Source organism: Stegodyphus dumicola, chromosome 11, assembly GCF_044657685.1.
Source record: "Stegodyphus dumicola isolate Sdum_Otavi_A_Nest chromosome 11, ASM4465768v1".
NCBI classification, from domain to species: Eukaryota; Metazoa; Arthropoda; class Arachnida; order Araneae; family Eresidae; genus Stegodyphus; species Stegodyphus dumicola.
The window spans coordinates 38,637,353-38,709,441 of NC_140778.1; the positions used below are offsets into that span (position 1 = coordinate 38,637,353).

At 34.1% G+C, this 72,089-nt stretch overlaps 1 long non-coding RNA gene across 1 annotated transcript; it reads right to left on the reverse strand.

Moving 5' to 3' along the window:
* Nucleotides 1-5,103: 5,103 nt before the first annotated feature.
* LOC118179843 (uncharacterized) lies at nucleotides 5,104-35,909 on the reverse strand. Its single transcript, XR_015043826.1, has 7 exons — nucleotides 35,643-35,909; nucleotides 34,649-34,705; nucleotides 33,531-33,650; nucleotides 28,761-28,867; nucleotides 17,522-18,688; nucleotides 6,277-6,436; nucleotides 5,104-5,955 (listed from the first exon to the last, which is right to left on the reverse strand). It is a non-coding gene; the product is annotated as an uncharacterized LOC118179843 (long non-coding RNA).
* Nucleotides 35,910-72,089: the final 36,180 nt, after the last annotated feature.

Below are 72,089 nucleotides of genomic sequence, written 5' to 3' on the forward strand. Positions count from 1 at the left end.
CAATAACTTTTTACAATATTTAAGTCTTTATACAACGCTATTATACATCAACTTTAGTTTTACGCGCGAGTAATTGAAAAACATAATAAGAAAATCGGTCACAACTCATTTCTCGCCCTTTTGGCGATAAAGGTAGACCTCGCATGAGGTAAAACTTCTTGAAATCTGCCACTTGCAGTAAGAATGAAAGATTAACTTAAGTTTGTAAAGTAACATAAAATTTTACTTATCTTTGTAATATTCAGACATCCTTTTCTGGGCCCAGTCTTTAAAGGTGCTGCAGACCGTAGCTTGGTTGATCCTCCTTCTTGTACGGGCTCGCCCTTCAGTGCTTTCCTCTGGAAGCTTCCGTTTTTCACCACTACGGCCACCCTTGAACATCTTCCTTCTGTCCTCTGCTTGTGGTCTTGGCCGTTTGAAGGCAGCTGGTCTTGGTGGAACCGGGAAACTTCTGTCGTGATCCTGCTTGGACCTCGTTGTTGGCCGTTCAAATTTTTCTTGTACTTTTTCCTCCGCCGCTGATGGCCCTTCCGCAGTTCGGCGACTTTTGCTGCGGAGAGTTCTGTCGGATGAGTCAATCTTCCGTTTCACAGCCGGGTTATAGTTGCCGTCCTTTCTCCCGGTCTTTTCCACATACGTCGTCCTTCTCCCTTCTTCATTCTGGGGGTGTTCGTGAACTCTGTTTTTTGGACGGTGGAACGGCTTCTTTTTCTTTGTACCTTCAATTTTTCCGCGGGGCAATTTCCTTTTCACTTGCTTCTGTCTCTCATTGGCTTGCCCTTGTACTTGTCGTTTTCCCACCTCTGGAACTTGTACCTGCGGTGTCTGCCGTACCGGATCCTGCAAAAGATCTGAAAAGATTTGCATTTTATTACGATCGAAGTAGGGCTTGATTTGATCCATATTTGCAGAACAGGTTTCACCATTTCTTGCCTTTAACACTACAACAGCGTGAGTTATTTTTTCTATAACATATGGTCCTTCAAAGCGTGGAAAAAATTTGGCAGTTTTATCTTCTGGTGCTGAAGAAAGTGAATGCTTAATTTTTAGTACTTCATCCCCTACTTTATAAGTTACTCCCCGTCGTTTCAAGTCATAATACAATTTTTGTTTTCTTTGTGCTACTTCCGTATTCTTTTTTGCTTCTTTTATTAGTTTTTCTATATCACCCATTTTAAATTCTGGGGCTCTTTGTTGCACATAAAATAGTTTATCTAACGGTGTTATAACCTTTCTGCCTAGAAATAACTCAGCAGGAGTTTTGCCCGTTGTATCATGTTTTGCGGTCCTAAGGGCGAAAGCAAATTCATTGACATAGTTATCCCAGCTTTTATGAAAATTTTTAACATAACTACGGATAATTTTCACTATATTTCTGTTGACCCGTTCCGCTATATTTGATTGCGGCCGATACGGGACCATTTTTAAATGACGTATGCCCAGTTTTTGGCACACGTCTTCAAATATATTACTTACAAATTGAGGACCATTATCCGATATAACTTTTAGGGGCGCCCCGTATTTTAAAATATATTTATTTAAAATAGAATCGGTAACTAATTTCGCGGAGGCTCGTTTTAAGGGAACAATTTCGGTCCATTTACTAAAATGATCAACTATAACAAGGAGATAGCGACTTTTGTTTAACTGACTTTTTGGGAAGGGGCCCAATAAATCGATGCCGATTATTTCATTTGGAAATTCGGATTTAATACTATTTAGAAACCCGGCCGGGCGGAAATTAATATAATTAACGGCTTGACATGTTGGGCAGGACTGGACATACGCCCTTGTTAACTTTTGCAGTTCAGGAAAGTAGACTGCCTCGCGTACGCGTTGAGTAGTTTTTCGAATACCAGCATGAGAAGCTAAAGGGCTGTCATGGAGCTCTTGCAGGATATTTAATCTAAGACTAGCTGGGATAACAGGTCGAAATTCGTTGTTGGAATTCGTAGTTTTTGTATAAAATAATAGACCATCTATTAGTTCGTAATGGGCCGCCCTATTTCTTATCGCCACAATATCTTGGTGGCTAAAATTTTCAGGATCCTTCAAATACTCATAAATACTTCCAAACTCAGGATCCTTACCCAGTTCGGTTATTACAGTTTCTCGGGAATTTATTGTACACGCTGTCAGCATTGCAACTTTTACGGTATTACCCTGTTCGTCTAATTTAATTCGTGACAGGGCATCTGCTACGATATTTTCCTTTCCGGGGGTATGCTTGATTACCAGATTATATTCTTGCAGCTTGAGTGCCCATCTTATTAACCTTGGGGATAAATTTTTCCCAGAGTACAATCTAGTTACCGCCGCATGATCAGAATATACTGTTATCGGCGCCTTTCCAAAATAGACTCGGAACTTTTGCACTGCTAACAGAACTGCAAGTGCCTCTCTCTCGGTCGCGGAATAGTTTCTTTGTGTTTGATTTAAAGTTCGGCTAAAAAATGCCACTGGCTGCTGATTTTGCGAAAGTACCGCTCCTACCGCATAATCCGAAGCATCCGCTGAAATTTCTAAATTTTCATCCTTTTCAGGAAATTTCAACACAGGGGCTTGCGTTAATGCTTGTTTTAATTTTTCGAAAGCACTATTGGCTTCGGCCATCCACGAGAATCTTGCCTTTTTCCTTTTTAATTTTAACAATGGCTCAGCGATAGTCGCAAAATCTTTTATAAAGGACCTATAATATGAACAAAGTCCTAGAAAAGAAGAGAGCTTCTTTGCCGTGTTTGGAGTCGGATACTTTTGTACAGCGATTATTTTTGATTCATCTGTCTCGATCCCTTTTTGCAATATTTTGTAACCTAAATATTTTAATTCAGGGGCTGCAAATTTGCATTTTTCGACATTAACTTTTAGACCGGCCTCATTTAATAAAGAAAACACCTGTCTTAAATCCTGTACATGTTGGTCTAGATTATCACTAGTAATAATGATATCGTCTAAATAGATAAATGTGGACTTTCCGAGAACAGGTCTTAACACAATGTCCATGCATCGCTGAAATGTTGCTGGGGCGCCTGAAAGGCCAAACGGCATTTGCAAAAATGCATAAGTGCCAGACTTGGTTATAAAAGCAGTCTTAGGCACGTCCTCAGGCCTGATCCCTATTTGAAAATAACCATTCGTTAAGTCTAAAGTCGTCATAAATTTGGTTGATTTTATGTTCCTTAAAATTTCTTCTATAATCGGTAACGGATATACCGGATATTTCGTTATGGAATTTAATTTACGGTAATCAATAGCGAATCTCCACCTTTTTGGATGCTCCAAAGGATAATCATTATTTTTCTTACATAAAACCACCGGACTAGCATAACTACTTGAGATAGGCGTTACGATCTTTTTACGTAGCATATCGGTAATATGCCATTCTATAATTTTTTCCTTATTCTTATCATACCGGTATGGTTTTTGACGAACCGGCAATGCATCTCCGGTGTCAATACTATGGTTAGTAACCTGGGTAAATCCTGGAATATCACTAAATAAGGAAGCAAATTCACTTACCACTTGTCGGATTCTATCTTGCTCGTCATTAGGCAGGTGGTCAAGATTTAACCTTGGCGGTTCAACCTTTTCTACACGCACTGGTTTCATCGTCAGCTTAAGAGACGCTTCATTAAAATCCAGTGTAGCTTGTGCGTCTGAAAGAAAGTCTATTCCTAGTATTAAGTGTGCTTGCAAATTCTTTACTATAAAAAACATCACCTTTACTTGTTCGTCCTTGATACAGATGTACAAAGGTACTTTACCTACGCACTTACATTATTCTCCTTGCGCCGCTAATACTGTTGTATTATCCGCATTATATATGCGGTATTTGCGAAAATACTTTCTAAAAAAGACTTCTGCCACACAGGAACACTGCGCGCCGGTATCCAGGAGTGCGGTGGCCGGGATATTATTTACCAAGACTTCAATCTTCGGAAGAGTTAAATTTTTCACCATTACTGTATTTAACTTGTAGGAAGAGGGGTTTTCGTGGCCTTCGGATTTCCGCACCCTCTCGTCAGCAGAAATCTGTTTTAGTTTAAATTATTTTTCCTTTCGGTGCTTTCCTTCTTTCTCCACTGGCCTTGAGACTTTTTTCCTGGGTTGCTATTGAACTGTCGACGTTCGCCGGCTGTTTTTGAATGCTCGGGTTTCCTTGCCCACTGATTCGCTTTTTCTCCGTAGCCATGTGCTTGAGTTTGCTGTAGTCTTGGCGTACCAAATTGGTTTCGCTGTTGATATTGGCGTCTTCTTTCGACGTCCGCCGTTCTTCTACTTTCAAACTGGATTGCTAGCTCAAATAATTTTTCCAGTGTAGTCGGATTTCTCAATTCAATAAAGTCTTGCACTTGGGGTAGTAACCTCGGCAAAATCACTTGAATTATTTCAGGATCCGGACGGTTTCCATACAAGAGCTTGAAAACGTGAATTTTTCTTAAAATAAAACTCGAGAGGTTTTCCATTCTTTGTTGATATATACTGAAAAGTTCTGTTTCTAATTTCGCACGATCCCTTACAACAGGGAAGGCTTTTAGTAGGGCAGTCTTGAAATTTTCGTAGGTATAGGTGGGACTTCCTGCTTGACCCAAGAGACTTCTGCCGATACATTTGAACCAGTTAAGCGCTTGGCCCCTCAAAGCGCTGGTAGCTAAGGTAACTTTTTGAAACTCGTGCACGGGGTAGAGCATGAAGTGGTCATCCAATTTTTCCAAAAAACTGGTTACCTGTGAGTTTCCATTAAACGTTGCTTCTGGTTTCATCGAAGCGCGTATGGTCTGGACAATGTACCCAAATCCTTCCAGGGCGGCAGCTGGCATTTCTGGATTCTGAGCTGTTTCTGCAGGCAGCACAGGTTCTTCTTGAAACTCGGCCATGGTTATTCTTCGTCGGGCGCCACTATCAGGTTCAATGTTTCTTCTAACCTTCTTCGGAAACATACAATGACCTGACTAGAACAGAGAGCTTACTAAAGCTATGTTCACTAATTGTAGTAAGTAGACAGGATACAGACGAAGGGTATACAAAACCCTTTATTTTTTTCTTTATATACAATGACTTCCGTACTTCGGAATACAATGACCCTCCACTCGGGGTCTAACTTAAAAGATATCAAAATAAAACTAAACTCTAATTTAACTTTAGAATAAGATTGGCCTTATAATAACAGGAAGCGTATGTAGCACAGAGACTGTGAACACTACAATACGTTTAATTTATCAAGAGGATTAAAACCTCTGGCCTGGAAGGCAAAGTAGCAACTGCGTAACTTCTAAGGTAAGCGGCCTGCTTCAAACTCACGGCTTCCTCTCTTCTGCTTGGCAAAAAGGCCACACTTAAATACTTGGCGTTCGCCAGACAACTTTGCATAAACTCCTTCACGCTTATAATTCTGGCCGGAAGTAGAAAATAAGAAGTGATAGTAAAGATTTAAAATAAAATAAACGTTAGTAAAACTTAAGATCCTTACAAGGTATTCATTATCTTTGATTTTTGATCAGAATGCACCTAAAAGGATTAAAAATGGATTAGTAGCTAAATATATGTACAAATGTTCAATGTTAAATAAAAACCAATGATGAATAAATTTTATATTTTGAAAACTATCATTATCATTATGGTTGTCGATTTTCACAATTAGCATTTTTGTTCATAAAAAAATTTGCATCATTTGGTGTATGGGAAAATTAACCAGAGTTCAGTGAACTTTTCAGGATACAATTACTTGCAATTTTATAATAGGAAAATATTTTCCTTGCTAAAAAATTAAAAAGTAAGACATCTGTTGTTTACCAATTCACCAAGTTTACCAAATCTGCAATGCTTACACCAATACCGGTGTCAATGATGGCCAAGGTTCTGTCCTCCTCAATCGGAATGATTTTAACTCTCAGATCTTTACAGGTCCAGTTGGCTAGGATCTGCGAGACATTCACACCTGGTTTTGTCAAGTGCCTAAATAAAAAATTGATATCTTTAATTCAGATGCTAGTTTTTACATCATATTATATTTACTTATGTCATCCAAATGAACTAATTTTAAGCCATAAACTTGGTAGTTAAGATGTACTATATTACTCTAGCAGCAGTCATGCTAACAAAATTATTGAGGCCCTCGGTAAAACTGAAACAATCTATGACCAATAAAAATTTTTGCAACGAAATCAAATGATGGTCACAAGGCTCCTCCATTATTTCTTGACTTTGTATAGTACCTCATTTATTTTGCAATCTTAACATGTTACAACACGTTAAATATACAACAGAATTACTTACATTCAGTAAGTTTGAAATCAGTTCTCCAAGAAAGATTTCTTTATTGGAATAGAAGGTGTTGATGATGATGCTCAATGAGTGGCCTATCTCAGCTTGGAATGCAAACGTTTCTGCATCATTGTCATCGTCCTGCATACGAACTTCGTTCTTGTCTTGGCATCTAAAATAAAAATTCAAAATTTCATCCATTTTGCCTCATGCAATTTTCTGATCATGTATTAGTTATTTTGTATCAGATATTAAATACTGATCAACATTCATCCACTAATTTATAAACTTTATTGTACTTCTGTACATTTATCAGTGTACAGAAATAATTTTCTCGATATAGTTGTTTTTCACATTTATCTAAAAGCATTTGTTTGCTGATCATTAAAAATAAGTTAATACGTTTAAACTACAAGCAGTAAAAGAACAAGAACGAACATGACGTGAATGAATTATTTTCATCAATTTCACATATTGTGTTAACAGAAAAAGAAAGCCAACACTTTAAACTATGACAAATTTGGAATAATTGTAAAAAATATTGCAAATTCATGTTAAAGGCTTCAAACAGCCTCTGTTAGTAACATTAAGGGTAATATCAAACTTCCTACCAAAAACTGTATTCCTCAGTATCATGAGATTTTGTCCCTCAATTGATATTAACGCTCTTGCGTCATGCTTGTGTGCTCAATCGCTGTTGCATCATGCTTGTTTGCTGGTCACTCATAATCAGCTTGAGCTTTGAAAAGCTTCGCTCAGCAGACGCGACAGTTACTGGAAATGTCAAAGCTATAAGCAATGCAACAGAGACGTTTGGGAAAGAATTTAATGAACTGCAGATTTTTAAAAGCAGCAGTACTTTGTTGCACTAAACCTGTTAAGTTGCCCAATTCAGCACATAAACCATGAGCATCAACATCCGACCCAGTAATTTTATCTGTTAAGATATCGCTGAGAACATCACAGGTCAGTTTCGCTCATTCCCGTAATGCATCGGAAATTGAGCAAGAAACCAAACTTATCATAATGAGCTAGTTTGATCTAGTCCTGCAATCTGAGCTGTTGAAAACATTATATCGCCCTCGTCCATCTCTAGTTCTGTAGCTAACTCTTTAGCTGCATCTTGGGCCAAATCGAAACCTGTTTCTTTGTAGGATTTCAGGAAGTTGATTGTGTTCTGAATACAATTCAAAGTGATATCAAATTGCATAGCCTTACTTTGCAACATTTTGCTCACAATATTAACTTTCTCCAAGAGATCGTACCCTATTACTAACCTTACCCAGAAAGGGTAGCGTTTAATTTGGTTTTCCAAACTGGCAGCCTTCATTGTTACCTTTGGGTCATTTCTCTTGGAGACCTCAATTAATAATGCACCATAAATCAATTCTATCTGAAACCTCACAGCTTTAATGGAATCTCTTCGACATTCGCAGCATGTTTCTGAGGTTGGCTTCACTGTAAACAATTTATAACATATCGCTTGAGCAAATACCAGAACTGAGTTGATGCAGCAAACAGCAAAAAATCAAAAAAAAGGTCGATAGTAGTAGTCGAAGATTTCACCATATCTCCGAACATTAAACCGTGAGAACCACATGGAAGGTAAAACCCTTTCGGATTTAGCTCAAGTATGCGTTTTTGTACCCCACTGTTCTGTCCTTTCGTATTGGATCACCTATCAAATCCTTGCCCTCTGCAGTTTTGTATTTTCTGCAGCAAATTTAGTTCATCAAGCTTTTTCAAGCATGCTTCTGTCAAACCTGTGCTACTACCTACTGCCAAAAAGCCTGCAAATCACAATTTTTGTCACATAAACATTGGCAATTCATATTATCATAGTCATTTGCTCCTGATGGTTTGCATCAGGAGTACAATCTAGCATGATGGAGAAATATTTGGTAGCATGAGCGTCTGCAATTATTTTCTTGAGAACCACTTCGCTCATCATATGGAGGTGTTCATTTTGGATGTGATTCCCTAGATAATGGTCATGTATCTCAGCATTTTTGATATATTCTGTCAGCATTTTTGATAAGACAAATCCAGCAAAATTCCTTCCCTGGACAACTGTTTGTCACAGATATACATACTTCAAGTTACAAAAATGTTTTAATTGACCCAAATACCTTTATTTTGGTATTTTTAAATTTAAGAGATTATAAATTACAAAATCTAACATTTCATACATTTCTTTGCATTACATTCATTTACATTTTCTTCCTCACAAAAATTAAATACAAAAAGTCCAAAGCTGCCCAGATCATTATTAACAAAGTGCCACATATGAGAGATTACCCACTGAATGAAATGCTGCTTCCAAAATTTTCTTAATTTCCAAAAACTATAAATATTTCATAGGAAAATCAACTAGCAATAGTCGTATTCGTAACATTAATGGCATCCCTACTAACAAGGGGACTCAGCCCCTGCCACTCTTACAGCCCTACCACCTTTAATGGATTTAATTAAGAACTCTTGCTAGTTTTTCCATCTGGCTGAGGATTTTCAGTATATCGTTAATATGAACAGAATTTTAAAAAATCATTCTTTGGAGAATTCCTAAAATATTCTGAATCAGACACTAATAAGAAGTCTGATTCAGACTTCTTATTAGTGTCTGATTCAGAATATTTATGAATTAATACTTATATGTATTTTAGAATTAAATAAAAATACTTCTCAAATGGTTGATCTGAAATCAAGTAAAAAAGCTTTGGAACTTAGTTGCCTAGTAAGCCTAAGAATTGCTAAGACTGGGGCAGGTTCACACTATTGGAGAAAACCTTACATTACCAGCTGCTAAAGATATCGTTTTAACATAATTAAATGAAAAAGGAGCTAATGAACTTAATAATATCACGTTATCAAATGATCCAGTAAGTTGATGAATTCATGAAATGGCAAATTCATACCAAAGACACTTGTTCAAAAAATAAAACACAGCAAGTATTTCGCATTACAGTTGGATGAAAGTACTGATATAACGTACTCTGTTCAATTATTATTGGGTTGGAGGGAAAGTTCTGTCGTATTTTAAAGAAAATATTTGAATTCATTTATAAAAATATGTGTTTAATATTAATCAATTATATATGCTCCGTTATTTGTTACAACCTGTTGCCATCTTCCAGGTAACCTGTAAATTCCTGTTTTGTAGAAGATCTCATCCATGGAGTTGAAATAGTCAGCAACTGCCTTAGAAACACTTTCAAAAGACTTGAACTTTTTTCCCGTTAGATAATTTTGCAGAGATCTGAACAGGTAATAATCAGAGGGTGCAATGTCAGGTGAATACGGGGGGTGACTAAGGATTTCCCATCCTAACGCATTAAGTTTTTGTAGTGTAACCACTGCAGTATGCGGTCGAGCATTATCGTGATGGAACACTATTCCTTTTCTAGACGCTAATGCTGGCCTTTTTTCTTTGATAGCTGCATTCAATTTATCCAGCTGATTGCAGTACAGATCCGCGTTGATGTTTTTTCCCTGTTTCAGCAACTCGTAATACACTGGACCTTTCCTGTCCCACCACAAACAAAGCAGTACTTTTCGTTGATGGATACTTGGTTTTGGAACTGTTGCTGATGATGTTCCTGGTTTGCAGAAAGATTTTTTCCTTTTAATATTCTCGTAAAGAATCCACTTTTCATCTCCAGTAACCAGCCTGTCCAAAAACGGCTCCACATTGTGTCTAATCAGATGTGATGAACATATTCTTACACGATCAGACAAATTCTTTTCCGTTAATTCATGTGGAACCCAAACACTTTGCTTTAACACAAACCCAAGAGATTTAATGTGAGCTCCAACAGTTGTATGATGAATGCCAAACTCTTCTGCAATTTCTCGACTTGTTAAATGTGGATTATTTTCCAACATGGATCGCAAAACATCATTATCGATCTTGGATGGTCGTCCAGATCGAACACTTTCTTTGAGGCTCAGGTCCCCGAAACGAAATTTGCTAAACCATCTTTGACAAGTACGAACATTTACAATATCTTTTCCAAATACCGCACATAAATTTTTACATGCAACAGATGCGTTGCTTCCTTTTTGGAATTCATATAAAATGCAGTTTCCTAAATGCACTTTATCTACCGACATGTTTTTCCCTTTAAATATTACAAGTAAATAATTAGACTTAAGTCTAAGTCTAATCATTTACTTGTAATATTTAAAGGGAAAAACATGTCGGTAGATAAAGTGCATTTAGGGGAAAAACATGTCGGTAAATGATGAACAGTAAAAAAGGGCACCTTTTATATTATACAGCAGCTAAAAAAACAAAAAAATTCGATTGACTCACTAGCCAGATGTTTTTTTTTTATTTACAAGAAAAATCACCTGCCTATTTAAAATACGACAGAACTTTCCCTCCAACCCGAACACGTTTCGAAGAAGAATTGCCGATATTTTCAAAGTACAGTACAAAGTCTTTAATCCGGACGTCCAAAATCCAGAATGATCTATAATACTTAAAGCTACAAATGGCTACATACTTTTTGTGCATGCACAGAAATTATGCGTAAATGCATAATGCGTTTACGCATGTGCTTAATACATTTATGATGCACATTTAATGTATAATGGACGGTATAAGCTAGGCTAAAATTATCTAATTATCTATTTCAGGTAATGTTGCAGATTGCATTGCTCCTTAATCTTCTAATTGGATCCAGCTTATTATTTTTTGAAGACTGTTAAACCAATTTTATAAAAAGTAAGCTTGAACTTTCGATTATGTCAAAAAGAGTTTCCGATTCTGGAGCTGCCAAAGGATCTACAAAGTGAAAGCATGTTTCGATGTCCATCAAACAAAAAGTGGAATTGCTGCAAAAAATGGATAAAGGCATATCATTTGTTTCTATAACCATTCCGAAATCTGTTTATCAATTTCACACTGCTCTGCGGGGGGGGGGGATGCAATGAACTGGAAGTTTATCTGTCAGCACTTTCCTTATCTTCAGGGAAGATGTTTTTATTTTATTCGGCTTATAATTCCTTACTAAATGTAGTATTTCATCTCAATGTATTCTGTCTTTCATATGATTTAAATCAAATTCCTCGTCATTATAAATATCACAAATACACATCAAATAGTTTTCTGGTTGCAATTTTGTGATTTTGACTATGCGTAATGTATGCTTTACGCATGCATGCATTGAAAGAAATGTTTCATAAAGTAAACAAATAAATATTAAGCTTTTTTTTCTAAATTTTGATATCCTTTAGATCATAATTGCTCTTTATTTCATAAATTATGGTTTCATATTTTTAATTTCATAATCTCTGCATGCCATCTTACCAGATTTAAATTGATGATCTATAATCCGGAAAAAACCCTAATCTGAAATCGCCGAAGTCCCGACGAGCCCAGATTAAAGACTTTGTACTGTAATTTGTTGTAATTGTCCTATATATGTTTATGAGCTATAAAGTTCTCTTTAAATAATTAGGTCAGGTGATGCTTCTTTACTCGTGTATGTGGGGGGTGGGGAATCTCAGATCATGTATTTTATATGGAATACATTAATGACAATAAATTATAATAAAAGTGCTATATTTAATTATTCATGAAACTGCATTCAGGGGGAATTCATTTAGTGTCTTACATTTGTTTCTGAACATTCATATTTACAAAATTTATTTGCAAAGCAGCCTTACAAAATGTTAAAAGAATTGACTTCATTTTTAAACACATAAGTTGCTGCTTCTTTCTTTAAAAAACTTGTTTTAAGTAAAAAACAATTTCTTAAAAAATATAATGGAAATTCTGTCATTTTAAGTTTTTGGACACAGGAAGATTGCATTTATACTTATGAAAAATGTACAAGTAAAAGGCTTGTTAAACAAATGTGATTTAGCTCAACATCCCCCTCAGTTTATGCAAATAAATTCTAAAGAAAAAAAAAAGTGTTGCAGCTTCTTTCAGTGCCTCTAAACGTAGATTCTATTCACTCTTTTATCATGATTAAATTTCCAATTTCCGATTGTGCTTCCACTAATTTCAACAGTTACGTGAATAACTCTATAATCATATTATTTTTATGCATATACATTTCTACATACACTTCTCTGCGAAAGTTCTTCCTACCCATGACATATTTCTCCTAGACTTGTATCTCAAAAGATACTGAATCACAAATGGCCAGTTGTATGCAGATATCTTTCAGTGGAGTGTTCCAGATTCTCAACGGAGTAGTGAATGTCCTAGAAATAGGCACACAATAAGAAGTGTCACCTTAAATGACACACTATAAGAACACAATGTGCCTTCTAGCACAGGCAATTATAGGACCCATCTTTAAATTTCGCATCATAACTTCAATAAGGGTGTGGAAGTCATTCTCTCTTTCAGTGTCTCTAAATACCAAAGCTCCATTCATCCATTCATCATTCGGAAATTTTTGCTTTCAACAATCACACCAGCACCTAATGTCATATCTCACCTGCATTTCTACATATATTTCTCTGCAAAAATTTCTCAAATCTGTGACATGTTTGTCAGACATCTTGGTCTTAAAAGAAATGAAATCACATGAGCCTAGCCATGCACAGATCTTTCAATGGAACTCCCCCGATTCTCAACTGAATTTGTGTCCTTAAATGTCATGCTGTGAATGTGGGTCCTTAAATGTCATGCTGTGAATGACTGGAAGACAATTACGTGCGCTCCAGCACTGTCAGACAATTATAGACCCTGCTTTATGTTCTTCTTCATAACTTCATAAGATCAGATGGAGAACAAAAATCACATAATATTTCATTACCTCCAAACACCCAGGCTCCATTCACTCTCTAATCATTCAGAAATTTCTGCTTTACAAGCTTGTTTCCATCAATTTCAACAACCACACCATAATCTAATATCATATTTTCATTCACATGCATTTCTATTTGTATTTATCTGCTAAAATATCTCAACTCTGTGACAGATTTATCAGACACATGAAGCCTCGCCATGCATAGATCTTTCAACGGAACTCCCCAGAATCTCAACTGAATTTGTGTGAGCCATAGTGTTGTGAAATGAACTAAAGCAATAACTGGCATGAGGCGCTGCTGTTCGTGACGTCAGCCTGCGTGCTGAGTGTTTCGAATGTTTTGCTTGTAGACGGAACGAAAGCTGATCTCGGAAGAGAAAGACTGTTTTGATGAAAATAAAGAATGGCTTATTAAGAATTTTTTTCTTTATTCATAATGCACCCAGCCTCGGGTAGAGGCAGCCTGCAACTGAATGAACTGTTTTGAATATATTTCATTGATATATTTTTTGTGTTCTTCGCAACATAGTGGTACCCTCGACGGAAACGGGTGCTATGAATTGGAATTTTCCGATTGAACTTTTGATTTTGAACTTCGATTTTGAATATACTTTGAAGATGGATTTGATCGCTTTAAAGGCTCAAAGAAGAGGACTTAGAATTGCATTTTCTCAAACCTCAAGGAAAACCAAAAGTGAATTAACTAAGGAAGTAAGAGATTTAAAAATACTTTCGATTTTGAAGTGTCAACTTTGTTATAAATTCCAGAGACTTGACGTATGGCAGAGTGCTATTTCGCAGCAGATTTTGCAGACTGAAGATGGAGAAAAATTATTTAGTGATGAGTTTCAAGAAGTGGAGGATTACCGAGATAAGTTTCTAGAACAGAGTGCTCAAATAGATGCTGAACTACAAGCCTCCTCTTTTCCAAGTAACTCCGAATCTAGGAAATTTAAATTGCCTAAAATTGAGCTTAAGAAATTCAGTGGTGAAGCTAAAGATTACCTGACTTTTTGGAGTCAGTTCCAGAAAATCCACGACGACAAAAGTATCGCTGATGAAGATAAAATGCAGTATCTGTTGCAAGCCATGGAACCCAAATCGAAGCCTAGTCCTTAGCTTCCCGGCAACGGCAGCTAATTATCCTAAAGCCATCGAGCAACTAAGAGAACGCTTTGGACGCGAAGATTTACTTGTGCAAATCTATGTGAGAGACTTGTTAAGCCTAGTGATGAAGAACGCTGTAACTGGAAGAGCAAAAACTGATCTACCATCCCTGTATGATGAACTAGAAGGAAAATTGCTAGCATTGGAAAGTTTGGGGAGAACCCAAGAAATATATGGGGATTTTTTGACCCCCTTAAGTGGAAAGTTGCTTACCAGAAGAAGTATTGATGGCATGGGAAAGAAGCAGAAATCACGACTCTAATGAAACTAAAGGGACTCGACCCTTGCAACATTTAATGAATTTCTTAAAACAAGAAGTTAAGGGGGAAGAGATGGTTCTCCTCGCAAGAACTGGTTTCACTTCCCAACAGAACCATCGGAATAAAGACTTTAACCATGAACAGGTAAAGCAAAATGAATGTTGCATGTAGTTTTGAAGCACTTTCTGAGAAAGATTTGCAGTTTTATTCCTAAGGTTAAAGATAAAGAGATTTTGAATGAATTAAAAGAAAAAGAAATCGAATATTCTGATCCATTGCGAAAGGAAACTGATATTAATTTAAGCGAAGCAGATGCTATAAGAAAATTATTGACAGGAAACTCTATTGAATTACAATCCGAGGTAACGGCTGTCGAAATGAAACTTGTGTGGACGATATTTGGAAAATGAAATTCGGGTGAAAATAATTAAATTTTGAAAACATTTTCAATGCATGTCAGGAGAATTCCTCTGAATGAGTTATGGAAACTTAAAAAAATAGGAATATGCGCTCCAATCGAAACTGTTAACATGAAAGAAAGTTTTAATTTATGTGAATTTGAGAATAAAATGAAAATTCTTCCAGATGGAAGATATGAAGTTGAAGTTCCTTGGAAATGTGATACGACACATTTAACCGATAATAAAGAATTATCCTGGAAAATGTATCAAAAGATGATCTATAAACTCAGATGTAGTAAATTTTTTGATGATTATCAAAATGTGTTCAAGGAATGGGAAAGGTTGAATATTATTGAACGCGTACCAGAAACTGAACTGAATAATGAATGTCATTATTTGCCGCATAGGCCTGTAATCAAATTAGGAAGTGAAACCACGAAAATTCGTCCTGTTTTTGACGCTTCTGCATCTGAGAAAGGAAAACTCTCTTTGAACGAATGTTTGTGTAAAGGAATAAATCTTATTGAATTAATACCTGATATTATAGATCATTTTAGAATGTATCCGATAGGTATTAGTGCCGATATTGATAAAGCTTTTTTAATGTTATCCATCGCATCTAAAGATAGAGATTTTCTCAGATTTTTTTTCCCCATACAATGAAGGGCAATTAATTTATAGGCATTGCAGAGTTGTGTTTGGAGTTTCTTCGAGCCCCTACTTGTTGAACACATCTATAATGCATCTATTAGAAAACTGTCCACGTCAATATAGTTAAGTTGCTCAAAAATGGAAATCATCCTTTTATGTGGATAATTGTTTATCTAGTGTTTTTAGTATTGATGAACAGTTTACGTTTATTGAACATTCCAAATTAATCATGTCAAATAGATGTTTTAACTTGTGCGGTTTTGAAAGCAATGTGGCCGGTACAAATGTTGACAAACATTCAGGGGATACTTTCGTTTTGCGGGTAATTTGGAATTTGGATAATGATACGCTGAGGTGCTGCACAGATACAGATACATTGACCTGTGATACGAAAATCACAAAGAGGTCAATTTTGGCAATTGTGCAGACAATTTTTTATCATATTGGTTTATTAACGCCAACTACATTGCTTCCGAAACTGTTGTTGCAAAAATTGTGGAAAGTGAAAATTGCATGGGATGATGAATTATCTCCGAATGATGTAAATGCATTTTTGAAGTGGTTTAAAGAACTTAATGTTTTGAAAGATGTTACTTTGCCTCGATACTTGTTTATCAATGACACATCTGAACTACATGTATTTGTGGATACTTGCAAGGGGGCATATGCAGCATGCATCTTTGTTCGATCAGTATTTAATTCTGAAGTAAAAATAAATCTTGTACGGGTGAAGTCTAGAGTATCGCCTTTGAAATCTTTAAGCTTTCTACCCTTAGAATTAATGGCTCGCTGTATAGGTTCTAGACTTGCAAATTCTATTATCAAGGCTCTCAGTTTGCCCAACTTAAAAGTTACCTTCTGGTCTGATTCAACCACTACCCTTTGGTGGATAACAGAGCAAGGAAATTGGTTCGTTTTCGTCGAAAATCGGGTTAAAGAGATTCGAGAGTTGACGCGAGGTCATTCATGGAGACATGTCTCAGGGAAACTGAATATTGCCAACTTGTTACCGTGCGGATGTTTTGCGAAGCAAATGCTTCGGTCTAGACGGTGGGAAGGCCCCTTGTGGTTGCGAGAAGGCCCTGAAAACTCGCCCACTGGTGAGATTATTTGTTTGCATGAAGAAGTAGAATTGCAGAGGAAAAAGATAAAAATAGAGAAAATTGATCTATCAAAAGACACACCCCCTTGGCATCGAATCAGTGTATCCAATTATGATAAAATGATTAGAATATTTGCATGGATATTTAGATTTCTAAATAATTGTAAAGATGGTTCTGAAAAGAATAGAAACATTGAACTTTCACAGTATGAAATTGAAAATTCCGAGAAAATTTTAATTAGGTTGGTTCGTACAGTAAAAGAATTGCTGAAACGTACTTTAGGTAAATCAGTGTTATCATATGAAGAACTTTATACTATTATTTGTGATTGTGAAACTATAATTAATTGTAGACCCTTAACTTATGTTTCTGAAGATCCGCAAGAATTAGTACCTCTAACACCCGCCATGTTTCTTATCGAGAACAGAAATTCCAATGTTGAAGATCTTGATGAATTAAATTCGTCAAGTCTTAATAAGAGATTAAAGTATAGAACTAAATTGTTAAATTATCTGAGACAACGATTTAGAAAAGAATACCTTAGTCAAATGGTTCAAAAGCATAATGAAAAACTGAAGTAATAACTGGCGCGAGGCGCTGCTGTTCGTGACGTCAGCCTGCGTGCTGAGTGTTTTGAATGGAATGCTTGTAGACAGTACGAAAGCTGATCTCGGAAGAGTGAGACAGTTTTGATGAAAATAAAAAATGGTTTATTAAGAATTTTTTTTCGTTATTTATAATGCACCCAGCCTTGGGTAGAGGCAGCCCGCAACTGAACGAACTGTTTTGAATATATTTGATTTATATATTTTCTGTGTTCTTCGCAACAAGTGTCTTGAATTTAATGTTTCGAATTGAAAATAACCAAACTTAAAACAATTTTAGAAAGGTTATTTGTAACTTACCTCTCAGGAATTGGGGGAGGAATTAAGTCGATGACATCTGACCTTTTGATTGCAAGGCTGGAATTTCCTCCACTGTGTCCTCGAATGAATTAGTGATTTTCAAGAATGGATTTTTACAATCTGTGCCACCCTTGAATGGATTTGTTTCACTCATTCTGAAAGGGTTAGTACCAGAAATTTCTTTCGAACCTTAACCTTAAGTGGAGCGGAATCAACCAGTGAATTTTCAAAGACAGGCATTGCATTGTTGAATACTTCCACTTTTGAAATATTGGAAGTGTCAGACTCACAGCGAACAAAAACCTCATGGCAGTTACAACTATTGCTATCCATGGATGGTACTTCCTTCACATCCCCATTGTTGGTAGGTGTTACAATCTCTTTTGAATTTTCGTCAAAAAAATTTTTAGTGAGCACATTCCCTCATTCTGTTTGAGCTTGGTTTCAGAAGACGCAGGTTCTGCTGGAGCAACTTGGATTTTGATGCAAGTAGAATGCTTGTTACTGTTCGATTTAGAATTTTCGAAAACCTTTGATTTCTTAACTACATTTATCTTTGGGCTCCGAGAGCCTTTTGGACTGGATTTAGTGATGCTGGGCGAAACGGACGAACGATTGCCAGTAAATATGGCCCTCAGAATGCGAGAGGGTTGATCAGCAGAGCCAGGATCGCTAAACATTCGACAAGCTGGAAGGTGTTTACTCATTCTTGGAGGCACACTGGGAGTGGGATAAGACTTGTTTTTAGGGGTTGATTTAGGCGGCTACCCAATTTTACCTTTTGTTTTCACCGGCTTTTCGGAATTCTTTGATGTGCTGAATAATTTTGAGCTTGAAGGAACAAGGGGTGATAGAATAGTTCCAGAATTTATTTCATTACTAAAAGTTTCGGGTGTTGCATTTTTAGCTGCTGTATTCTTCTCCTGGCAGTCAGAGATTACACCAATTTTCAGATTATTTACATTATTTGTATCTAAATCTCCAGTTACTGAGTTTAAGTCCTTTTTAACTTCAGCTTCATTAGAAGTCTCGTCTTCCTCTGCACTGTGAACATCTTCACAACTACTGCTGTTAGTTATGACTACTATTGGCCCCCTCTGAGTATCCTTTTTACTCTGCAACTCCTCACTGTCTTTTGGCTCCTCTGCATCTAACTCTTTCTCCAACCTAAAAACATAAGGATTTAACGGTGAAACATAATAAAAAATAAGCACAAGCAGCATACAAAAACTGGTATATTATGTCGATTTTTTGCTTCACAACAAAATAAATAAAACGTGTTGCTAATATGTTACTTAAAAGTTATAAAAACATAAAGAATAGTTATTTTTTAATTTTGTGGGTAGACGTAATAATATTAATTTGCTAACTTTGGTAAAACAAAAACTTTGTAACTAGTATTTTCCGAAGCAGGTCGTTTCGATGCCAACGTTTCGACGCAGGGGCAGTTGGACGCCATATTTTTTTCGTATTTTTATTTACTTTTAGAATAAATATGAAGTAATAGAAATAAGTAATATGACTGATTGTTATTTATTGAATTAGCAATTGCTTGCATGCATATTTGAAATAAATATATGTGTGAAAGTGTTCTAGACTTTTTGTTTGTGTTCCAGATTAGTGAGAAGCCCCCTTCACTTATTTGTGTTGTGTTAAACAGAAAATAAAGACAACACTTTAAACTATGACGAATTTGGAATTATTGTAAAAAATATTGCAAATTCATGTTAAAGACTTCAAACAGCCTCTGTTAGTGTTGAAACTCTCACCGACAACCACGTGATTTGCGCATGCGTGCAGCAAAAACTAAATCAGAACTTTTTAGTTGAACTTTGAGAACTCGTGATGGATGTTTGAGTGAAACATGTAATCCTTATCTTTGTGTTATATATATATATATATTAGTTTAGGCATTTGGAGAAGAAAGAAGATCGATTAAAAGGTAAGTTTTTTACCTTTTAGTTTCTAAGAATTATACATTTTTTGGCATCCCTGCCAGGATGAAAGTGAATTGTTGATATTTGTTGAATTATTGAATATATATTAAACAATGACCGAATTCATCGATACATTGAAAAGGAAACGCGGCCACATAAGAGCTGCCGTTACAAAATTAATTGGCCGAATCGAAACTGAATTATCAAAAACAGAAGTGAATGCAGAGGAACTAGAAATTTCCTTAGAACTCTTAAATGAAAAATCGAACGAGTTAAAACAAATAGATGCCGATATAGAAAAATTAATAGACATAAAGGATCTAGACCAGGAATTAAACGGTGTTGACGAATATCGTGAAAGAATAACTACATTTAAATACAAAGCTAAAAAAAAATTGACAGAAATTAATATAGAACAACAAAAATTTAGTGTGTTAAGAAGCACTGAACAGTTAAGTGAAAGAGTAGAAAACGTGAAAATCATAATGTGAAGCTTCCTAAACTTACGATTCCGAAGTTTTATGGCGAGAGCTGCGAATGGCTGACATTTTGGAACACTTTTTCATTAGCCATACACCAAAATAAAACGCTTGACGCTATAAGCAAATTTAATTATTTGAAATCCTTTTTGGGAGGTACTGCTAATAACACCATTGACGGTTTTGATTTAACCGAAGAAAATTACAAAACTTCAGTTAAACTCCTTACAGAAAGATTTGGAAATAAAGATGTACTGATAAACGCCCATATAGATAAATTACTGAAAATAAGACCTCTAAAGGATTCTAATGACATTCAAAATTTTTGTAAGTTATTCAATTATATACAAAAACATATTCGATGTCTTGAATCATGAAGAATGACCGCAGAAACATATGGAGCTTTATTAACACCTATTTTGCTTAAAACATTGCCTGCAGATTTGGTTGCTTCTGCAAGACCAAAGTTAAATGTTCCATATGCGGTAAAGCTCATTTGTCAATAATGTGTAACTCTCACGTAAATAATTCTACAGACATTATCGAGGATGAAAATAATAAAAAAGACTGTGTTCTGACAAATAAATCTTGCATGCAGTTAGTAAATTTGCAAACTTTAGTAGTAAAACTTCGTGGGGATGGGATCGAAAAATATGTGAGAATTTTAATAGATAGTGGTTCCCAGCGATCCTACATTCAGGGTTGCCACTCAAACAGGAGAATGAAATTCCCTGACTTTTCCAGGTTTTCCAGGTGTGTTTCAAGAAAATTCCAGTCTATCCGCATAATGTACGTTAGCTGTGCTAAGAGGTAAATTAATTATGGTATTACTTGTATTGTGTAGCAAATTCACTTAATTATTCAATAAATCCCAGGACATTTATTCTTAATTATTCTTGGTATACTTTGATAATTTTGTTTAGTTTTCCACTTAAGAAACTTAATAAAATTTAAGATATATACATTGGATAACAAATGTATGTTTTATTTAATTAATACTCATGATCATCACCAGTTCAACACGAGGCTAATCCGGTCCTTATAAATCACAACGCAATGCTAAATAGTTAGGTTAAATTTTAGGTAAATTTAATTTGCGTGAGGTATGTTCTTAAAAGGCACCTTAACACTTGAAAACACAAATATAATTATAATAGTTTTTGTTTTCTCCACTGAAGATTGAGATTAGAATCTTCCCAATCTGGAATAAAATAAGGCTTTTTTTGCAGACATTCTGCAGCTAAATGAAAGAAAGAAATCTATTTTAATAAATTGAGGTATTTTATATTAATTTCGCAGCATACATAAGGAAAAAATATGTGCATTAAATTTCGTGATGGTATGTCATCATACTGCTATAATTAATTTCAGGATTATGCCAGAGAAAATTTCCTGAAATTTGGAAATATTATTTACTAATAATAAATAAATTTAGAGGAAGAAGCAACATTAAATTATATGAATAACATAAAAATAATTACTTAAAAATTGAATTATAATAATCAACGATATTTTAGTGAATATAGTTATATTACATGGCTAGCCTAGATGACTGATTACTATTTTTTTATTTTACTGCAAAATGGCAAGGTATTTATTAAAAAGAAAGAAAAATAAGGTTTAAAAAGATTTTGCGGTAAAATTCTAGTATACGGTAAGGCTTTGGCACGATTTTGAAAATTGTCGCCAAGACCAAAATGACCCGTTTACTGCGCATCATGATGTCGCCAAATCTTATTATTATTCTAACCAAAGAACGTCTATGTAAAGAAGAAAAGGTTCCATGCAAGTAAAATGCTATTACGCCATTAGAATGCGGAGGGAAAATTTGCCAAGGGATTTTCGACGGAACCCGGTGGCCAGAATTTCCCTCTCCACGATGTGTACAGGAAATTGAGAAACACGTGTTAAGAAGAAACGCTCTTTGACAAAAAGAAAACTACGAAAATCCGTTTTTAAATTATTGTGAAAAATCCAAGAAGAAACGTTTTATCAAAGGGCGTTTCTTCTTGGATTTTTCGCAATAATTTTAAAAACGGATTTTCGTAGTTTTTTTTGTTTTTCCTGAAAATAACTAATCCATGAATTAATTTACTTGCACCAAAAAATATTTTCTTCTCCTTTACAGTTTAACCACTTGCGCTATGACTAAACTTCACGGTTGCGGTGCCATGCGCTACAATATAACAAGCGGTAAAGTGTCTCATTTATGCCGCTCCGCTTCTGCAAGTGCAATCCAGAGCTGTAACTCGAGAAATAAACAATCTTGTTGTTAGGCGACATGTGCACCACGTTATTTTCATTTTCGCGATAAATGCTTATCGACGTGGTGTTCATGTCGCTCGCGGTTTGAGACAAAAGCATCTCGACGTGCGTGGCACGTCTTTTTAGCACAAGTGGTTAAAGAAATTTTAAACGATATTCATTTTATGAACTCTTGATAACGGGACCTTCAAACTTCGACACCGGTTTCGAGCTTTGGCAACAGATATATCAGACATGCACAGCTGTTTCCCTCTATGATGGAACGGAGCCACATCCACGTCTGTTGCAGAGAGGTTTTCCTTCTTTACAATACATATTCTTTGATTCTAACCTCCATGGTACCGTATACTGGGATTAAAACCATTTTGTTTTATACGAGAACAGGTACTTTCTTTAATTCATGCACTGCACATGCGATTCTCGAGAATACTGGAAACCAAAACTTGCGGGAAAGTTGCTTTGCCTTTCTAAAAGACAATCAAATTGGAGCTGCGAAAATTGGCTCTATGCCAGCTACCCGAATGACACTCACGTGATACATAACTCGCCAAAAAAGTTATCTCTTCCGATGTCGGCGCAAAAATCGCTTTTTTTGGCGGGATCGTTGTATGAACTTCCCTGACTTTTCCAGATTTTGACAAAAATACTTAAATTCCCTGACTTTTCCCTGAATATTCTGGTCAATTTTCGAATTCCCTGACTTTTCCCGGTTCTCCCGGTTTTCCAGGTAGCCTGGCAACCCTGCACATTTCGAAGTATGCAGTTAGTATAATGAATTATAAAACAAGTGGTAAAGAAGAATTAATCCATGGTTTGTTCAGAGGAATTGAAAAGAAAGAAACTCATAGTAAATATTTAATTAGATTGAGTAGTCTTAAAGGTGATTATCACTGTAATTTTCAGGTTTGGGATCAGGATAAAATATGTACTGACATTCCTCAAATTCGTAGAGATGCATATCTTAATGAACTGCGAAAACATGGAATTTATTTAACTGACATGCAGAATAAATCTGTGGATTTGATGTATGAAAAATCACCTTTAGAAATTCATGTTCCTTTAGGTGCAGATGCGGCAGGAAAGCTTCTAACAGTGAAGGTTAGACAACTAAAATGTGGGTTATCATGCGTATACACTAGATTAGGATGGACAATGATGGGGAAAACTGAAAAGCGCGAGTTCTCTGACAGAACGAAAACTGTATTGTCCCTTCATGTTAATGATGCTAAAATTTTGGATTTATGGTGTCTTGACTCGTTAGGAATAACAGATCCTGCTACAACCCACACAAGAAAGGAAATTAATGAAATCGCTAAAATATATTTTCGTCAGTCATTAAAGAGAGATAGTAAGGGTAGATATCAGATCTCTCTTCCTTGGTTAGAAGGGCATGAGATTTTACCTAACAACAGATTATTAGCAGAGAAAAGGTTAAAATCCTGCATCAAAAATCTTCATTCAAAAAACTGTTTGAAAGCGTATGAAAATATTTTTAACGAATGGGCTGAAGAAGGTATTATAGAATCTGTTGAAGAGATAAGAAAACCGAAAGTTGTCATTACCTACCACATAGGGCTGTAATTACGGAAAGTTCAACCACAAAGATTAGACCTGTGTTCGATGCCTCGGCGAAGGAAAGGAATTGTGTGTCCTTAAATGACTGTTTAGAAAAAGGCCCAAATTATTTGGAATTAATACCGAGTATTTTAAACAGATTTCGCCTAAGTAAATACAGGGTTATGTCAGATATACGTAAGGCCTTTTTGCAAATAGGTGTCTGTCCTCGAGATAGAGACTTTTTTAGATTTCTCTGGTGGGAAGAAGGAGATTCCGAGAAATTGAAAATATATCGACATAAGCGCATTGTGTTTGGCGTTAATGCCAGTTCTTTTTTTTCTCACCGCCACACTGAATTATCATCTCAAGAATGTTCCTGAACATCAACAAGAGGTAGCTAAGAAATTAAGTGAATCAATGTACATCGACAATTGTGTGGTTAGCATTGATACTATTGAAGAACTAAACACTTTCATTAATGTGTCGAAGGAAATTATGTCGACTGCTAAATTTGATTTAAGGGGATGGTGTTACAATGAACCTAGTGGTGAAACTTTAAAAGGAAATCCTTGCAATGAGGACTCTGATAAAACCGTATCAGTTCTGGGGTTGAAATGGAATTTATCAAATGACACTTTGTCCTGTGACTTTAAAGATAGTTCTGTGAAACAGCCTGTCAGCAAAAGGAATATATTGTCAATAGTACACAGGATTTTTCACCCGATTGAGTTTACAGCTCCTGTTACTCTGTTTCCTAAGCTAATGCTTCAAGAATGCTGGAAACAGAAGATTTCATAGTGTAACAATTTACCTAAAAGCATTTCTGACAAATTCGAAAGTTGGAAAAATAATTTGCACAATTTGGAAAAAATAGCTATACCCAGAAGAATTTTTGCTGACTTCGAAAGAATTTCTGGTTTCTCTTTACACGTGTTTTGTGACGCGAATAAATCTGCTTATGCCACATGCATATTTATGCAAAGCTGTAATGAAAATTCCGTTACATGTCAGCTTATCTCAGCTCGATCCAGAGTGGCACCTATCAAGCTGATTTCCATACCTCGAATAGAGCTCTTAGCTTGTACGATTGGTGCTAGACTGGCACTTCATGTTAAGGAAGATTTGAGACTAGAGAGCTTGCCTATTAATTATTGGAGTGATTCTATGAATGCATTATTTTGGATAAAAAAGAATGCAAACTGGGCCGTTTTCGTTTACAACAGAGTGAAAGAAATCCATACTCTAAGTAATCCAAACGACTGGAATTATATTCCTGGAACGCTAAATCCAGCGGACCTCCCTTCCCGAGGATGCAGTCCGGAAACCTTAGTCAAATCGAAATGTTGGGAGGGTCCCGATTTGTTGAGAAATGATCCAGAAAAATGGCCTACCTCTGAAATTGTACCGAATTTTGACATTGCAAATGCTGAAAGAAAGAAGACAATAATTTCTGCAGTTAATTTGAATGCTATGACTGAAGTTAATTTTGATAAGATTTCTTCATACAATACCATTCTAAAGATAATATCTTGGATCTTCCGTTTTGTTAAAAATGTCAGACTAAGTCTTAATGAAAGAACTTTTGGAATAATTACAGTGGAAGAAATTAAAGGAGCCGAATTAACTCTTTTGAGATTAGTGCAGAGTAAATCATTTTCTGGATTAGATGACAAAAGATTACGTGTGCTTCAACCAATGATTGATTCTAACGGAATCCTTAGGGTTAAAACCAGAATTTTGAGAAGAGATGATACAGAAAATTTTCGATTTCCTATTATTCTTCCTTCAGATCATCCTATTGTAGTAAAATTAATTAGAGCTAAACACAAAATGAACAATCTTGCAGGAGTACAATTTTTAATATCCGCTTTACGAGAACAATATTGGATTTTGAAAGCCCGAAGGACTGTCAAGAAAGTCATAAGAAGCTGTGTTGTATGTCAGAGGTTCGATACTAGTTCTTCAAAAACACCCAGTGCTCCTCTCCCTGAAGACTGAGTAAGAGAAGCAGCAGTCTTTGAGATTGTAGATGTTGACTTGACTGGACCTTTGATATTGAAGGTAAATCAAAAATCATGGATAGTGATTTTTACCTGTGCTGTTTTTCACACAGTACATTTGGAATTGATTTTCTCGCTATCAACTGAAAGTTTTCTGCAAGCCCTGAGACATTTCATTGCTAGACATGGAAGACCCCACACCATCTATTCCGACAATGGAATGAATTTCAAAGGAAGTGATAGATTATTCAAAAGCTTAAATTGGGAAAAAAATCTTAGAACAAGCTAGTATCCACAGGATCACATGAAAATTTCTTCCACCATCAGCTCCCTGGTGGGGAAGATGGTGGGAGCGATCAATGGGAGTCCTGAAAAGAATCCTTTGCAAAGTTTTAGGACGATCATCTCTGAATTATGAAGAAATGATAACAATTTTGTGTGACTGTGAAGCAATAATGAATAATCGTCCATTGACGTATGTCTCGGAAGATGTTGAAGATTTATCTCCGATCACACCTTCCATGTTTCTCCATGAGATTCGACAAATTGGAGTACCTGATCTGGATAATATAGATGCAAAATCTTTAAACAAAAGGCTTATTTATCAACAAAAACTTTTACTAGATCTACGTAAAAGATTTCGAATCGAATATTTCGGACAGTTACGGCAAAATTATGAACATGTAAAAGCTTCACAACCTCTGAAAATAGGAGATCTTGTTTTAGTGTCCTATGATAATAAGAAGCAAACAAACTGTTTATTGGCGAAAGTAACCGAGATTTTCAAATCTCGGGATGGACATGTGCGTTTAGTTAAGGTCAAGACTAAGCTTGGAGAAGTTTTGCGACCAACCAAGCATTGTATCCTTTGGAGATAACATCATCAGATGAATAGTCTAGATTTAGAAATGTGGCAAGCAGCTCTTCTGATGAACCAGAGACTTAATGCGATCCTGATATTCATAATGACTTGCCTCAAGATCTTAAGAGCGAAAAGATTCCATCGGTGACTACAAGAAGTGGTTGAATGGTAAAGCCTGTTCAAAGGTTACAATTTTAAATTTGATTTTTCAGCAAATTTAAAGGTGGGAATATGTTGAAACACTCACTGACAACCACGTGATTTGCGCATGCGCTCAGCAAAAACTAAATCAGAACTTTTTAGTTGAACTTTGAGAACTCGTGATGGACATTTGAGTGAAACATGTACAGTCAAAAGTCGTTAATCCGGACTCATCGGGACTTCGGCAATTCCGGATTATCGATTTTCCGGATTATAGATCATCAGTTTAAATCTCGTAAGATTGCATGCAGAAATTATAAGATTAAAAATAGGAAACTGTAATTTATGAAATAAAGAACAATTATGATCTAAAGGGTATCAAAATTTACAAAAAAAAAAAAATTATTATTTATTTGTCTACTTTATTAAACATTTCTTTCAATTGTTTCAAAGTTGCTTCGTTTTATGTGATAATACTTTCTCTTTAATTCTATAAACAGACATAATTTCTTGTTCAGTTACAAAGTTCGGCTGTTCAAGTCCCGTTAATTGCTGTGCCGAGAATACCGACTAACTTGTCAATCAAAATTTTTTCGTTTTCACTAACCTCTCTGTCACATTCTTCATGTCTTTATCCATTTTTTGCAGCAATTCCACTTTTTGTTTGATGAACATCGAAACATACTTTCATTTTGTATGATCCTTTGGGAGCTCCAGAATCGGAAATTCTATTTGACATAATCGAAAGTTCAAGTTTACTTTTATAGTATTGCTCTTACAGTCTGCAAAAAGTAATAAGCCGGATCCAGTTCAAAAATTAAGGAACAACGCAATCATCAACATTAACTGAAATCGATAATTAGATAATTTTAGATTATACCGTCCGTTATATATAAAATGTGCACGAAAAAACGTATTCTGCGCTTGCGCACACTCATATGCACAGTCGTAAAAGGTCTTACACGCACGCGTAAATGCCTATGCGCATGTGTCAACGCGGCGCATGCGCAGAAAGTTTTTAGCTTTGAGGTCCGGATTATAGATCATTCCGAATTATGGGTGTCCGAATTAACGACTTTTGACTGTAATCCTTATCTTTGTGTTATATATATTTTTTAGTTTAGTGCTGTTATTGTAAATTAAATATCTTATTATCTTAGAAGCTTCTCTCTTTCTGTGAGTAGTGTATAGATGAACTTAAGAAAAATACTCCCGGATATGCCTTTGGAGAAGAAAGAAGATCGTTTAAAAGGTAAGTCTTTTTACCTTTTATTTTCTAAGAGTTAGTAACATTAAGAGTAATATCGAACATCCTACCAAACAACTGTATTCCTCGGTATCATGAGATTTTGTCCCTGTGAGTGTCACAGTGCTCAGAAGAATGGAACTCGACACTGTGCCTGTAATAGCAACGTAAATACTGAAGGACATTATTTTCTTTTAAAATCCTGCAGTGATCTGCACAAGAAGTGCAGTATATCAGTTCCATTGCACTGAGATTTTATTGAACCCAGTGCAAGACTGCATGCTACAGCAGTTTGTCCAGTATTTATTCTTATGGATAATTATGAATGTCAGCATAAACCAAAATTTCTGAATGAGTACCTCAAACATAAAAACACTGCTCACAGGAAGTGGTCAACGAATTCATCTAACTTGAATCCATGTTAAAAATCTTTACAATGCGTTATATGCACTGCTTTTATTAACAGTTTCCTCTAACTATGCTCAAGAAGCTTAAAAATTGAACCATTAGAAAAATGGCAGTTATTGCCTTATGCCAGCTCCATATAGTTAAATGAAGGTCAGAAGTGACATCCTTCATTACGATTAGTTTTACTTCTTTACATTCTTTATAGTTTTTTTTTTACTTACATAACATGATATACAAATAGAAATAAATAGTCACAAATATACCTAATTATTCACTGTTTATAATCATTTAGCAATAATGAAAAAATTGCATAAAATAAAATGCACAAATTAAATGAAGCTTACATGAGAAAGAGAATCTTTTAAAACCTAGTCCCAGGGCTCTGACGTTTCGCTTGGGACCTTGTCATCGGACCCTGGGACTTCGACATCGACCTTGTCCATGGCCGGCGCTGTAATAAAATTTTTTAATTAGAAATAAAATCTTTTAACATGAAGTTCAAGCAAAAAGTTGCATTCAGGAACATTAAAAAATTTAACACTAGCACACTAAAAACATATATATAAGCATAAAGAACAACGTATGAATTGATTTAATAACACAAAAATTTGGCAATATGCAATAAATAAGACTCGGGAAGGTTTTTTTAAATGCAGGACAGCTCTCCAATTATTCAGAGTGCCAATCCTTTCCATGGCACGGAAAATTAAAATTAGATGGCAATTCATGTACAAGCTGTAATTTTTCCCACTATTTATGACACTTTATTTTAACATGCAAATTATTATTGCCTTATAATGTAACAGCTTAGCCTAACGTACTCATATATTATCCCTTCAAACATAACACTGTTGCCAAGCAGCATAATTTAACACCAAGTACAGATAAGAATGACGTTATAATATATGTGCTTTCGTTTGATGTAAGCATAATTTTCGATGAGCCCCCTTTTGTTTTTTAAAAAAAGCATATAAATTAAACCGTTATTACTGTATTTTTTTCTTGCATTCTGAAAACAAAATTAGCTCTAGATATCCATTAGTGACTGCATTCTGTTTCTTAAACAGATGGTTGACAAAATATTAATAGATTGGGACAGTTGCTTGCAGGAATACTAAACAAAGCTTTCAGGAAAATCAGTAGGCCCGACAAAATAGTGGAAATCGATGAAAGCCTTTTTACAAAGTAGGTCAAATACTATCACAGTAGTGATTATTTGGAGAATTATGCAACGGGACTTACATATGTTTTATTATAAGAGTTGCCAGGGCTCTTCTCAGGTGTTATGGGGCCCTAGGCAAAACATAGAAAAGTCCCCCCACTGAGACTGTGAAAATTGACTGAAAAGGCACGCTTTCCAGAAGAGCAAAATTCATTGGCATGAGTAACGTATGCAGTTCGTCGGAAAATGCCACTAGTCTGGACATTTCCTGACCTTTCGTGGACGCCGTGGGACGACATAAATGGGGATTTTATCTGTATATATGTCATATATAATATTATATGAATATGCCAGTTGAATCTACTCTATTGTGTACTGATGACGTAAGTAACTGAATATTACCTAATATAGCATTATAGGCTACTATGCAATGAATTAAACCTTAATGTAAAAACACTTTGTATCAGGGTTTAATTTCTAAAATTAGAAGTGCCGGAGCCCTATGCAAGGCCATCAGGAAAGAGGAACAAAAGTAAATAAATAAATATAAAGGCCCTTAAAATCATTAATAATTAAAAAATTAAATAGTTAATTATTACCAGATTAATTAATTATTAAATAAGTATTAATAATTTTAATTAATATTAATAATAAATATCCCTACTCTTATTTAATTAATAATTATTATTCAATTAATTAATGATTATTATTATTCATTAAATAATTAAAGCTTAAAGTAATTAAGTGATTAAAATTAAATAAAATGTACAAAGCTAAATTTAAATTTAATAAGCAGTTTATAATATAATTTTTTTGCTAAAAATAAAATTTTCGAGATCAGATTTCTACTGAAATTGTTCTTCATCTGCATACAAGAAGTGCCGGACCCCTATTATTTAGGGTTCCAGTGCACTCCATCTAAAATTATGATTCAGGAGGCAGGCTCTGATGCAATTTAAGTGCTGCCTTGTATATGTGCATGTAAATGTATAATAATTATTTTATCCATATATACGTATCTTCTATATCATGTTACAGGAATCAGGAAACTGAGTATCACCTAATATATTATGTACATGTAAAAGCATTGGAGCCCAATATGCAATTCAAACCTTATTGGAAAAACACCCTGCGTAATTTCATTTTGGCTAAATCTTTTATCAAGTCTGTATAATCAAGATTGTCGATGATTTTTTGCTCAATTGATATTACTGCTCTTGTGTCATGCTTGTTTACTCAATCGCTGTTTGCTGGTCACTCATAGTCAACTTGAGCTTTGAAAAGCTTCGTTCAGCAGACGCGACAGTCAAAGTGATAAGCAATGCAACAGAGATGTTTGGGAAAGAGTCTAGCAAAATGTTCTTATATATGAACTGCAGACATTTAAAAGCACCAGTACTTTGTTGCACTAAACCTGCTAAGTTGCCCAATTCAGCACATATATCATTAGCATCAACATTCGACCCAGTAATTTCATCTGTTCAGATATCGCTGAGAACATCACAACACTTCAGTGCCGGAGCACTGTCTTTCAATTCAGTTTCGCTCATTCGTTGAATTATGGTTGGCATGTTTAGCATATTTAGCCGATATTTTGGGAAAATTAAATGAATAAAATTTAGGATAGCAAGGACAATGTGTTAATATATTTACCAATAAATGCACTGATAAAAAAATCGAGCTAATAATTTAAGAATTATAATATTTTTAACATTTTACCAAATTTTAGAAAATTTTCTAATTGAAAATAATTTGAAATAAAAGAATTAACGTCTGACATTAAAAGTAATTGTTTTTCGTTGATAAATAATCTCAACGTGTATTTTCCCAAGGATTATGAAAAAGAAAATTTTGCTCAAATGTACCTAAAATTTTATCTCGTTTGGAAAAAGAACAATTGAGAGAAATTTTCTGTGGTCAAACTCTAACTGAAGATTTCAAAAATAGCACATTTGTTAGCTTTTGGCTGAACTGAAAAAAGAATTTAAAGGCATTTTCAAATAAAGCTATTAAATTTATACTGCTTATTTGTTATGCACAACCTATTTGTGTGAACAAAGATTTTCTTCCATGTTAAATTTGAAAAATAGATACAGAATAAAATCATAACTGGATCCTAATTTATGGTTAAAAACTAAGTGAAATAAGACCAGGCATAAAGAGATTCAAATATTTTAAGCACAGCCAAATTTCAGACTAAATTTTAAAATTAAAGCTATTAGAGGAAATTTTGATAATTAAAAACGTAATAAATTTTTAATTTAATATTTCTTATGTGTGCATTTGAAATACATGCAGCCAATAGGTTGTGAAAATGGCAAAATATATTTTTTAATATCTCTATTGAGAAACTGAAAAATAATCATTGTAAAATGTAGTGGTGGTACATAAGTTTTTCAGTTTGTGTTTAGATGGTACACGTTAGTGAAAAGGTTGAGAACCACTGAATAAACACATACAGATGATCGATTTTAAATAATAAACTTTCAATCACAACAATTACTCATCATAACTACTCATTAAATCAACACCGAAGATATTTGAGCCAGAGAATAAATCAGATCAAGCGCAGCAGCGATGGAGCATTAAGTCTCACATCTTGAAAATATCCATTAAAGCTAGAAATTTGGGCATGCAGTTGGCAAGTAACAAAAGCAAGTTCCTTCAGTATCGCCACACTCCAAACAAACAACACTTAACAAACTTTTGGAAAATTACAGCTAGGTACTGATGTCTACTAAAATCACTGAAACTAAATAACAATGATAAATCAATAAAACTTACCGCCGGTTTACGACGAGGAGGAAGACCACGGCGCGAAATAAACATATTTAGAAGCTTTTAATAGTTTAGTGCACATATTCTAAATATTTCTTACATTCGAATCAGGTAGGAAAAATCTTGAGATAACTGTAGGCCAGTTTTTAGGAAGTATGGACATTAAGTACAATTAATATAAATTATAAAAAACTATGAGTTGTTGGATGTGAATTTCTAAGCTTCTTGAAAAAAATCTGTGTGCAATCAAACAAATTTGTGTATGTCAGATTTTGAAAGGAGAATGAAAACTGGACTCTGATGAATGGGATACTGTTTGATACTGTTTTCGATACTCATTCTGTATTACTAAACCACTCAAATTAAGCATGAAGCATTCAAATAGGAAACAGACCTGGAATTCTGTATGCTTTAAATTGAAATATATTGTGTTAAAGAGGTATCCATGAGATCAGTGCAGAAATAATGTGTCAATATGATATTACAAAAAAAGACCTATAGATCTTTTTATAAGCAGTAAATAATCAAGAAAAATATCCTTTGTGTCTTTCCTGTTTAATTTTTCTACTCTTTAGATATTACAGCTGTAGAGGATGAGAAAGGCAGTTCCGCGAACAACTCATTATGTCAGTCATCACTTAAAAGTCTGAGATGGGGCATAAACTCTGTTAGAACATGGAACAAAGTTAAATCATTTTCCAAGCTGCTGACAGCTAGCTTCACAACAGTGTAAGATATTTTCTTGACCTGATGTAAGTCCTATGGACTGACATTTTTTTGCATCTTTAGAAGAAATTATGAGGCTATTATTTTATGTTTCTTTACTGCTACATTTTGCTATAGTATGAAGAACTTACCCATAAACGTCTCAAAATTATCTTCTATAAAAAGAAATTATTCATTGCAATAACCATAAAAGGTGTTACTTTATTTTTACATTATTTAAACATTTACACATATAATGCTCCCTGAAAGGGCATTAACTTCAACTGGTAAATTAAAACTAAAAACAGGTGTCTAATAACAGCTCCTACACTAAGCTGACTACCGATAAAAAAAAGCTAATAACCAAGTTAAATAAAATTTTAAGAAAAACTTCAGTTGAATTATGAATTTGAATGACAGATACTTAATCATTCTCTTTATAATGTATATGAAGATTCACAAAACTTACCTTAGGTGGGCAAGGTGGTGCAGGTGGAGGAGATGCAGGAGGAGATGGTGGCGATGATCGTGCATGAAGAGGTGATGATGATAGAGGAGGAGGTAGAGGTGGGACAGTTGATGCCACACTCTGTAACAGCAAAACAAACATACTTAGAAACTTTCAATACTTAGTCCACATATTCCAAGTATTTCTTGAAATTTACAATCAGATGTCAAACATCTTGAAAATGCAATATGAGAGTTTTTATGAAATACTAACATCAAGTAAAAACTAATATAAATTATCAAACAGTTCCGTTTTGTAGGATGTGAATTTTCGAGCTTTCACAGACCTTCTTTTTTTTTACAACTGCAGCTACATCTTGCTGGTGCTGTTTTCCATTCCACACAGGAGGTCCAAAATGAAGTTGATATGTTTTTGGACTCGCAGTCATCAAGTTTCTGGGCCAAAGGTTTTGAAAACTACCAAAACATTGGCATAAAATAATGGATTTAGGTGGTGATTACTACCTGCACTAAGGACACCGCTTTCATGTTTTTTTAATGCTATTAAGAACGTTTTTTTTTTTTTTTTATGGAAAACTTTCTTTAAGATCAGGCACATTTCAATACAATTCCATGACAATACTAAAAGAAATTAAATTCTGAAATACTGTACGAAACATAGATTATATGATATTTAAAACATTTACTAGATAAAAATAATTGAGAAAATATTGCTATTGCAACACTGAAATAAAAGCAAGAAAACAATACTTAAAAGAACAACAGCAATCATTTAACAGAGTACCAGACATTTTCAAAAATAAGCCGACCTGCATACAATCCAGACTTTGTTGCAAAAATTCAGTCAAAATTGAAGACACATATGTGCAAATTTTAAATCTTTCAGATGCATTACTTATTAAAAATAATCAGATGTGAGCAGAATGACTCTCTTGTATGAAGTATTTATACACATTTTTAATGCATTTCAATTTATACTTAATTCTTCAAATTTGAGATACATTTTTCATTCATTTAATTCAGTTCTCACTCTGCAGCAAGAGAAAAATATGTAAAAACTCAAAATTCCTTCATTAAAAATTGAAAAATATGAAAAAACATAAATTTCATTTGTCTTACCAGAAATGGCATCCCTGTCCCACGAGCTCTGGTCATCGACCTCGTAATTGGTCGGTGCTGAAACAAAAATTTTTAATTAGAAATAAAACCTTTGAAAATTCAAGCAAAAAGTTTCATTCATAAACAATAAAAAATTTGGCAGCATACAATAAATAAAACTAGGCATAGTTTGTCAGCTCTTTGGTTACCCAGATAACCAACCCTTTCCATGGCATCGAGAATTAAAATTAGACAGCAATTCATTCACAAGCTGGCAATAGTTTTAACTATTTACTAATATTTTATTAACTTTTTTCTATTATTAGCAGGCAGATTATTATATCTTAACAAAGTAAGCGCTTGGACTACCTTTTGTTTGTGGGAAAGAAGCATAAAAACATAAAGAAAGGGGGGGGAAACTTGATCAAAAGCACAGATTTCATAACCCTCCAATGTCACAATATTTGCTTACAAAGGATAATTTTAAGTTTTAATATTTTGGCAACAATGATATTTTTTCTTAGATTGTAAAAGATTGGGTTAAAAAATGTGTCTGGCATCTAGAGAGATTATTATGGTTTTGATAAATGGTGTAAGGCTTTTTGTAATTAATCTCATAAAGTTTTCTCTTTATGTATTAGTATAATGTGTTTTTTATGAGAAGTACATAATTCTTAGAAAATATAATCTACATGCCAACTTCACACCAACACGACAACAATAGAAAACGTAACTATTTTATGACAGTTATAGCATACATATAGAATTATAAATATGAGGTTTTTAAGAAAAGTTTCCCGCCATTGCAAATATCATCTGTGCCATCAGTTTGCATTGGCATATTTAATCATATTTTGTCATACAATTTTTTGCATTTGAAAGAAAGAGACTTGCTTTAGTATACTGTGTTGTGAAATATGTAAAAAAACATCATTATCATTAAATACAAGGTGCCTAAAATGCTACCGGATTAGAACCATCATTTACGTCCAATTCTGTTGAAAAAATAACTTACTTGAGGCACTGGGGTAAAAGACTCCACCCTCTTCCTCTTCTTCCTGTTCCCCTATAAAAGTAACAAATATATTTAGACAAAACTATTAGAATACTTAATGCACATATTACAAATATTTCTTACATTTATAATTACATATCAAAACCTTGAGATTACAGCATGTCATTTATGTTTATGCTGCTATATTAAGATTCTATTTGAAAGTAAATGAAATTTCAAAATTTTTATTAAATTTACTTCTCTCAAATTTTAGAAAAGCATTTTGATGTCATAATGGTAACTGCCTACAAATCATAAAATCACACATTCGTAATGCCATTTCAAAAACTGAGTTTCTTTTACTAAAAGAATGGCACGCAAAACACATCTCTGAATCACAAAACTAAATAAAACAAATGAATTCAAAATTTTAAATAAATATAGGTAAACTATTAGAATCTATAAAAGCAACATTTTGAAATCTCCCACCACATAGAATTCTGCAGTTTTTAATTGCAGTTAAAAAACATAATTGCATAAACTTCGAGATAAGCATGTTCAAGGTATGATGGAAATTCTAAAGATTTAATTTTGTCTAGTCAACATTATTTTTCAAAATATGCTGTGTCCAATATATAGAAACATTTACAATGTAAAAAATGTGGGCAGAATAAATATTGTGGAAAAATAATTACTTCTTAAGGATCTGCATACATTTGCAGAACCTTACTACATATTAACATACTGTAGAAATGCACTTATTTTGGATAAAATGAGATGCTGTAGGGATTCTACAGAAAAAATTTATCATTTAGCATTTTAGACTCAAACACACAGATTTGTAGAAATCCCTATTAATGATGCTTCAGGTTTATAAACAACATTTACAGTTACAACTCTACTTTTGTGGTCACCCAGAGAGATATTTATATAAAAAATGGAATAGCATTGAAGATCAATGCAGTTTTAGTATTAAAAATTCCAATTTTCATTGGTGTGTTTAATATATTTTGTCAAACAATTTTGGGCATTAAGAGTGTGTTGTGAAATAAGTAAGAAAATGTCGTTATCATTAAATGCAAGGAGTCTAAAATGCTACCAGATTAGAACCACCATTTACTTCCAATTCTGCTGCAAAAAATAACTTACTTGGGGCATTGGGACAGGAGATTCTGTCCCAATGCCCCAAGTCCTCTTCCTCTTCTTCCTATTGCCCTATAAAAGTAACAAATATATTTAGAAACAACTAACAGAATAGTTACTGCACATATTACAAACATTTCTAAAATTTGCAATCACATATCAAAATCTAGAGATATTTAATCATTCTTTTTTAAATATATATAAAGATACACAAAACTTACTTCAGGCAGGCAAAGAGGTGAAGAAGGTGGTGCGAAAGTTGGGGATGCCACACACTGTAAAAGTAAAAAATATATATAACATAATTCAATCATTTTTAAAGCAAAAAATGTACAATTTACAAACATATAAGAGTAAAGAAATTAAGATCACTGAGCTGGGTAACAGAGTGGATATATATATAAATATATTTATATACGTTTGGTGCAGCCGATTACAACCAAAACATGAGGTGCACATCTACATGTTATAGCAGTCCTATATACAAAATTTAAATGTTCTGAGGCTACTTGTTTTTGAGTTATGGGAGATACGTATGTACGTATGTATGCACATACGTTCGTACAGACGCCATGAAAAATTCTCTTCAGAATTCATTTTAAAGCAGTTTTATAATTTTTCTGGAGGAAAAGAGTGTTTTATTCTGTCCTTGCATACAGATATCATGGAAATACATTGTTAAATTGCATTTGAAAGAGGTCAAAATGGGATATTTTCGTTGAAATATGCTGCCTGAAACTTTTCGCGATTACAATACTTCCTTTTTACTTCGTACAGAGAAGTAAAAACCTTGAGATAACTGTATGACAGCCACGGGCAACTGGGTGCCTGTGAATCATTTAACATGTGCCACCTGCAATCACAATTTAACATCATCACCGCTGTGCGATCACAATAAAAATGTTTTAGTTTTCAATAAAATTCTACATGAAAGTTTTCTCATTTTTAATGAAATAGAAATTGCACAGATACCGGCACAAAGCGAAATGTGACCAATCTCTTTTTCTATGTGCATGTATCCAATTCCTTCTAAACTTTTCAAGTTGCAATGTCTAAAATCCTAAAGAAATATTACCCATCCCAATTCTGTAACAGCAAAAAGGCAGAAAAATTTTGAAAAAAAAAAAAAAAATCAGAGGGAAAAAGTGTAAAATAAATTTTATACAGAAAACTGGACTACATGGGAATAACTCTCACCATGAAAAAATTAAAATGAAGGTGTGAAGTTCCTTCCCCTGATGAAAGACGAAGAACGGAAGTGACCTACCCCGGAAAAACCGGTCGAGGCAGGCTGGTGGTGGGGGGGGAGAAAGACTGGACTGGTTGGCACTTGGAGTTGGACCGGCCAGCATGCCGTGTGAGAATGTAGAGAACTGAACCATGTTTTAATTTCTTTTGCGCGCCTTATATATATATATATTGTATATAGTTTATTTTACAGTGTATTCATTGTATGGTGTATCAATAGTGCAGTATGTGGAATAAATTAGTGAAAAAAATGTCAAAGCAGACAAGTGTTATTTTCCCATTATGGTAAGTTCATGAGAAGAACCCACCTCGTGTTTTGAACGAGCACGAGGCATGACAAATAGCGCACTCCGATAGGATAGTGGGGAAAATGAAATCACCAAAAATACGAAGGAAGTAAGATCATAAAAGGTGATTTGAGTGAACGTGGTTTAAATGAAGGAAATAAGTCACGAAAGCAAGGAAGATGACAAAAGATGGTCAGGATAGACAGAAAGTGGCACGCGTAAGCCTACATGTGCAAATAAACAAAAGGGTGTATGAAACCTCGTCGTGTGAAAAGTTATTAGCCAAGGTGTGGTAAAAGCGATCATTAGTATTAAAGAGTGGTGATATTATTAATTGAAATGTTCGTGCAGTGTGGTGAAAACAGTGTGTGGTAAAATCGATCATCAGTATTACCATGGTGATATTATTAATTGAAGTGTTATGCAGTGCGATGAGGAAATTGTACAGAATGGAGCACAACTCGTCATTTTCTACTATCGGGATCAAAGGTAAGTCCCTCTTAATTTCTTGGGAAGCACAATATATAAATGAAGAGAGCTTCCTCCCTATAATTACTATAGTAACAAAGAAAATTATAATTGTGTTAATGTCGGTTAAGAACATGATTAGAATGCCAGGCATTAAAGCCAGTAGACACTTAGAAAGTATATTTTATATACATATAAGGAATTATGATTAATTTGGTTATTAAGGAGATAATGTATGCTAAATGAATGTTAAAATAGTTCAAAAATATGTCAGCAGTAATTTCGAAACATTTAATTGTGTGCTCATGTTAATAATTAAGGTAGAAATGATTATCTATTTTTGTTGTTGCCGTGTTTTGACAAAATGTTTTAATCATTAAAGTTAATAGGTTGATTAAAATGAATTAGTTTAATGATTTGAGAACAATAAGTAAATATGTTTGTTTCATTTCCAGAATATGTAAAGTATTACAGCGTAAGGCCAAAGTATTCAGAACTATTTTTTTGTACTAATTCAAAAGCTAATATAATTTTTGGTATTTATGTGTTAACAATACATGGTGAAATATATGTTAATAGTGTAATATGAGAAAGGTATTCACGATTGTGTTCACTAATGATAATGTTTGCTAAATGAATAATGGTAGTATTCAGTAGTAGTGAAATATGTATGTTTGCCTGTAAAATCAAGTGTTATTTATGGGTTGTATGTGTAAAGCTGTAAAATGAAATATCAGATGTTAATATGGGTTCTAAAAGGAGAAATATGGTGTCAGAAGAATCTGATGAAATTATAGAGAACATGCAGGCTCAAATTAAGTTAAAGGAAATGGAGCTGCAGTTAGAAAAGTGTAAGTTAGAGGCAGATGCTGCTAAAGACCGATTAAAAGAGATGGAATTTCGGGAAAGATAATTAGAGAGAGAACTTGAGATAAAAATTAAAGAACTAGAAATTCAGAGTAGGAAAATAGATAAAGTAGGAAGTAAATCGGGCTCAGAGGATGAAGAAGTTTCAGATGCTGAGAGCAAGGGAAATGATTTCTTGAAACATTTAAAAATAATGAAAGGAGTTATGATTGACCCGCCATCTAAAGCTGAGGAATGGCCATTCTTTTTCCATCATGCGGAAATGATGTTTAATCTCTATAAAATTCCTGAAGAACATAAGGGGAAAATTATTTTGAAGAGTTTAAAAACTAAAGTTAAAAGTTTGATTTCAACTCTGGGTGAAAGGGATTTGGATAATTATATTAAGATTAAAGATACAGTATTAAAAGAATTCCAGATTACCCCATTGCAACATAAAAAGAATTTAGAAAAATGTGTAAAAAGATATGAGAAAACGTATACTCAGCACATAGCGAAGGTTGAGGCAGCACTTGATTTCTACTTAGAATCCAGAAAAGTTAACACTTTTGATAAATTAAGAGAACTATTGATTGTCGATCAAGTAAAATATCAATTACCTGCAAATGTTAAGGCGCATATACTGTTAAAAGAGGTAGAAAACTGGTTATCTCCATCAGAGCTGGCAAATGATTTGGATAATTACGTTGCAGCAATGCCTAGAAATTACAATACAAGTGCTCAGGAAGTAAATAAAGTGGGACCAAAACAGGAACTGACAAGACAATGGGAGAAATTAGGACGATCAAATAAGAGTAAGGGGAATTTCAGTTCTGATTACAGGGTTGATAAGGAGAAGTACAAAGGGGTAAAAAATTTAGAACCTCGAGGAATGATGCAGGCAAATAAGAAAGTTCTAAAATGTTTTCAGTGTCAGGGTGAAGGACACATAAAGCGTTTTTGTCCAGCGATAAACCTGATAGTGAAACCCAAGAGAGGAAGCGAAAAAGAGGATACGGATGAGATGGAAGCAAAGGGATTAAATAAAATATGCATAGGGTTGAAGTTAGCTAACTATGCAGAAGAAATTCCGTTAACTAGGGCAAGTGGGGAATTACCTAGGATAGAGCTGCAGATAGGCAAAGCTAGATTCAAAGGAGTGATTGATAGCGGAACAGAAGTTACTGTAATCCGGAAATCGGTAGTTCCATAGAAATATTTGGAGTCTGGAGGGAAGATATGGTTACAACCCGCCGTAGGACCCCAGGTAGAAGAACAATTAGTTACAGTACCTATCAGCATCTGGTCAGGAGAAGAGGAGGTACAGCCTTATGTAAACGTTCATGCAGCAGTAGTGCATAATTTGAACGAGGAGGTGCTGGTGACACCTCAAGATTTTAGACTTCTCAGGGAACAAGGAGATATTTATTGGGGAGAAAATAAGGAAGAAAAACTAGTATTGGGAGTTGGTCAGGTATCGAGTAACTTGGACCGAAAGGAATCGACAGAAAAGCCAGTCACGAGGTCAAAGGTGAAACGGAAATAGCTCGTACTACACCGTTGGTAAGGAGTAAAGATGATGGGGAAGTAGAAGTGGGGGGGCAGTGAGCAAGTGTCAGCTGATAACGCACCCTTATCCCAAACTCAATGTTTTAGACAGGAGCAAGCGGAATGTATTTTGCTGAAAAGTGCGTTCATGGATGCAGGTAATAACAAGAATGGATATTGGCTAGAGTCAGGAATTCTGTACTATACAGGAAGTGTCAATAGGCAGCGATGTAGTCAGTTAGTTGTTCCTCAAAGCCGCAGGAAAGAAATTGTGAAGTTGGCTCACGAAAGCTTACAAGGGAAGCACTTCGCAGCAAAGAAGACTGCGGAAAGCATTAAAATGTCGTTTTGGTGGGAAGGATTGTCAAGGGAGGTGCGGAAGTGGTGTGAAGCTTGCAAGGAATGCCAGCTATGAAAGAAAGTTAAAGTGAAGGATAGGGCTCCAATTACAGCAGTAGGGAGGCCTTCCATTTCAAGTGGTTAATGCAGACATTTTAGGACCGATTGAGCCCAAATCTTCAAGAGGGCACCAGTATGTGTTGTGTGTTGTTGATCAACATAGCAGATGGCCGGAGGCAATTCCACTAAAGGCGGTAACAGCGAAGCTACATGTGACACTTTCATTGATATTTTCATGCGAACAGGAGTTCCGAGAATGATAGCCATGGACAACAAAATGAACTTTAAGGCTAAGCTAACACAAGAATTTTTAAGTAAGTTAGGAGCCTCGCCAAATTTTCTACACCAGGGTATCCGCAGTCAAACGGGCTAGTGGAAAGGTGGATAGGAACAATGAAGTCAATGTTGCATCACGCGATAAATACTCAAGGAAGAAACTGGGATAAGCAGTTACCATATTTGTTATGGGCTTATAGGGAGATACCGAATTCAACTTCCGGAGTCTCACCATTTTTGCTGATGTATGGTCGGGTGCCAGTGGGGCAACTGGCAATACTTAATCAAGTTGGGTAGATGAGACGGTATTACCACAAGGAGTTGGGGAATCAGTTACTGAATATTTAATTTCTCTTCGAAATAGGTTACAGGAGGCAGAGAAATTTGCTAAAGAAAATTCGGAAGCTAAACAGCAGAAATATGTTCATCATCATAATTTGAGGTCTAAGGAAAATGAATTCGAGATAGGAGATGAGGTAGTAGTACTGATACCAACATCAACAAATAAACTTTGCTTGAAACGGACAGGACCTGGAGAAATAGTTGCGAAAAAGTCTCCACATTCATATTTGGTAAAATTGCCAGATGTATCTGTTAGACATGTGCATCAAAATAAGTTACGGAAATATATACAACCTATGAATGCAGTAGGGATAATCTATGAAGCTGACACAGAATTTGGGGAGGTGAAGCTCGCACCTATTCAAAGAAACCCTAAAGTAGACAAACTCTTAGATAGGATCTGTGCTTCAGAGGAATGGGAACATTTAGATAGGTCACAAAGGAATCAGTTGAGCAGATTAATCAAATCTTTCCATGTAGTGTTTGACGGGGAGATTAAATGTGTGAAGGTAGGATCCCACAGTATCAGGTTAAAAATGGGAGTTGAAAGAAAGCAACCTCATGTTTATAAGATACCTGAGGCGTTGAAGCCACAGGTGGAAAAACAAATTGCTGATTTGTTAGAAAGAGGTTTAATTGAACCTTCCACAGCAGAGGTGGCTTACCCTATTGTGTGTGTAGCGAAATGGGACGGAAGCGTACGTTTATGTTGTGATTATTGAGGTCTTAATGCAGAAAGTCAGATCATCCCATTTCCTATGCAAAACGCAGAAGAGCTTCGGTGTAAGGCAGGGGCAGCACGTTATTTGTCTATGCTAGATATTCTTAAGGGGTATTGGGAAATCCCTATGGAGAAGGAAAGTAGACATCTGACGAGTTTTGTTTCTCCGAAGGGTCAGTATCAGTGGAAAGTGATGCCGTTCGGTTTGTCAGGTGCTGCCGCAACTTTCCAAAGAGTTATGAACCAAGCTCTTAGACCACATAGTGGTTATGCTGAAAGTTTCATTGATGATATAATTGTCTATTCGTCAATGTGCGAAGAACATCTTAAACATTTAAGAGCCGTACTCAGTACTTTACAGACATTGAACTTTACGGCTAATTTAGAGAAATGCTCTTTTGGCAAGTCGGAGGTAAAGTATTTAGGTCACATAGTAGGCTCGGGCAGACATGGCCCAGATCCAGAGAAATTGCAGGTCATTAAAAATTTGAAGCCACCTAGAACCAAAAAGGCATTAAGATCAGTTTTGGGGTTATATAATTACTATCGAGAGTATGTTCCTAATTATGCAAAAATAGCTAGGCCGTTAACTGATCTCACAAGAAAATCTATACCTAATGATATACCTTGGGGGTCTGAAGCCGAGAAGGCATTCAAAGAATTAAAGGATGCATTGTGCACGGCATCGTCTTTATATACGCCGGATATACGGAAACCTTTTGAAATTAACACAGACGCCTCACTAATAGGTATTGGAGTGTGTTTACTTCAACGAGACAAGTATGGGAAAGCTAAACTGATAACATTTGCTAGCCAGAAATTATCTAGCGCTCAGTCTAAATGGAGCATTATAGAAAGAGAAGCATATGCAATTATTTGGGCTCTCGACAAGTTCGACACTTGGACATACGGAAATAAAATTTTGTTGCATACAGACCATAACCCATTAAAGTACTTAACCAAAGGGATACCCCGGAATGCTAGATTACAGAGATGGGCATTAACTCTATCTCGCTTCCAAGTCACTGTAATGCATAAATCAGGAGCTAAAAACTCTGATGCAGACACATTGTCGAGGATCCCTCACGAATGCGTAAATGACCAATAATCTGAACTAAATTGAAAAAAAAAAAAAAGAAACTAATGGGGTACCAAATTGTTTTTTTGTGTGTATGTTTGTTTATTATTGTTACTCTAGAAAAGATTGTGTTATTGGGGTATATTAGTAAAAGAATTATTCATTACAGAAGTGTCAGAGAGTTGATATTGTAATGTTTTGTTTGTATTGCTATAGAAATTTGGACATGTGCAGTTTTTATGGTTATATGTGTTAAGTATTTTTTTCTGTGTTAGTGTTTATAACTGTAGCATGCCCCCTTTTTTTTTTGCTCTCTGATTTTACTGCGATTACTTGTGCTGTGTTCTGGAAAAGAGGGACTATCCAGTAAGTGCCAAAATAATATGGGTTTCAAATTTTTCGACTCAGTAAATATTTACAAACCAGAGGGGAGGTGTGAAGTTCCTTCCCCTGATGAAAGACGAAGAACGGAAGTGACCTACCCCAGAAAAACCGGTCGAGGCAGGCTGGTGGGGGGGGGGAAGAAAGACTTGACTGGTTGGCACTTGGAGTTGGACCGGCCAGCATGCCGTGTGAGAATGTAGAGAACTGAACCATGTTTTAATTTCTTTTGCGCGCCTTATATATATATATATTGTATATAGTTTATTTAACAGTGTATTCATTGTTTGGTGTATCAATAGTGCAGTATGTGTAATAAATTAGTGAAAAAAATGTCAAAGCAGACAAGTGTCATTTTCCCATTATGGTAAGTTCACGAGAAGAACCCACCTCGTGTTTTGAACGAGCACGAGGCATGACAGAAGGCATTCTTAATTAATTACATGTCTATTTGGGTTTTGCTAAAAATTGTTTCTTAAATTGTTCTAAAGCAGAAAGCATTTTTTGTCTTGTTCATTTTTCAGATTCAAAATATTGCATAATAAGTTGCTAAAATCAAAAGTATTGTCACTTTATATGATAGCAAAAGATACAAATGTTTCATTTTAATGTTATTTCTTGAATACAATTTCATTATATTAGCATTATTTCAATGAAATTCATCAATGTTACATTTTTTAAAAAATATCGTTGAAAAATTACCAAATTTCCGAATTAAAAGTTTTCTACAGAAAATTATCTTAAAATCGACAAAATGTTCATAAGTCGCCAAATTTGGAGCCGTTCAATTAAGAATTCACATTCCCAAACATAAAAAGTTGTTTAAGAGCTCTTCATTAGAAAAAAAAATGAAATAATTTCGAAAAGCATGCATTTCACTTCTTGCTTAGAAACTTGAGTATCCCAATGTTTATATTAGAAATAGGAACAAATTATAATCCATGAACCTATTCACCCATTCAAAAGATAACTATATATCTCAGTGAGAGGCCAAAAATATTTATTCAAAGTACTATTTCATATTCAAAATGGCAGTCCTAAAAACCGACAAATTTCAGATGATTAAAATTAAGGACCTCTTGTCAAATTTGGTTGAAATTAAGAACTTTTAAGGACTCTTAAGCACCGTACAAACCCTGGAGAAACATTCATGTGCACATATGCAAAATAATATATTTTCCTCCTAACTTTATTAAAAACGTTTTTTGAATGGGAAACTTTCATTACAACCAGACACAATTCAGCAATGTCATGACAATACTAGAAGAAATGAAATTATGAAATATTGTATGAAATACAGATTATATGATATACGAAATAGTTACTAGACAAAAATAAATGACAACAGAAAATAGAATTGCTATTGCAACAGTGAAATGAGAGCAAGAAAACAATACTTAAAGCAACAGCAGCAACCATTTAACAGACTACCAAACATTTCCAAATACACTGGTTATCATAAATAAGGAAAAATTACAAAAATTACGATTACTGAAAAAGTTACATGTAGAATTTAATGAAACTTACTTAATTACTTACAACACATAGTAAGGTATCAAATAACATAAAAGAAATTATCAGACAAATATGGTAGTACAAAAATTAGCACATGTATAAAATGAACAAATCGAAGGTGTCAGTTTGCTATAGGAAAAGTACCTTCAATATGGAATATGATCGTCTTTAGAAGCAATACAGCGATGCGTGGTGCTTTCAATTACACGGTCTATCAGTGCCACAGGAAGCAAGAGCCATTGCTCTTGCAAAGCAGTTGCAAGCACGACAAGGGTCTGAGGGGGCAGACTGAGAGCAGGTAGATGTCTCCCTAAAGCATCCCAAACGTGCTCGATAGGATTCAAGTCCGGGGATCGAGCTGGCCACTCTATGTGCATAATTATTTCCTGTTGAAGATAATCATGTATGATGTGAGCCCTGTGTGGCCTTGCGTTGTCGTCCTGTAACAGGAAAGCATCACCTATTGCCCCAGAATATGGGCACACATGAACATCAAGGATGTCATCTCTATTAATCTGAGCATTCACAGTTCCCCTTGTAAAGACATGGAAGTCTGTGCTTCCACCCAAAGAGATGCCACACCAAACATAGACACTGCCCCTTCCGTATGCATCTCTTTCACAGATGTTTGACAGATAACAGGTTCTAGGTTCTCTCCATATCATATAACGCCTACTATCCCTTTCTAGACTAAATCTGGACTCATCCGTAAAGAGAACCGCCCTCCATTGATCAAGCTTCCAGTGGACACGTTGTCGTGACCACTGAAAACGGTCCCTCCTATAGCAAGACGTGAGCAGCATGCAAATGGTTGTTTGCCTCGCATACAGACCACCTTCGTGAAGCCTTCTACGCACAGTTGATGTTGACACTAACCTTCCGGTGTCTGCAGCAAAGGAGGATCTAAGAAGAGTCGGAGTAGCGGTTCTATTCCTGCATGCACATAATGTCAAATATCGGTCATCGGTGGCCATCCTTGGCTGAACCTCTTAGATGCCAAATCTGTGGTTTGAAATTGCCTCCAAAGTCTACGAACCACAGAAGGACTCACATTTAACCATCTGGCCACTTCTGTTTGACTTTGTCCTACCTCTAGTCTCCCAATGCCTCTCCATCGCAGTTCTGCAGGCAGACGATGCCTCGAGGTCATTGTTACGAATTGGCTATCTCAGATTTCTGATGTCACTGTCACAGTGAAATATGTGGGCTTGCTCTCAAACATGGACTTTTATGCTCCTCGCAGATGACATATTTCAAAAGCAGCGCCACTAATTTGCATATCGCAGTTTTACTCAACAACTCTTACTTGCCAACATATTCAAATTTTACACGGTTTGGCTTATTTTTGCAAATTTTATACGGTTTGGCTTATTTTTGCAAATTTTACACGGTGTGGCTTTTTTTTGTGGGAGTTATCACTATTTTTGTGATTTTTCCTTAATTTATGATAACCAATGTATAAGCCAACCTGCAGATAGGCCAAGATTTTTTGTAAAAACACAATCAAAACTGAAGACATATATGTGCAAATTGCATCATAAATCAAGTTACATAACAAATCCAGCAAAATTACTTCCCTGGCCTTTACCTGCACAACTGTTTGTCTGTTTACCACAGATATACATACTTCCAGTTACAAAAATATTTTGACCCAAATATTCATCTTTTGGCCTTTTTAAATATAAAACATTATAAATTACAAAATATAACATTTTATACATTTCTTTCTTTATCGTATATTTGTGTTTAGGAAAATTATGCATTCCTTATTAAAAAAAATCTGATGTGAACACAATAATACTTTCTTGTATGGAGTATTTATATACATTTTTTAATGCATTTGAATATCTTTGCCTTTTCTATTTAAGGAAAATCCTCATAAAAAATTCTGATGTGGACACCACATGACTTTCACATATAGCATATTACAGTATACAAATTTTTTGCTACATTTCATTTAAACTTAATTCCTTCAATTTGAGATATATTTCTCATTCAATTCAATTCTCACTTCGCGGCAACACAAAAGTACATAAAAACTCGAAATATCTCCATTAAAAATTGAAAAATATGAAACAAATTAAATTACATAAAATTAAATTTAATTAAATTTGTCTTAAAATAAATGATGTCCTCGTCCCAGGGACCTGACTTTGTGCCCTGGTCACTGGGACCTCATCACTGCCCTGATGACTTGCTGTAACAAAGTTTTTAAATACGAAATAAAATCTTTCATATAAGTTATCTGAAATGGAACTATCATGTTAACAGATTAAAACAATTATTTAACTCTAGTTCTGTTGCAAACAATATATATGAAGATGTACAAAACTTACTTGGGACGGGAATGATGGCAGTGGTGTAGCGAGGGGGGGGCAAGGGGGTGTATGCTGCTCCGGGCGCTCCTCACACAGGAATGCCAAATGGTCCCCAAACAAAAACCTCATAACATCACTTTGTTCGGGGGGATGCCAAAAAGGCATTTCGCTTGCTTCTCCACCGAATGATGGACCAGGATATGAGGAGGTGGATGGTGTGGAGAAAATCCCTCTATTCTTTTTGTTGCCCTATAAAAGTAACAAATGTATTTAGAAACAACTATTAGAATAGTTAGTGCACATATTACAAATATTTCTCACATTTACAATCACATATCAAAACCTTGAGATTACAGCATGTCATTTATGTTTAGGCTGCTATGTTGAGATTCTATACGAAAGTAAATGAAATTTAAAAATTTTATTAAATTTAATTTCTCTCAAAGTTTAGAAAAGCATTTTGATGTCATAATGGTAACTGCCCACAAATCATAAAATCACACATTTGTATTGCCATTTCAAAAACTGAGTTTCTTTTACTAAAAGAATGGTATGCAAAACACATCTCTGAATCACAAAACTAAATAAAACAAATGAATTCAAAATTTTAAATAAATATAGGTAAACTATTAGAATCTATAAAAGCAACATTTTGAAATCTCCCACCACGTAGAATTCTGCAGTTTTTAATTGCAGTTAAAAACATGATTGCATAAACTTCGAGATAAGCATGTTCAAGGTATGATGGACATTCTTAAGATTTAGTTTTGTATAGTCAACAATATTTTTCAAAATATGCTGTGTCCAATATATAGAAACTTTTACAATGTAAAAAATATAAGAAGAATAAATATTGTGGAAAAATAATTACTTCTTAAGGATCTGCATATATTTGCAGAACCTTACTACATATTAACATACTGTAGAAATGCACTTATTTTGGATAAAATGAGATGCTGTAGGGATTCTAAAGAAAAAAATTTAGCATCTAGCATTTTAGACTCAAAACACACAAATTTGTAGAAATCCCCATTAATGATGCTTCTGGTTTCTAAACAACATGTACAGTTAAACTCTACTTTTGTAGTCACCCAGAGAGATATTTATACAAAAAAAAAAAAAAAAAAAAAAAAAAAGGAATAGTATTGAAGATTAATGCAGTGGCAAAAATTCCAATTCACATTGGTGTGTTTAATATATTTTGTCAAACAATTTTTGACATTAAGAGTGTATTGTGAAAGATGTAAAAAAATATCATTCTCATTAAATTCAAGGTGTCTAAAATGCTACCAGATTAGAACCACCATTTACTTCCAATTCTGCTGCAAAAAATAACTTACTTGGGGCATTGGGACAGGAGATTCTGCCCTCTTCCTTTTCTTCCTATTGCCCTATAAAAGTAACAAATATATTTAGAAACAACTAACAGAATAGTTACTGCACATATTACAAACATTTCTAAAATTTGCAATCACATATCAAAATCTAGAGATATTTAAATATCTGCATTAAGCATTCAAATAGCATTACACATCTGGAATTCTGCATTCGAAAAACATTGTGCTAAATAACATGCGGAATCAAATTAAGAGATATCAGATATGCATCTATGAGATCAGTGCAGCAATAATAAGTGTCAATAAGGTATTACAATAAAAGACCTACAAAGATTTTTTTATTAACACTAAGTAATCTGGAAAGATACCCTTCACGTCTTTCGTGAAGACTTCCTTTCTGTCTTTTGAGAAAGGCAGTTCCACGAACGACTCATTGTGTCAGTCAGTGTTAATAATTAAAGTCACAGATGTGGCATAGACTCCATTAGAATTTACTTATTTACACATTTTCAGGGAAAAGTTCTCAGGCAACTACGTAATGTTCCCTTACCACTACATTGTTCTATTGTGCTACATTATGAAGAACTTATCCACACAAAAGACCTCAGAATTATGAATTAAAAAGAATTGAATTGATACATTTATTGCTTCTGAAATTTATCCCCTTAAACGCTTAAATTCCATACAAAAAAAAAAAAAAAAAAAAAAACCTATATGTTATTTATATGTCTGTTCCTATACTGAGATCCTATTAAAAAAAACGAAATATCTTTCAAAATTTTTATTATTAAATTCATTTTCTTTTAATTTTCAAAAAACATTTTGATGTCAGGATGGTGACTGTCCACAGATCATAAAAACCACACATGTGGTTATCTATAAAAGCAACACTTTGAAAACTCCCACCCGTAGAACTCTCCAGTTTTAAATTCATTTTTTTTTTTTTTTTTTTTTTCATAAATGTTAGCTAAACTAACAGATATTTCAAGAGGAAGGTTTTGAGATCTCTTACACTGAACATACAACAAAGAAAATCCAACTGCAATCCAAACATCACTGCAAAATCTTAAAAATAACTGCATGATGGACATTCTGAAGATCTATTTTTCTGCAGTCAACATTATTTTGCAAAATGTGTTAAGTATCTTATGTGAAATATAGCTAAATATATAGAAATTTTTACAATCTAAGAAACATGTATGCCCATGTGCAAAGTAAATGCGGAAAAATACTTTAAAGTAGGGATGCAAAACCTTTTTTAGCAGAAGTTGCTACTAACAGAAACAACTTGGTTGCCGAGGGCCAAAGCATATGCAAAAAATTTTTTAGAGGGGGGAGGGCGGTTCAATGCAATAAGTCGTTTAATTTGCAATTCAGACATGTAATCAGATTAAAATTGATTTGGAGACCATTATGTGTGTATGTAAGCTAAGGGGGATGGGGTTTCCCTTGCATGTACTACTGGTCCCAAAACACCCAGTTCAGCTTTTGTGCATGAGAATTTAATACTTGTATACAAATATTTTAATAAATGTGTACAAGTTAGCCATAGTTAAATACATTAGTGTGATGGTTGAGACTGAATTTTATGAATAATTTTTGATATATTTGGTTAAAGTTAGTTGTTGATATTCATAACACAGATTGCAAGTGTTGATCTGTCACTTTATTTCTTAATTTTGACTTTTTTTAGATTCATAAGAGAAAATGTTTGTTCACAAATATATGTGCTACCAAACACAGTAGCAAATCTGCTTGCATTATTTTTTAAGTGCAAAAATTCGGCAGGTGGAGTTCTATAAAAGTCCAGAATATCTAAATCATGGAATCTGGATTTGCATAAGTCAGAAGTTTGTAAATCAATACGTTCTCATCGAACATCTTCTGGACCTTCTTCAACTATAATGGATCCCTGACCAGTTTAAATTTAACCTCATGCAACTTAAAGTCTGTAAATTGCTTTTCAAAAGAAATAAGCAGCCTCTTTATTTGATCTGAATAAGCCAGTTTTTATCTAGAAAATTTTCTTTGAGTTTCTTCAAGTAAAAAAAATTGACAAAATTTTGACAGCCAAGCGTTGCTTTGAGAACAGCTGGAGTTTTAGTTTGAAAGCAGATACTGCATTGGCCAGGTGATTGATGAATTGGTTTTTTTCCCATCAATTTTTTTTGTTCAGGTCATTCAGAATAGCTCTCGCATAAACTAAAAATGATAAGTCACACTTGAAAGATGGTTCCTTTAGCATCCTAGTTTGCTTGCCATTTTCATCAAGGAATGGTACAGTCAAAAGTCGTTAATTTGGACACCCATAATCCGGAATGATCTATAGTCCGGACCTCAATGCTACAAACTTTCTGTGCATGCGTCTCGTTGACCCTTACGGCTGCGAATATGCGTGTGCACATGCGCATAATACGTTTACGCATGTGAGTTTAATGTATAATGGACGGTATACGCTAAGCTAAAATTATCTAATTCAGTTAATGCTGCAGATTGCGTTGTTCCTTAATCTTCGAATTCGATCCGGCTTATTATTTTTTGCAGACTGTTACAGCAGTTTTATAAAAGTAAGCTTGAACTTTTGATAATGTCAAATAGAATTTCCGATATATATTTACAAATATGTAAAGGATCTACAAAGCGAAAGTCTGTTTCGAAGGCCATTAAACAAAAAGTGGAATTGCTGCAAAAAATGGATAAAGGCATAGCCTTCGTTTCTCTAACCATTCCAAAATCTGTTTATCAATTTCACACTGCTCTGGGTGGGGGGGGGGAGACACCGCAGCGCACAATGAATTGGAAGTTGATCTGTCAGCACTATCCGTATCTTCAGGGCAGATGTTTTTATTTTATTTGGCTTATAATTCCTTACTAAATGTAGTATTTCATCTCGATGTACTCCGTCTTTGATATGATTTAAATCAAGTTCCTCGTCATTATAATTCGCTTCCAATAGTAAAGAAAGTGACACAGAGGTTATTGAAAATGAAAAAATTTCGATTGACAAATTAGTCCGTATTCTCGACACAGCAATTATAGGACTTGAACAGTGGAACTTTGTAACTAAACAAGAAATTATGTCTGTTTAATAGAATTAAAGAAAAAGTATTATCACATGAAATGAAGCAACTTAAACAACTTACATTGAAAGAAATGTTTAATAAAGTAAACAAATATTAAGCTTTTTCTTTTTGTAAATTTTGATACCCTTTAGATCATAATTGTTCTTTATTTCATAAATTACGGTTTCATATTTTTAATTTTGTAATTTCTGCATGCCATCATACCAGATTTAAACTGATGATCTATAATCCGGAAAAATCGATAATCCGGAATGGCTGAAATCCCGACGAGTCCGGATTAACGACTTTTCACTGTATTATTTCATCAATCAAATCATCAAGCCTTTTCAAAGCTTCTCTACGGCTCAACCATCGTACTTCAGAGTAATATATGAGATCACTATGTGATGCATCTGTGTGTTCTAGGATTTCCTTAAATTGACTGTGGTTTAAAAAGCATGTGATGGAATAAAATTGATTATATCGCTCACTACTTTCATTAGGCGGTCAAATGTCAAATTCTAGTTCTTTCGCACATAGCTGGTGTATGATACATTGATACCCAAGCAAATCTTTTCTTCTATCATCCTCTCACAGCAGACTCCCCTAATTTTATTCCCTAAGATTTCAGATTCCAAACAAAAATGATACCCTATGTGTCATTTATGTGCATATTGTTATATTGAGCTTCTATTCAGAAGTAAATAAAATTTCTTTCAAAATTTTTATTTTTTCCTCAAATTTTAAAAAAGCATTTTGACATCATAATGGTAACTAGCCACCGATCATAAAACCACACATCTGTTTTGTCATTTCCCAAAACTGAGCTTCTTTTTCTAAAAGAATGGCATGGAAAATATGTTTCTAAATGACAAAATTAAATAAAACAACAAAATTCAATATTTTACCGATATTTATTTAAACTCATAATTTTTAATAAATATTGGTAAAATATTAAAAGTCCACAATAACACAAGAAATGAAATTATGAAATATAGAGTATTCGATGTATGAAATATTTACTAGATGAAAATACATGACAACAGAAAATATAATTGATATTATTGCAATACTGGAAAAAGTGCAAGAAAATAATACTTAAAGGAACAGCAGCAATCATTTAACAGAGTACCAAAATTTCCAAATATAAGCCAACCTGCACATAAGATTTTGTTGTAAAAATTCAATCAAAACTGAACACACATATGTGCAAATTGCATCATAAATCCGTACGATAAATCTAGCAAATTTTTTTCCCTGCCCTCTGCTTGCACAACTGTTTGTCTGTTTATCACAGATATATATACTTCCACTTAACCCAGTTACTTAGTGTTTTAAATAACCCAAATATTCCTGTTGTGTCATTTTTAAGTGTAAAAGATTATATATTTAAAAATGTAAAATTTTTTTCGTACATTTCTATTTAGGAAAATTATGCATTCCTTATAAAAAAGGAATAAGAGGAAATTTCTAGGCTATTATTTTATGTTTCTCACTGCTACATTTTGCTAAACTATGCAACACTATAAAGAACTCATCCACACACACCTCAAAATTACCTTCTATTAAAAAGAAATGATTCCTTGCAATAACCATAAAGAACGTTACATTATTTAAACATTAGCATAACAAAATAATGCTTCCAATAAACGAGACTTATCTTCAGCTTGGAAATTATGACTAAGCACTGATGTCTACTAAAAGCTATTACACTAAGCTGACTATTTATAAAAAAGCTAAGTCAAATCTTGAGGAAAACATTAGTTAAATTATGAATTAAAAAAATCAATCAAATTCTGAATTGACGGATATTTCATTGTTCTCCTTATAATATATATATCTGACGCAGAAAACTTACTTTGGACCATAGAGCAGGAGGTAAAAGATTCAGAGGCCATGCTATATCCTGCAAAAGTAAAAAATATATTTAGAAATTTTCAACAGTTATTGCACACATTAAAAATGTTTTTTTTTACATTTACAATCGGATGTCAAAAATCTTGAGAAAGCAGTATGCCAATTTTTATGAGATACTGATATTAAGTAAAAACTAATATAAATTATGAAAAGTTCTGCATTGCTGGATGTGAATTTTTGAGCTTTTTTAAACAGCTTTGTGTGCATTTGTCCTCAGCTATGTCCATCGGACTTTGAAAGGAGAATGAAAACAGGAGTCTGATGAACGGGACGTACTTTTGATACTGTTTTTTTTTTTTTTTTTTTTTTTTTTTTTTTTTTTTCTATATTTCCTGACCTCACAATAGCTTCATTAAGCATTCAAACAGCATTACACATTTGGAATTCTGCATGCTTAAAATCGAAAAATATTGTGCAGAATCAAATTAAAAGGCATCAGATATGTATCTATGAGATCAGTGCAGCAATAGCAAATGTCAAATAAGATATTACACCAGAATACCTACAAACATCTTTTTATTAACACTAAATAATAAAAAAATACCCTTGATATCTTTCGTGAAGTCTTTTGAGAAAGGCAGTTCCACAGACAACTCATTGTGTCAGTCATTACAAACTAATAATTAAAGTATTTAGGTGTGGCATAGACTCCATTAGGATTGACTTATTTACACATCTTTAGGGCTAAGTTCTTAGACTACTAATTTATGTCCCCTTACCACTATTTTATGTTCCCTTACCACTGCATTATGTTATACTACGCTACATTATGAAGAACTTATCCACACGAAAGACTTCAGAATTGTTAATTAAATGGAACTGACTATGATACATTTGATTCTGAAATATATCCCCTAAAAGTTCAGATTCCATGCAAAAAAATGATAATCTGCTGTTGATATGCATGTTTCTATACTGAGATCCTATGCAAAAATAAATAAAATATTTTTCATAATTTTTAAATATTAAATTTCTTTTCTTTTAATTTTTAAAAAGCATTTTCATGTTCATAAGATCATAAGATAACATATCTGACATTTCTGAAAGAATGGAATGAAGAACATATATCGAAATCCCAAAACTAAAACAATTGAATTAATTTTTTAATAACTGTTAATAAACCATTAGATTCTATAAAAGGGAAGTTTTAAAATCTCTTACCACACAGAACTTACAATAAAGAATATCTAACTGCAATCCAAACATCATTCTATAATCTTAAAGATAACTGCATGATGGAAATTCTGAACATCTAATTTTCTGTTGTCAACATTATTTTGCAAAATGTGTTAGAGCATCTTAAGCTCAATATACAGAAATTTTTACAATTTAAGAAACACATATGCACATATGTAAAATAAATGTGAAAAAATACTCTGAAGGATACACATACAGTAGACTCCCGATTATCTGCAGGCGGATTATCCGCGCCTGTCGCACAAATTTTCTTTCTTTCTTTCTTTCTTTTTTTTTTTTTTTTTTTTTTTTTACAATCGTAAAGCAAAGAAAATAAAAATGCTCACAAAACTGAGTGAAATGTTTAATTTGCTAACATTGTGCTTATTTATGGCAGAAATAACCCAGGCCTTCTCGGAACCTTCCCCTGTGATGAGTAAGTGATTTCTTACTCACCCTTGCAGTTGCCCGCTCCACCACCCTCTCTCGTCTTAATCTTACTGACCTGTCCACTTCCTGCTATTCGCCACTGTTAGTTTAAGCCTGATAGTGTTTGCGAACCAGTTGGAGTTAATTTCTTATCTTTTATTGTGTTCAGTGCTTGTGCTTTTTGGTTAATGTGCTTTTCGTTACCGATTTAAAATGTCAGGAAATCCAAAGAAGGTTGTGTTGACGATTGTGCAAAAACTAGAATTAATTTCCAAAGTATCAAATGGCGCTACAAAGCAGCAGATGGAATTGGATTACGGAATATCGGAAACATCAGTGTGTGACATTCTAAAGCAAAAAGACAAACTGGTGAACTTTGCATTAATGTCGAACAGTGCTTCCGAAATAGAAACATGATAAACTACCTTTGATGAGCCAGACACGGCATTGACAGAGTGGTTAATTGAAGTTCGAAAAGAGGGTACTCCTGTAAATGGTCCTATCACTGCGGCAAAGGCAAAAACTTTTTTTGAGTTGTTAGGCCTGAAAGGAAATTTTGATGCGTCTTCTGGCTGGTTGACTCGTTTTAAGCAGCGACATGGAATTCGAGGGGAGAAACTTAGTGGTGACCAACAAGCAGCCGACAATTTCCACCATGAATTTGAAGAATTTGTTTTAAAAGAAGAGCTATCTTTTGAACAAACTTACAATGCTGACGAATTGGGACTTTAGTGGAAATGTCTTCCCACTCGCAGTTTAGCATTTGACAGTGAAAGTAAAGTGGTGGATCATAAAAGCAGCAAAAAAAGGATCACTATCATGTCTTGCAGTAACGCTACCAGTGGACATAAACTTACACTTGTTTGTCATTAGAAAGTAAAAAAAAAAACTAGATCTTTAAAAGGCCCAAGGATAGAAAATTTGCCTGTTGATTACTTTAACCAAAAATAAGGATGTATGAAACGAAACATTTTTCAAGAATGGTTCGAAAAACTCTTTGTTCTTCAAGTGCGTAAACATCTTAAATCGTAAAACCTGCCTGAAAAAGCTGTGCTATTAATCGACAACGCATCTTCTCACCCAGCAACAATCGTGCTAAAGTCTTCTGATGGACAAATTTTTGCAAATTTCCCCCCCCCAAACATTATTGCGCTAATCCAACCTATGGACAGAGGAGTCATTGCAACAACGAAGAGAACATACGGAACCAAGATGCTAATGACCAAAATTGAAGAAGGTTATAATCTGAAAGAGTTTTGGAAACACTACACAATCTTGGACAGCATCTACGATATTGCATCTGCATAGGACTCTGTGAAACCGTAAACGCCCATAAGATCAAGGAGAAAACTCATGCCTAATGTTGAAGCCAAAAACAACCTAACTCCTTTGAGTTGTGAAGAAGAGAATGAAGATGTAGACACGCCCACATCAACTCTTGCCGATATGGTGAAAACAGTTCCGGGTGGTGAGAAGGTCGATGCTGAAAACATTAACAAGTGGTTGGAGTGTGACGTCAACAAACCTGACTTCGAACGCTTGACAGATGACGAAATTGTGCAGAAAGCAAGGGGAGAGACCGAGAGTGAAGGACAGCGAAGTAAAGGCGAAGAAGAGCCCAATGTGCAGAAGTGGAAGACTAACGAAGGGGCTTTGCAACAAGTCGATGGACTGCTGAGCTATTTGGAAGAACAAGATGACGCAGAATTGGCTGAGAAACTTATACTATGAAAAATGCAATCTTGGATCAAGAGAAAATGCTTCCAAAGCAAGAAACGTACACATATAACTGTCACAGTTATGCTTTTGTAATTACATAATACATTACAGTATTAAAACTGTACATATGTATTAATTTTTCTGTGTATCCTTGACGCCTCTTGTAAGTATACAAAGCACTTTTCTGTTTTCATTAACAAAATGCATTTTAGGTTAGTTTTGAGTAATATACTAAAATATTAAGCATTAGTTAAACATTTACTGCTGTTTATTTTAGATTTTATTGCACATAAAATGATTTTTCAAAGTTGGAATGACTGTTTTCTCTTTTGCTATTCCCGTTTTTCGCTTTTTTCGGATTATCTGCGATTTTTGTTATCCGTGGCGGCCGCCTCACCTGATTCCGCGGATAATCGGGAGTGTACTGTATATTGTACAGCATTATTACCATACCACTGAAAATCACTATTTTGGATAAAACAAGACGTTCTATGGATTCTATAAAACAAAGGTACCATGTAGTATTTTAGCTTCAAACTACCTGCAGCTAGGTAGAAATCCTGTTTATTTTACATTTACAACCCATTAAGGATGCTTCAGGTTTCTAAACAACATTTACAGTTACGACACTACTTTTCTGTTCACCGAGAGAGAGATTTTTACAAAAATGAAATAGTGTTGAAGATTAATGTTCTTGCCAGTACTAAAAATTCCAATTGATACACACATGGTGATATATAACCGAGCGTACAACCTGCATCTGACAACAAGTGCATGAGAATTGACATTAAAGCAAAATATATGCTGCTAAAGCCTTAAAATCATGAGAAATGTAAGCTAAATTTTCTTTAAAATTTGAAAAGAGAAACAGCTTAGGTAGGATTATGGTATTCAAGAAAAATAAACTGTTTTATAAAAATAGAAACTTTTTTTAGTGTAAGTCTCCATACTAAAATGAATAATAAGTCTATTAAGGATTTTCTAAATACAATACTTGTAAAAAGTACTAAGTTTTCCCTAGCTAAAAATACAGCTGAAGCAATTAAAATAAGTCAAAACTCATGAATTTTTTAGATATACGTAGCATATTCGGAAACTAAGTACCGTTTCATTCTAACGCCGTCGCAATGCTGTGGTAGGCATCCCGCGCATGCGCACTAGTCTTTCTTGTTCACTGACTTTCAATTGTCACCATTTTGGTTGCTCTATGTTGCGTTTTCACTTTGCTCTGCACATTCAAACTGTTTAAGACAATTAGTTCTCCTGCTGACTGTGAGATTCGCGCCGTGATTAAATTTTTGAACGCGAGGAATGTTAAACCGGCCGAAATTTATCGTCAAGTGACAGAAGTTTACAATGAATACGCGATAAGTGATGGAATGGTGAGAGAGTGGGTAAGAATGTTTAATGCAGGTCGAACAAATGTCCACGCCGAGGCTCGGACTTCTGTTGTCACCAATGATTTGGTAAGGAAAGTTGATGAAGCAATGCATGAGAACAGACGCTTCACAATGACAACTCTTTCATTGAGGCATTTTCCACAAATTTCACTTGTTACTGCACATGAAGCGGGAGCTTGGTGGCAAGCGCTTTGGATCTGACAATGACACGAAAAATGCTGTGGAGTCGTGGTTATTGAAACTGGCGGGAAGTTTCTTTGACGATGGTATACAAAAACTGGTCACCCGCTATTACAAGTGTTTGATCATTGGCAGAAACTATGTTGAAAAATAGTTTAAGACATGTATTTTCATGTAAAAATAAAATTGGATTCGAAAAAATTGTTTTACTTTTTTTTTTTCCAAACCGGTACTTAGTTTCCGAATACGCCTCGTATATGCTTTAGAAAAATATTAATTGAAAAATTACCTCATCCTCTTCTTCTGGCTCTCTTTCCTGATGATAAGGTCCCTTTCCTTTAAACAGAACAAAAAAAGCAATCTTTTCTGTATGTATGATGCGTGTTTAACAAAAATGCATATTCAACAAAAAATTAACATTAACATGGAATCTAACAAAGAAATAGATTCTTGGGAAAGGCACTTCATTTAAAAATTAATTAATTAATTAAAACCAAAATTACAAACAATTCAAAATTTATTTTAAATTGTCAATACTTTATCTGTATCATCAGCTTTTCTGTATGATTAACAAAATATGATCAACAAAAACGCATATACAAATGCATTCAAGATGCCAGATAGAAAACAATGCACTAAATATTGAGTTAAAAAAGAAGAAAATGACACTATATTAAACATTAAATTACCGCGTATGCCAAAAAAATTACTATGAATTACCTGCATCCAGCAGGGCATCTGCTTCACTCATCAGGAAACAATCGAAGTCTTTTTTAAATGCAAAGACCTTTTCCAACACCTGAAAAGGATAAAATTCCAATTAGAATGCTGCATAAATTACTCTTACATTCAACTAAAAACTTCAGTAACTTTGAAAGCATTTTATTGCACTTCATATAATCTCTAACACAGATGCACAGCATTACTCAATGCAAATAGAGCTTATGGGTAAGAAAAATTGGAAACTCAAAGAGTACAGATGCTGGCCAACAGAAAAAAAGTTTTCAAAATATATTTTATTTCAAACCAATTCAGTAAAGTGTAGTTTACTGAACTGCTTTGAAATAAAATTCATTACTCTGGATAATGAAAAAAGCAGGCACAGAAAGCTGTTAAAAATGCAAATGCAATGTTTACAATTAAGACACTTTTTTAATGTGATATGAAAGTCTCTTAGAAGGATTGTTTCTTTTAAACCTATATACATGTACCATTTATTGTATAGACAGCAGATTTTTCCATCCACTTCAGATCAGAGCCCCAAGTCAAAAGGATTTTGCATTAAAGCATCCTATGATGAGCCACAGCAAGATGGAAAGCCAGACATCAACAGATATTAGCATCCAACATTCGAGTGAGCTAAGAAGCAACCACCTAATTTGGTACCAAGAGATTTTGGTCAATGTCTTTCCCAAGTTACCACTTCAAAGAATGACCTTATTTGCTAATAATGGTCCCACTGAAGAGGTGACAAAATGTCCCGCAAATGCATAAAAAGCTTGCTATTACAAATGGCTGTTAAAAGAAGCTTACACAAAGAATTTACAAATGTATTTCCAGGTGTCTTAAAGAAAGGCTTGCAGAAACCGAACTTAATCACATAAGGGGGTACTATGAGTGATGCCTTGAGCTCAGAGCTCCGGGTAGGGCTGGAGCACAAACTGAAAGGTGAAATTCTTAACATTTCAAAATTTTAAAATTCATATACCACATAGATATACGAAAAAACTAAACTCTGCAACTGGACCAACCAAGCTTTTTACCCCAAGGAATCCAGATTCGTCAGAGACAGCTAAATCATGACTTCTGATCTGGGCAAAATGTGACACTCAATACAATTTAGTGCAACACAATCTAAAAAAGAGCTCGTTTTGCTGAAAATAATGGGTCTGTTTCAGCGTATATGGATGTACTGACTTCTACGTCATTCAGAATGGATCTCCTGATGGCTCAAATACACAGAGAAGAAATTCTTAAAACCTTGGTAATGCCTTGTACTGCAGCCACTGGTGATTCCAGCCTTTTTATACATCAAAATGGAATCACCAGTGATTTTTATATATCAAAATCACTGGCGATTCCATCCTTTTTATACATAAAAAAAATCCTTTTTACACATAAAAAAAAAAAAATACTTGGACGCATGAGGAGGAATTAACAGAGCTTATGGAATGGTGCTCAGAACTGAATCCACAAGAACATGATCGGGATACACTGTTGATAGACTTTTAACTTAAAACCTATTGTACATTCAGTAGGGAAACCTGCGGAAAATCTCCCATAACCTCATCTATCATGTAACATATTTAGTTTCCCACAGACTCAAGATATCTACAATCTTTATTAAAATTCTGACAAAATTCCTTAATGTGTATCTCTTTTTTCTCTGAAAGACACGTGTAATAATGAATATTTTATAATAGTTGGGTTTCCTGTAAATTTATCCTTTCTTACATTTTTATTAAGTTCTCACATTCATAAATATATTTTATAGCGTACCGCATATTTAATCAGCAGCTATTTGTTTATTTAAATTACCTATCCCCTTATCAATTGAGCAGAGTATATAATCAATATACAAAGCGTTTTCTTTATATTGATGCCAGTTTTATTAAATAAAGAAACATTGAACAAGAAAGATAAGAATTGAAAAGGTTCAAATTTTAACAACTGCTCAAAAGGGATCATTTTAAATTTTTTACAGTTTATCAGTTGAGATTATCACCAGGTGCCCAGGTGGAATAACAAAACATTTCATAGGAAATTAGATGAATATTCATTTAGACTACCATGAGAAATATTATGTATTTTATGCAGTTTTCAAAAGTGGGAAAAAATAAGTTATATAATTCTATAAAAATATTTAATGTTTTAATCAGATTCATTTAAATAAAATTCATTAATTAAATGTATTTTTATTTAAATTATTTACATTAAAAAATTAAAGAAACAGTATTCTTAATAATCGCATCAACTGCTTTATAGTTTAGTTCATCAATTCATAACAATATAATAATGTGGCTTGTCCTGAGCTTTTAGAGTGGTTGTCAAGTGCTGAATCTTAAATACAATACAACGTCTCATTTTGATAATCTTTTAAAACAAAGTATATTAACAAAAAGAAAAGTTTTCCAAGGCCAGTTGTCTCAAACTGGTGGCCTGCCGGCTAGCAATTTCACATGGCTTGGGAATATATTCCCAGCAGTGTAATAAACATTATTATGACAAAACTTTAAAGGTGAAGTTCAAGGTTTGAATGATTCATAGTCCACTTTTACATTATTTTGCTACCCTTCAAAACAAATATGGGAATCACTCAAAAATACTCATAAATAGAAGTAGACTTTTTCAAAGATTTCAAGCTACAGAGCGGACTAAATTTTATTCATTCTTATCAAAAATATAAAATACCCTCAGTTGTGAATTATTGAAAATAAGAATAATCATTTTATTTGAGTGTACATTTACATGTGAACATATTTCGGAGCTGTTGAAATTTAATAAGAAAAGAATGAGATTGACTGATGGTTATATCAGGTGTTGCAGCTCAAATTAGTAGCCAAAAATAAAGAAATTCACTTATTGATGTATAGATATATGTATTTTTTCAGTATAGGCTGAAGCAAAGCTTAATAAATAAAAGAAAGAGGAATAAGTTATCATTATTTGTACTCAAGTTTTGGCCACTTGGAAATATTTTCTAAACTGTTTATTTTTACCATAAGTAAGTTAACCATTAATTCAACATCATTAGAATTGTTGAAAATTAAGCATTTAATTGGTATTAATATGCAGTTTAAGTGGCATCATTGTTTTGTTGTTTTGTTATGTTTTATGCATCTGGCATTATTTGTACTCATCTGTATCATCACTATTATTTTTGTCATTCTAAACATTGTCATGTAAACAATAAGACATATGTAAGTTCTCTTTACCTTTTTTGTTAATAAAGTCCAAAAATTAGCCATTACTCTGCTTGTTAATTTTATAACAAGAATTATTTTGAATAAGCCGGTTTCATGCATCAGGCACACATTCAACTTATATTTGAGACTACTGCTCTCAGATGATAATGCCCACAGAAAATAAAATGGATAATGTCATAGAAAAGTTTATCATAATTATACACACCTTCATCAGATACTCCTTTTCTGCCTGAAGCTCTGAAAAAAAATTTTTCGCTGTTATCTAAAAGTTCAAAACATATATACTGATTTCGAGTAAAAAGATAGGTTTATTTTCTTACTGAAAAATATCTGTATACAAATATAGTGGCCATGGTTTTAAATATCTATGGCAAAAGCGACATAATTGGTGACATATAAAATTCGAAATTGCAGAAAAAACACTTAAAAACACTTAACTTGTTTACACACAAGTTAAACACTGTTTTAAAATGCTAAGGGCTTTTGTTTAAAGGAATGACATCTGCTGCTTTAGAGAATTAGTTATCAATATGATTTATATAAAAGAAATTTATACAGTACAAAGTCTTTAATCCGAACATCCATAATACAGAATGATCTATAATCCGGACCTCAAAGCTACAAACTTTCTGCGCATGCGTAATACCTTTACATATGCGCATCATACACTTATGTGTGCACGTTTAATGTATAACGGACGGTATAAGCTAGACTAAAATTATCTAATTATCTATTTCAGTTAATGTTGCAGATTGTGTTGTTCCTTAATCTTCTAATTAGATCCGGCTTATTATTTTTTGAAGACTGTTAGAGCAATTTTATAAAAAGTAAGCTTGAACTTTCGATTATGTCAAGAAGAGTTTCCGATTCTGGAGCTGTCAAAGGATATACAAAGCAAAAGCACGTTTTGATGTCCATCAAACAAGAAGTGGAATTGCTGCAAAAAATGGATAAAGGCATATCATTTGTTTCTATAACCATTCCGAAATCTGTTTATCAATTTCACACTGCTCTGCGGGGGGGGGATGCAATGAACTGGAAGTTTATCTGTCAGCACTTTCCTTATCTTCAGGGAAGATGTTTTTATTTTATTCGGCTTATAATTCCTTACTAAATGTAGTATTTCATCTCAATGTATTCTGTCTTTCATATGATTTAAATCAAATTCCTCGTCATTATAAATATCACAAATACACATCAAATAGTTTTCTGGTTGCAATTTTGTGATTTTGACTATGCGTAATGTATGCTTTACGCATGCATGCATTGAAAGAAATGTTTCATAAAGTAAACAAATAAATATTAAGCTTTTTTTTCTAAATTTTGATACCCTTTAGATCATAATTGCTCTTTATTTCATAAATTACAGTTTCATATTTTTAATTTTATAATTTCTGCATGCCATCTTACTAGATTTAAACTGATGACCTATAATTCAGAAAAAACCCTAATCCAGAATAGCCGAAGTCCCGACGAATCCAGATTAAAGACTTTGTACTGTATAAAAGAGAAAACAAAAATTATAATTTTTCAGGGACTATCTAAAGAATAAATTATTAATATTACTGAGACTTAAAAACCATTTACAAACATTTTAAATTTAGGGGTGGGGGGCAGGATGAATGGACGGATATGTGGATATTCTGGCACAAAACCTGAAGGGTTATATGCGCCAAACTACATGTGAGGCACTTGAAACACAGCTGATAGATAAAACAAGACATATATAAAAATAGACAGACAAGGTTAAAATCACATGAACTGCATAACATCCAAAACTGATGAAATGATCAATGCTCAGATGAAGTTGCCTATACTTGATGATATTAAATGCAAGTGTAAAATTCTAAAACAAGAAATAATTTAAAATACATTTCATTAAAATTCGTTCCCCTTTGCAAATAAACTCAATTTCACAGGTCAGTTCACTATTGATATTCAACATGTGTATGGTGAAGAAAATTGATGCTCTTTCTCACATCAAAATGGTTACTAATGTCATTCCTGTTATCCTCTCACCCAGGTTACTTCCTCCAAGTTTTTCACTGCCTCCTAATCCTCAGCAACCCAGCCTTCACCATCCAGCTTTTCCGAGATCTTCTCACCATTTCCACCACCACCAGATGGCGACACCTATAGTGACATCTCTATGCCTTTTCCCAAAGCGTCTCAGGAACTTACGCTATTTTTTTCTGCTCTTCTACTGACGTTCTGCTGTTCTATGCTCTAGAATGCTGTAGTGGCTGGACTTTCATTTCAAGTTATGACCCCCCGAGACTCGCTCAGATTACTGGGAAGTATAGCTTTAATATGGCAGATCCCCAGTATAACCACTACAGTATCCACGTATATTGTTAATTATTAGTCTATTTTGCTAGCATTGGTAGGTTCCGGTATTGAATTAATTTACATTCAAAGCTAAACTTTCTGCTAAGTTTGCTTAAACCTTCTTTGCACTATTCTATAAATGAGACAATAACTTGCTTGTCTCTAGCGCAAATAATTCCTCAGAAGAAGAATATGATGCAAAATTCTAAGAATTCATATCTGACAGGGTTCAATGCATCTGAAGCAGCCTGATTTTACCGAGACTTTTATTACCATTACACGATTAACAAAACCCAATCAGGAAAAAGTATACTAACCATCGAGTTAAAAAAGAATAAAATGACAATAAATATATATAAAAGATTCAATTCCAGCATAAGCCAAAAAAAAAATCTCTTAATTACCTCCACTTACTACTCTTTCGAGAAGTAACTGGCATGTCTTGCAGAGTTTGAGGATCTGAAAAGGAGAAAATTAGAATTGAAGTGCTGTATAATTTTTTTTAACATTTAAATACCAGTATATATGTACCATTTATTGTAGTGACAGCAGATTTTTCCATCCACTTCAGATCAGAGTCCCGAGTCAAAAGAATTTCTCATTAAAGCATCATATGATGAGCCACAGCAAGATGGAAAGCCAGACAACAACAGATATAAGCATCCAAGATTCAATTGGGCTAACAAGTAACCACCTACTTTGCTACCAAGCAATATTGGTCAATGTCTTTTGCAAGTTACTTCTTCAAAGAATGACCTTATTCGCTAATAATGGCCCCTCTGAACAGGTGACAAAACGTCATGAAACTGAAAAAAAAAAAAAAAAAAGCTTTCAAGAACTATTACAAGAAACTTGCACAAAGAATATACAAATGTATTTCCAGGTGTGGGCTAGTCCTATGCATTTCTGTCTTCAGAGCAGTTTAAAGCTTGAAGAAACTGAACTTAAGAACTTTGAGATTGGACAAATGCACATCCAAGCTTTCATCCCCAAAGAATCCAAATCTGGCCCAGAGACGTCACATCAATTACTTCTGATCTAGAGAGAATATGACACTCAATAAAATTCAGTGTAACAAAATCCAATACAGACCTCCTTTTGCTGGAAATAGTCTGCCTGTTTCAGTGCATATGGATGTACTGACCTTGTGCATCATTCAGAATGGATCCACTGATGGTTCAAATTCACAGAGACTAAATTCTTAAAATCCTAGCAATGGCATGTTACAGCTGCCACTGGCTATTTCCCCCTTCCCATGCACCAAAATGGCCAGGTTCATCAAATTGATACATGAGGAGGAAATAATGGAGAATATGGAATTGAGCTCAGATTTGAATCCAATTGAGCATGATCGGGATACATTGTTGTCTTCAACTTCCAGTCAGGAAACCTGGTAAGAATCCCCCCAAAACTTCATTCGTCATGTAATCAATTCAGCTTTTTACAGATGGGAAGAATATTGTCTCACAGATTCAAGATAGCTACACTCTGAAGTCTGATAAAATTCATTAATGCATATCTCTTTTTTTTTTCTGAAAGATTTTTCGCTATAGCAGTTTCCTAATTATTGCTGTGGCATATGTCCACCACACATAAAGGTGCAGAAAATAGATCACAGTAACTCTTTTCTTATAGGTAAAAAAAAATTTTTATAACATCAGATGTATTTCCTATAAATTTATCCTTTCTTTTATTTTTATTTAGTTCTCATTTCATAAATATATTTAATAGTATGTGGCATATTTATCAGCAGCTTTCTGTTTATTTAAATTGCATATCCACTTATCAACTGAGCAGAGTACATACTCAATATACAAAGCATTTTCTTTATATTGACGCCAGTTTTATTAAATAAAAAAATGCTGAACAAGAAAGATAAGAATTGAAAGGGTTCAGATTGTAACAACTGCTCAAAAGGGATCATTTTAAATTTAATACAGTTTATCAGTTGAGATTGTCACCAGACAGTGCCCAGGTGGAATAACAAAACATTTCATAGGAAATTAGATGAATATTCATTTAGACTAACATGAGAAATATTATGTATTTTCTATAGATTTAAAAAGTGGAAAAAAAATAACTTATATAATTCTATAAAGATATTTAATGTTTTAATTCCATTCATTAAAATGAAAATTCATTAATTAAATATATTTTTATTTAAATCATTTACATTAAAAAATTAAAGAAACAGTATTTTTAATAATTGCATCAACTGCTTTATACTTTAGTTCATTAAATCATAACAATATAATAAATAATGTGGCCTGTCCTGAACTTTTAGTGGAACAGTAAGTGTTGAATCTTAAACACAAGAAAATGTCTCATTTTGATAATCTTTTAAAACATATTAACAGAAAGAAAAGTTTTCCAAGGCAGTTGTCTCAAACTGGTCGTCTGCCGGCTGCACATGGTTCCTTGAAGCAGTTTCACGTGGCTCGGGAATATATTCTCAGCAATTTAATAAGCATTATTATGACAAGACTTTGAAGAGAAAGCTCAAAATTTTAATGATTCACAGTCCACTTTTACCTTATTTTCCTTATTAAAAATACACATAAGAACTGCCCAAAAAATTTCAGAAACAGAATTAATTCATTTAATATAATGCATATAAATATATATATTTTATTCGTATAAATTTTTTCAAACATTTCAAGCTACAGATATGACTAAATTTTATTCATACTTATCAAAAAATAATATCATCAGTTGTGAATTTTTGCAATGAGAAAAATTACTTTGTTTGAATGTAGATTTATAAGTGAACATTTTTTCCGCACAGCTGAAAATTAATACGAAAAGAATTAGATTGACTGATGGCTATTAGGCACTGCAGCTCAAATCTGTAGCCAGAAATACTTTGAAATAAATTGAAAACTGTTTATTTTTAACTTAAGTAAGTAAGTTAGTCATTAATTCAACATGCTAGAATTATTTGCAACAAGACGCTTGTAAATCTTGCATTTGGCCAAATTCAATTTATGTTTGAGACCACTCCTCTTCAATAACAACATTTACAGAAAATCAAATGGATAATGTCTTTGAAAAGTTGCATTATATTCATACAAACCTTCTGAAAGACATGCCTTCTAGTCTCTGCATTCTCTGTAAAAAGAAAAAAAAAAAAAAAAAAAAGAAAAAAAAAAAAAGAATCAAGGTATCTGAAATTTAAAGAAACATATGTGCTGATTATGAGTAAAATAATGCTTAAATTATCTCTATACAAATATAGCGGAAATGGTTTTAAATATCAATGACAAGAGCAATTGGTGACATACAAAATTCAAAACTGCAGAAACAACAGTAAACACTGAAAATACTAAGGGTTTTTGTTTAAAGGTGCTGCTGCTTTAGAGAAATAGTTACCAACAGGATTTGTTAATTTATATAAAAGAAGAAATGAAAGTTTTTTGGAGACTAATTGAAGTATAAATTATTAATATTACTGTGACTTAAAAACCAATTACAAACATGTTACATTTTTTTTGGGGGGGGCAGAGTCAGGGAAACAAAGATGGCCTCGTATTGTGAAAAGGCAGACAATAGACATTCTCTATGTTAGAATGTACACCATACAGTATGTAAAATTCCAACAAACAGAAATATAATTTAGATATACAATTCTAACTTCTAAATCAGCAGTTCTCAATCTATGTACTTCCCAGTGACTCTTCAAGACTAACAATTTTAGCACGTACAAATACTACAGGAACGCATAAGTGTAAACTTTCTGTAATCGAGGAAAAAAATACACGGCATCAAGAATTTAGAGGAGTAAAGATTTTCCCCATTATATATTGTGCAAATAAATGAGCATGGATGACACAAGCACTAATGACTAGTTTGAAAATCATTTCAAAATCATTTCACACCCAATGCTCAGCAATATTTTATATTTAGGGGTGGGGGAGTAAGAGAAACAAAGAAGTCCCATATAGTAAAATACCAGATAATAGCCGTTTTCTGTGTTAATGTACACCTTACATAAATGTAAAATTCTTATAAACTGAAACATAATTTTGATAGGGAATTCTAACCTCTAAAGCAGTGGTTCCCAATCCTTGTTCCATGTGTTCTTCCCAGAGGCTCCTTGATCAATCCAACAAATTAATGCTTGACAGTTCCTTGAAACCATACATATGAGAAATTTTTTACTCTCAATCCATCCAGAATTTCTGAAATCTGCTTGAAGCTTCTCAAAACTCGCATAAATACAGTTTTGCTGCATGTTTTACTGCTTCCTAGGGTCAAACTAATACAGTCAAAAGTCGTTAATTTGGACACCCATAATCCGGAATGATCTATAATCTGGACCTTAAAGCTAAAAACTTTCTGTGCATGCGCCGCGTTGACACATGCGCATAGGCGCTTACGCCTGCGCGTAAGACCTTCACGACTGCGCATATGCATGTGCGCAAGCACAGAATACGTTTTCGTGTGCGCGTTTTGTGTATAACGGACGGTATAAGCTAAAATTATCTAATTATCTATTTCAGTTAATGTTGATGATTGCATTGTTCCTTAATCTTCGAATTGGATCCAGTTTATTATTTTTTGCAGACTGTAAGAGCAATGTTATAAAAGTAAACTTGAACTTTCGATTATGTCAAATAGAATTTTGGATGTTGGAGCTCCCAAAGGATCTACAAAACGAAAGTATGTTTCGATGTCCATCAAGCAAAAAGTGGAATTGCTGCAAAAAATGGATAAAGACATGAAGAAGGTGACAGAGAGGTTAGCGAAAACAAGTTAGTCAGTATTCTCGGCACAGCAATTACGGGACTTGAACAGCGGAACTTTGTAACTGAACAAGAAATTATGTCTGTTTATAGAATTAAAGAGAAAGTATTATCACATAAAACGAAGCAGCTTAAACAACTTACATTGAAAGAAATGTTTCATAAAGTAAACAAATAAATATTAAGCTTTTTTTTTCTAAATTTTGATACCCTTTAGATCATAATTATTCTTTATTTCATGAATTACGGTTTCATATTTTTAATTTTAGAATTTCTGCATGGCATCTTACGAGATTTAAACTGATGATCTATAATCCGGAAAAATCGATAATCTGGAATCGCCGAAGTCCCGACGAGTCCGGATTAACGATTTTTGACTGTACTGTGTGTTCTTGTGAATGGTATAAATTTAGTGTATTCACTACTATTTGTTAAAAAAATTATTTACTTTCCTTTATTGTAGCTGACGGAGTACAGCACTAAGTCCAAAATCCGGACGTCCATTATCCGGAATGATCTAAAATCTGGACTTCAAAGCCCCAAACATTTTTTTTTTTTTTTTTTTTTTTTTTTTTTTTGTACACTTTACACATGCACATTTGATTTTTCCTTCCATAATAAAACATGTGGAGATTTTTCACTTAAAAATTTTTATTCTTAATTTTACTTAGGCACTAAATAAAAATCTCGTTATGGAAAAACAATCATGTAAGCATAAATTTGTGAGATTAATAATTTGGCTCCATAGCTGAGTATCTGCTTGGCATACATCTCAAACCGAAACATTCACCTATTTTATATCCCTGACGCTGGCCTGGCGAGTCATAATTTATTATATTTTGCTTTCATCACCATATGTTTATCAATACATGACAGCTTCAGTAATAACTCATGCTGTGATGTCTAAACTTAGTAATTGAATAACAAGAGTATGGCAACCCTTTATGCTAACATTAGGCTTGGCGATGATTATAGATTTTTAAATGTTCTAAGAAATTTTGATGAAGAAAAATTCAACAAAAATTTCTTTTCATATGCTAAAAATAGATTTTGTTAATGAAACTCACAGGCCAAAAGATTACTATGTTGGCATCGGACAGCAGAATTTAAGGAAGACGGAATTTTTGGAACTCAGGAAAGCACAGAGTGGCAAAATTAAGGGATGAGAAGTATTTATGATTTAGCAAAAGCACTGGGATCCAAAGTTTAGGCACGCTGAAAATTTAGAACTTGGGAAGCACGCTTTGTAGCAGAATTTAGGACCCAAAGAGATTGCACCGGGCGGTATCGAGCGCCGGCCCTAGATAAAGCCTTAAGTATATGTGGGAGTTTATTTATTCAGGACTTGGATTAGTTTGAAGCATGTACAAGAAATAAACATAGGTATAGTAAATAACTAAACTAATAAAATTCAGGCTTAATTCAGTACGCAGTAGGAGGAAGACAAAATTTAGCGAAACAACTTGGCTTTCATCACCAATCTTGTGATACACAGCCAATAATGTATAACAGATGCTATTAAGCTAAACTAAAATTATCTTTACTGATTCTAAAGCATTTCAGTTAATGTAATAGACTGTGCTGCTCTCTAATCTTCTAATTTGTTGCAGCTTATTATTTTTTGCAGACTGTTATTATTACAGAAATTTTATAAAAATAAGCTTGAACTTCAATTATGTCGA